Below are 72,089 nucleotides of genomic sequence, written 5' to 3' on the forward strand. Positions count from 1 at the left end.
CCTACTTTCTGAGCAGATGAGATTTAGAGAGAGAATGAGCAACTTCCAATTTTAGGTCAATATTTTCACCCAGGGAGAACTCAGAACAACGTATCATCCTTTGGCAGATGGCAATTGTGTCCATGGAGGCAAAGACCATCCTGTGTAACCCTTGACACTTTATTAAAATAAACCAGTTGCCATTGTTTATATGCTAATTAAAAATAAGTCAGGAAGAAAAGTATAGGATGCAAGGTTATGTCTCACGGGCTCTGAAACTACTTCAGCTGCCCACTGGCTCAGATTTTAGTGCACAGAGGTACATGAACCTCTAGCCATTCAGTCATTCACTTCTCAGCCCATCTGCCTGCCTCACTACCTATCACAGACACACACATATAGCAAATGTACTTACAATTTCTTTGTTCATGAGAAATGAAGGGGAAAATTGAATACTGGAGCTATGTTGAACATTTATTTATTTTTGCAAACATATATTACCAATTTAAAAAAATTATTAAGGTCACTGTAGGTAATATAATGAATACCCTAGTGACAGGGCAAGGAATCTCCATGGTTTTACAGCCACGCAGCATCAATGTACTTCAATAAAAATCTCTTGTGCTGCTTTTGTAAACTCAGCTGAGGACCTCAACTTGTTGCTTAAGCAAAATTCTCTCATGCTTCAGTGCAAAAATGAAAACATAGTAAATTATGTTAGCTAAGAGCAAATGAAGGTGAAAACATTGCATATTTGGAAAATACATCTAGCCACTAAGATTGTGTCTGTGCGCTAGTGATTTGAAAAGTCACTGCTTATAATTTCCTTGGGAAGTCAGTAGGTTTTTCTGTTCCCTACTTCTCTGTGCACTGCTAACAACCTTGAATCAAAATGAGATGAACTACGTTGGAAATGTCAGGAAACTAAGCAAAAACTGCATTGTAAGTCTTTAAAATAACCTGTGGATATTTACTGCTGATCATAATGACTGGGTGAACTTTGTGAACTAGGGGACTTCGATAAACAAAATTTCTATTTTCCTTGTGCTTAGGGAAATCATTGCAGCGTTTAGACTGTTAGAAGTCAGGCATTTATCCAAAATGACTGCCACCTTGGAAGTTATTGCCAGCCCTAGCTATGAATGTCATTGGTTTGCTGGGTCACATCAAATCCTTCTGATGCTGTTACAAACAAATCATGTATTTCATGAGGATGTGCAGAATGTGCAATATCTGATCTAAAAATCTGAATAAAGCTTGCAACAGATAGTTTAACTGTACCATAGGATACCAATTCAGGTTATCTCTGACAAAATACAGGTTTTGACCTCCCTTGGAGCAGCATCATAGGAGGGAACAGAAATTGGATCGGCGATGGCATTGAGAGGGAAAGAGGGAAAACAGACAGTATTTGAAATCCAGTAGGTGCATATGACAAGGATTTTTTCCACCCCACAGATGCTGGTAGTGCTTCATAAGTAACAGATACTGTGGACTGAGGAGTTCATTATATCTTTACACTAAACAGAGCTAAGACGGCCGACCACGCTGGGTTTGTGGCAGTTAGCAGTGTCTGACATCTCTGCAGAAGGCTTGGGGCTGATGAAAGGTGCCTTGAGCTAAAGCCACGGTACCCGGTGGGGGCAGGTGAGCATGTCGCTCCCCCCGCACACCCAACACCTTGCCCTACCTGATGCATCCAACTTTCTCCTCGTTCCTCCGCAGAAGTATCAGCACCCGCCGAGCCCACCCTGTTTGCTCCCTCCCGAGCAGAGCTCGGTCGCTGGCCGGGGGTTAAACTGACGTTACCTTCAAGCAGAACCGTGCCCCTCGGTGATCACAGGTGGGCCAGGGCCGGGCCACCACGCGTGTCCGGGGGAAAGGCGGGGGGGGGCAGGCGGGAGCCCCTCTCCCGCCGCGGGGGCTGTCCCGGCTGCGGACCCCCCCGGCGGCCCCTGGGAGGGGGGTGCAGCGGGGACAGGGGGGGTGGCAGCCCCCGGGCCCTCGGCAGAGCCCTGGGGCCGCGCCGGGCAAACGTGGCACCTACCGATAACAGGCGTGTGAAAGTGTGGGAGAGCCACCAGGTCCTGGAGCCGATTGCCTACGGGTCTCGCCCAAAGTGCACGTTACCTGGGTTTAATTAGGATTGCACAGCATCTCTGTCCCCGTCTGGCTACATCCGTAGGCTACCGCCCGGTCTCTATAGGTATATACAGTCTATAGGCACACGCGCGTAGTGCTGCGTCCTCTACACTGCTTGCTAGCCTTCATTCATATTTATGGCGCGATTAAATATTTGCTCGAAGGCTGAACGTTAACGCAGACCCGTTATATTTTTAATGTACGACCCTTAAAATAGACTGGTTTGTAAACTGCAAGTGTCTAAAGACTCCCCCCAGGCTCCCCCCAGGCGTGCAGCCTCCCCCCCCAAATAATAATAATGCTGCAGATTGTAGAAGGATTTGAGTCCGCAGCCAGAGAGAAAGGGATTAGGGCGAGAGCACTGGAAGTTAAATTGTGCTGCATATAAAAAATGGGCGGATTGGTCTCTAGATGAGAGCTTGGTACCACCTTCCTTTCTAAAATAAAATCTCTCTGGCATGAAGTCACAGCCTATTTCACATCCGGTTTACCCTGGGACGTATTACTACTGTCTTGGTAAAGAGAAAGCTTTTGTTGTATAGCGGCGGTCGGAATATTGGGAAGAGAAATTTGGGTGCTAAACCCGGAGGAGCGGAGCAGCGGCGGCGGCGGCGATGGCCGAGGCGGAGTGAGCGGCGGAGCCGGAGCCGCGCAGCCTCCGCGCGGGCGGGCGGGCGGGCAGAGCCGGGCAGCGGCGCCGCGGACCCGCGCCCGGGGGGCTCCCGGTAAGGGCGGCTCTGCGCTCGCACACGCACACGCACCCACCCCGCACACGCACCCACCGCACACGCACCCACCCCGCGCACGCACCCCCGCACCCCGCCGGGCGCTCCCGGCTGCGGGCACCGCGTCCAGGCGCGCAGGCGGCTCCTCTCCCCTCTTCGCAGGTACCGCCGGGTCGGTGTGATTTTTTTCCTCTCCCTCCAGCTTGAAAATCCGCAGCGATCGATGGGCATTGTAATTTATCTTATTTATTTATTTTTTAGCGTGGACTGATTTCCACCGGTCGCTCGGAAAAGATTTTTTGGTTTTGGGGCTTTTTTTTTTTTTTTTTTTTTTTTTTTTTTCCGAGGGAGGCGGTGGGAGGGGTGGCTTTCTCAGGGTGAGGGGGAAATACAAAGTTGAAATGCCGGGAGGAAAACAAGTCTCCATTTGCGCCTGAGAGATGGGCGAATCTCTCACTGGGAGTCAAAAATGCATCAGTATGCCCCCCTGTCCCCCCATTTTTTTTTTTTTTTTTTTTTTTCCAGTGGGCGCTGCTGAAATTCTCCCAGAAGCGTGGCTCTTTCTCCCATTTTGAATGGGAAAACCAGAGCTGGTTTCCCAGGCAGTGCGGGCAGGGGGAGGCCAGGGGCTGGGGTCTGCTGGTGTTTAACGCTCCTTGAAAGTATTTAACATTGGCTTTTTTCAGCTGGAAGAAACTTTAATTCTCCAGGATTTATAGTGCCTGTATGGGTTTATTGAAGCGGGGGGTGGTGTTGGAGGGGGGGTGGGGGGGTCGGGCGTGGAGCTCAACAGATCAAGATAGTTCAGAATAATTCACTTTCCATCCTTTATCCCGAGGAGCCTTTTGCAAAGGCAGAAGTTGGCAGGACCGGGAGAAGGCGATTTTTGAAGCCACAGATGTTGCTTTTCCCTTTGTAAGGGGGCTGATCACAGGGCAACTTAAGATGCAGCCTGGTCCCTGAAGATCCTTATCCAGGCTTCCCTGCCACATCCAGCTCCTTCCTATCCAGTCAGATTGGCTCAGCCCCACTCAATCCTTATCTGCCGATCATTTGTCTATAAATGCGTTAATTATATCTCATTGCTTACATACCGCTTTTGAATGATATTTTATTGATTTAAATTGTCCCTGAGAGTGTGCAGTGAAATGGGGTATCTTTATTTAAAGGTACAACAACATTTCCCTGTACAGTGCTTCATTTTCTCAGGCATTTAAAAAAAACTCCAATTCACTACTGGGGGAAAATAACAGGCTTCATATTTTGTTGCCCGTATTTAATGTAATGAATACTAAAAATCAACTGGATTCCAGCACACAGTTTATAGAAATGTAAAGGGACCTGCAGCATCTCCTGGGCAATCAGTTGAATCTGGAACACTGATTCTACAAATACCAGCTAACTTTGTATTTTATGGTTTATTAGAAAGCAAAAGAAACCTGAGTTGTGTTACTTTTTAGTCAAGGGTAAACTGAGAGTAACTCAGTGAAGTCTGGAGAGAGGACAGGAGACATTTGGAGAGGAGGAGAAGGCTGCTAATGCAAAAACATTTCCTAGCAGCAGTCAGAGGCTGGTAGAGATTTAGGAGATGGTGTGTAGGTTGTCAGCACATGGTTTTATTATGCATTGTCCCCTTTAGCCCAAGAAAAATATTAGTGTGCATATGTAGCAGTAGATCACAGAGTCAAAATCTGATCAATTTACTCCTTCTATGATGGTAATATTTCAGGGAAGAGGAAAATAGCAATATCTGTGGAAGAAAGTTACTTCCATCACATCAAAGCAAAGCAGTGGCTGTGAGGGAAGCACCACTCTCCTCCGTCACGCTGCCACACACTGACACCTTCCAAGGGGTTTGGAAGGACTCGAGCTGGTTCAAGTCAAACAAAAAACAGTTACACTTGGTTATCCATAAATGTTATGAAGGTGCCTTGTCACATTTTCAACACAGGAGGAAAGTGAGTAAGAATTGCCACAGAGTTTGGGGACAGCAGCCTTAACTCATAATTGTTTTTGTTAAAGTTCAGGAATAATGCAAACAAGAATACACCCTTACCGCAACATAAATCCCACCCTAAGCCTCAGTGTCTAAAAGTAGAAGGTAAACATGAGAACAGCCAATGCTGTGCTCCCTTATTCTGAGCGACGTGAGGTGTAGTATTGTGAGGTCATTGCCTGACATGAAATTATTCTGCAAAAGTTTCCAAAATTAGACATTTTTTTCCACAGTACCTGTTTTAATGTAGAGGATGTTGATGATTATTTTCCTTCCAGTTTCAGAGCCCACCATGAAGAGGGTCCTGGTGCTTTGTGACTGCCTCTGGGCCTGGAGCCTCCTTCTGAATGCACTGACTGAAAGAAGGTGGGGAGATATTTTTTAATGCATCAACATATTTTAGGAACCTTTAATTTAACATAGCAGCATAAGACAAATACTGTATGGGCTGCACTACTACTAAGTGTATTGGGGGAAGTTAATCTCTGTTCAAATCCCAGATAAATCTAACTAAGGGAAGACTGAAAGAAAACTGCAATTTGTTTGCATAACATCTTTTTTTCAATATTATGAAGAAAAAAAAAGCTTTCTGAAACAAACTGAAACTAAACTACCTCTTAAACACCTGTGCAATCCTTTCTACTCTTCTATAATGACTGCTCAGAAATGCAAGTTTCTTTAGAGGAAAAAAAAAGTGTAATTAAGTTTTTTAAAAATCTCATTTAAGTGCTATTTAGTAACTTTATTGTCCCTGCAAGCAGAGGTGAAACTTTCACTTCTTTGTTGGTCAGGATTATCTCCTAACTTAGTAGCTGGTTTTGCAAATCCAAAGTAGACATTCCCGGTGAAGGGAGACTACTAGGATGAAGAAGAACTTGTAAACTCAGACCCCATAACAGTTTATGTTTGAAAGACTATGCTGCACTGAATGTTTATAGAATATATGCTGAAATCATAATCTAAAAATAGCATTAGTATTACAAACAGTTTGTAATCATAACAACTAGTAGGTTAACTAAAGGCTATAAAACAATTTGGAGTATATTTGAAGTATTCTCTGCAATTCGAAATTTAGTAAAGGTGTTTAAGAAGACTCACACATATATTTCTGTATTTTAAAAATAATTATTAATGTCCTATCAATAATGCTACCTAATGACCAAAAAGCAATAGAAATTTTGTATTGTCAATAGTGATCCCTAAAAGATGCATTTGTGCCTTGATCTCCATAGTGTCTCCTTATGCATTTGCAGCTCTAGATGAACTTATTTGCTGGTTACCTTGAAAATTTTAAATAGAGTGGAGGGGGCAAAGGGCAAAGGTTCACCTGCACAATCATTTCCTCTAAAAAAAAAAGAAAAATAATAAAAGGGGATGATTCATGTAACACTTGCTGTGTTGAATAAGCATGACATTTTAGAAGCAATACCTTTGTTTTGATAATATATTAAGAAAGGTTATATTTAAAGTATTCATGAAGTACTTCATATGGCCTAGATGGATAATTTTGTGAAAACATGTTCTTTATGTAGATATGTGTACATATATATGTGTACATATATTTATTATAACTATAATGTATGCATGTACATTCTTAAAGTGGGAATTGAAATGCTTTGGACTAGTGTTTAAAAATTATCCGGTGTGTCACTATTATAATGACCTGTAGATGGAGTTAGTGCACAGTTTTTTATTATACTGTGGTTTAATATGAAAATACAATCGCATACAGTGACTCTTTCCTCAAAATGTACACAGCTTACATGAAATATATCTGTTTTTAAAACCATTTTGTCAGAGTAATGTTCCCTGCCTTTTCTTCTGAAGTGCTGTTAATCATTTATGATAAAAAACAATTGCTGAATTAGATAAATCGTCTGTGATACAGAAAAACACAGTCTTTCCATATCATTCTTCTTGTCATAAAAAAAAAACAACATTAGGACTATTTTCATCCGTGTGTTTTGAAAGAGAAATCACAATCCCTGTGGAGTTACAGTACACTTTGTATGTACACAAATGTTCAGACTCTTCCTGTTGTGACCATATGTCAGTTTAAACCAGCCCTAACAGTGCTTTTTACCTCTGATAAAATGGTGGGAAGAACAGGTGAGGGCACTGACAAATGCGACACCCAGAATGGAAGCGGTGTATTGTATTGCATCCTTTCTGACTGCACTGCCACTAGTCCATCTTTCTGATGCCTCTTCTGCAAACATACTCATTTATTTACCACTAAAATTTCTGAAGTGTTTTTCTATCATTTTGCCACCTTAAGCCTGATGACCTTCTGCTATCCTTGAGATATGTATGTACAGCAGCTTGTTTACTGACAGTGAATGTTAATATTAAATTTAATCCAGTGAAAAGTCCTGTGTTGCAATTCTACCTAAGGCATATAAGGAATGATCCTTTGAAAGATAATGCTCACTGGAGACAGCAGGAGAACTTGTTATTTGGTAACATATAGGAAGCATAAAAGAAAAGAATATTAACGTCCGTGACTTAAAATTGAATTGTAGGTATGAAGAATAAACATAAATCAACCTATTTTTAATGAAGTGTAATTATATAATACAGCTAGAGGAAATCCATAGTATTTTTTAAAACTGTTATTTTGTCGTCATTAGAAACTGTGATTTTTATGTATTAAAAAAACCCTGAAAATTGTTCTCTACAAAGTCACATCCTATTGCAATAAAACAAAAGTTAGTAAAACTGCTATGAGTGTCAATTCTGAAACTCATTTAAATCTGTAGTGTTACGTATTCAAACCTGTACTGCAAAATAACTTGGAAGCATTTCCAGAGTACTTGCATTCAGGGTATTTTTCCTCCTTCTCTCTGTATGTGATACAAGTGGAATATACGTGTGGGATACATGAAGAATGATTGACTGATGCAGCTTACAGATAATAATTTTGTAGGTATTTTAGTAGGACCAGATCATTTCATGTAGCACTATATACCTCATAAGTCGGTCTTTGCTGGTTAGAGCAGGAGCAACTGGCGGAGCGCAGAGACTTGCACATCGCCGTAGCCCCGTGGACAACCAGCTGCCCAGTAGAAGAATCACTTCTGTAACTAGACATGATCCTAACCCGAGTTTTTGGCACTGCGCTGCTTATTCAGTTCAGTAGCAACATGTGCGACAGAATGATGTTTTGAAAAGCAGTGGTTTTGCCACTTCATGAGTTTTGTAGTCATGATGACTACACATGTTTATAATGGAAGTCTTCCCAGAAATGAATGGAAAAATGATACTGGGTTTGGCTTTAAGACAACTGTAATCTTTGATTAAGGGAATCACCTATGACAGGGTATTTGGTAAAGGTTTCAGATTTAAGAAAAAGGTTGATTCTGATGTCATCTACAGCAGACAAACAGATAAGCCCAAGGATTTCATTCTGATTTGTACTGATGGAAGTAAGATTTTGGCAGCTGAGTTCAAAGAGCTTAATTTTATCCTTGCCCAAGCAAAGTTTCAGGACCTTTGGCTGAGTTAGAGATATCCATTAGGGACGGGTAAGTGAACCTTTATAGACATGAGACATTTCCATGTCAACAGATGGGTTTGTGAACTTTCGTAAAGAAACATTAGAGGTATTCTTCCAAAACTAATTGCTAAAGGAAAATGGGAAATAAAATAAAACAAAATTATATATTGAGCTATGAAAATGCACATTCACTTGATTTACTTCTATATTCATAAAGAAGACATCTCAGTATTTTATGTTTTATCTTTGTTTTAGTACTTGTTTTCAGTACTTAAGTGTCAGTGTTCTGCATTACTGTATTTTTCTTTGTATGCAAACCCTTTATAACTATTAGGAATTAAACATTATCTTTTGCTGACAGATGAGCCTTTTACTGGGAAACACACATAGTAGAACATTATAATCACTAACGAATAATGTGATAAACATTAAGGAACTGATATATTTGCTCACTGTTTATAGAGAGTCACTGATTTTCTATGATTTTATAAAAACTTTATAATTGAAGAAGAAAATGTTTAAGTGAAAGCACTCTATAAAGCGCTATGGTCTTGTTTTATGGAAGAGACTTTGTGACCATAAACCAGTATAAGCAAGCTTAAACAGATTTTGGAATTATTGTTTGTAAGGTTATTGGTGGATTACTGTTTTTCAGTGTTAACTGTTCTGTATTTCAGCTATGGACAAACCTCATCACAAGATGAACTTAAAGACAACACCACAGTATTTACCAGAATATTGGATCGTCTGCTGGATGGTTATGATAACCGCTTGAGACCAGGACTAGGAGGTGTGTTGTATTATAATTTTCAAGGTTACATGTTAGATAAAAATCAGTTAAAACAATATTATTTTTCCATGATACACTTGTTTTAATTCTGTGTATATATATACACACAGAAAATAATGATGATGTATAATATCTATTTTTTTAAAAATGCCATACCTTGTCTGTCTTTCACACACCCAGTTTTCTTACACTTATGCCCAAAAGAAGAAGAAAATGGTTCACAATTCAAGAAGACCTCTGAATACGTATTAAAACTTTAAATGTATGAAGACTAAAAGATAATAAAATATGGCCTGTGACCTGACAAATTACAAGTTTATGAACCAGGCCTAAACAGCACATCTATAATTGACTATCTTTTAAGAGGATTTGGTTTTAAAAGTGAAAGCATCAATCAACCTTAGTCATAAAAGTCTTATAGAAGTTTATAAGATTGTTTTTCTACTTCAGTATGTCAGGATTTGTTCCTGTAACATTTTGTCTTCACAGCTTGGTAAAAATGTCTTTCTTCTTCTGCTCTTGGTACTGAATCCATAAAAAGGTATAAAAACATATAGCAATTACATCTTTATAAAATCTTTGTTACAAAGCTTAGTCTTTATCAGCATCCCTATGTTCACTCTTCCATTTGTTCTACTGTGACACAATCCCCAAATTGGGTCTTAAAAGCTTGTTGTTCACTAACATGAAAGTTCTAAACATACAAGCACAAATCTGTTGTTTCCAGTGCATGGAAAGGTTGGGTTTACTTCTTTCAAATGTCTTTTTTTTTTTTTTTTCTTTGTTTTCTTATGGACTCTTCAGGTAATATAAAACAAAGCAACCCATCCCACAAAGTATAGTTCATCCTGTTTTCATATAATAGCTCTCAGAGGAGCTGCGTTATAAGAACAACAGGGTATTACTTTAAGAATTCTTATACCATCACCTGCAGATGAAATGGAAGGTAATTAAGAGTAAGCTTATTCTGTTGTTTGAAGCTACCATCTTTCAAAAGTTTTTGAATCGTGAGTCAACTTCTTCAATGGTTTGACTTCACTGACTTCAAGGAATGGCTAAAGAAAATTCCTGCTTATGAAGTAACTAACACATTTAAAAATGGGTTGGTCTGTAAATTTTTGTGTGCAATTTCAGATAATACACAACAAAATAAGAAACACTTTTAATCTACCAGTAATTTTGCCTGCTTACTTGTAAACCCTTGGACTAGTGTAGAAACAAATGCTCCTTAATCTTTGATTAATGCAACTGTACAGTTCAGTAGCTACTATATCATAGTAAATAAACATAACAGAGAAGGCAATAAATAAATGAAATGCTGTAAACTGTGTAGAGTCTGGTACATGTCTAGAAGAAAAATCTGAGCATATGATGATTTCTTATATGAGTTTTGTAGCCATTATGATTTGTTTAACAGTTACTAGAAGAGCAAATAAAAGGAGATGCAGGGAAAGGATTTTCTCTCATTCTCTGGATTGCAATTTAGAGAACTAAGCACATCAGTAGAGAGTCTTATGTATGTGTCTTTACATATGTGTTTCTGAAGCCAGACTTCACGGGTGTACTGGGAGAACAGGTCTGCGTACCTCATGAAAGGATCATCCAGGCCAGTTAAAATTTACTCCTGAGAGAAAGACTGTTTAATGTACCTGTTACCAGAGGGAATGAGTCTCTTCACAAGTTTCAATAGCCATCTGCATCACTATCAGTTAAAAGCAAAAATGAGTGAAGCACGGGAAATATGGGGTGGAAGGAAGGCAGGATTAGAGTATTTTCTTTAACCAAGGGTGACAGAAGTTTAAATAATCTTTGCATCCCTCCTTTTTTGAATTGCGTTGCATGTTCCTGCCTGTAGCCAAGAACCTTGAACATCATAATTTCCCTGTGGCTCCATACATTATAGTTTCATGGTGTCAGTTCAACAGAGTAAATTTAATTTATCTGTTATATTTGTCAGCGTTGAATACTAGAATTAAGAGTACCAAGACTTCTAAAAAATCCCACATCTGATGAAATAGTGGGCACTAAATTAATGTAGTAAAAAGTAGCTTTATTGTTTTGACTGTTGAATAATGCTTTATTCAAAAGACATAATTTATAGATTTCAAAAACTAGGGACAAACATCTAGGCCAATGTTTTCAACCCTAGTACCAATTTATAATAAAGGGTTTGCTCAGGAATTTTGAAATTCACCTCTACAAAACCTTGCTGAAGTATCTAAATATGAGCCAAGAACCTCAAGATGACTCAATTTTGACACATTTGATTTAGACTTGGTCTAATAGAGAAATGTATTCCAAAATGTTCCATATGTAAAAATATCCAGTGAGAAATCTAAATCAATATATTCAGTATAGCACGGTTTTAAGAGTTGGAAGTTCAGTAGCCTTCAGTTATATATATGGAAGAGCTGTGGTTTCATTATTCTTCCCAACGTCAGTGATGGCTTATTATTAAATATTTCAATCAGAACATGATTTTTATTTAAAGAGAAAGTTAAGAAAGCTACCAATATAACAGAATTTTTAGATATATAGAGTTAGGTCTAAAACTCATTAATTCCATATTAGCTGTGTTGTAGCTTCTGGAGAATTTAAGAGAGCAGAGACCATCATACATACATGTGATGTTGATAAATGTTACGCTGTTATGTACTATGTACAATGTAAATCTGTGTACTACTGATTACACTATAGCACTGTTCCAGTTATCCAGAATTGTCTGTCCTGTTGTTTCTATGCCTTCTGAGAAACAGTAGGTGAAGTAAAACATTGCATGGTACAGTTACTTTCCTCTACAGAAAGGGGCAGAATGAAGAAAACTCTCTGTTTATCCCTGTATGACCTCTCCTTCTGTAGTGCAGTTTTTCATATATATAGACCTACAGAAAACAGAATTCTGTACATGAACAGAAACAGAAGAGAACCAATTTATCTCTTTCTCACCTATGGAAGAAAAGGTAGATGATAGGGTTTCTTCAGTCAGTTTATTTGCTTCTCATTCCTTGTGTTTATGTGTATGCATGAAGAATTCAGTGACAAAAAGGTATGTTTACTGAAAAATTGTAATGAATTGTGAAAGAGGTTTGATCTTGTTCTACTCATTTATAGGAGTAATTTCCTCCTTTTTGAAATAAACGCCATGATATTTCTCTATCCCAAGTTTGCAAACTTCCTATTAGTGTGGTGAACAGTTTCATTGCTTGGTAGAAATATCCTGGTGAGGCAGATAAGGCACCATGAAGCCAGGAACAAGCTCCTGGAGAGATCTCATTACATAGATGCATTGTTGGAGCTATACTATATATTCATTGGAAAGCCAGGTTAAAAGGTGGAGCATTAAGATAATGAAAAATTTAGAGGTGCTGAATTTTGAATCACTCTTTCAGCATGCATGGAATCATTGCTAGATTAAATCCTCCCTTTCCTTTTTATAGATTTTTTGAGGTATCACTTCAAAAGGAAAACTAAAAACCACATATGCTCCAAAAAGGGTATGGGAATGAAAATTATTATTTGTCACATAACCCATTAAGGCCATATACGAAATTAAGTGAGCAGCTCTGAGCATTTTGCCATTAAACAAAGAAGGAATTATTTCTCATTAATAAGAATGTTAAAAAAATGGAGTAGGTGACACACAGGGAAAAATTATAGCGATTGAATATGCTCATTATTTTAAAAATATCATTATGGTGAAAATTAATCTGATTTTTCTTTAAAAGAAACACGCAGCACTACGTTATGCATTGGCACATTTGCACCATTTACAAATAGTTATTGATATAAATTATGTTATTTAGATGTTTACCTCCCTCACATGTGGGCCTAGTCACTTAGTCAGACATTGCTAGGAAATAGCATCTGTTGATTCATCCATAAACATGGACAAATAACTACATTTACAGTTACTTATGCCTGGAAAATAGAACTTGCAAAATTAATGTAAAAATGTTGTGAATCACACTAAAGAACGCCTATTAACTCTATGAGAGGATAATAATTTACAGAAAGCAAGGAGGAAGAATTGCAGAGTAACGTATTGAAGCTGAAAAAGAGCAAATCATGTTAGATGTTAAGGGAAAAAATAAACAATGAAGTCATTTAGGTAATAGCATAATTTTCTGTGAGAACTATATGGATCCTAGGATCAAGGGTGATCAAAAATAGGCTAAATAACAAAGATGCTGTTCTCTTTTCAAATCCATAATCTTGAACAAAATAAAGGGTCAGATAGTGCTGGGAAGGAGTCAAATAAGAAGGAAAATTCAGCTCAGTGTTTGGTGACCTCTCCTAGTAAGTCACTATATTCAGAGTGTGAGATTAAAAGAATTGAAAAATGGTGGAAAAAATAAGTTCCTTGGAAAAATGGATATGCCATTGCTTTTTCTTCTGGGTTGTCTTCATGTAGGGAGTAGAGACGAGCCTTGGGATGCCACCATGGCAGATGTGGAGTTCCACAGTGGAGGGAGGGTGAGCTTGCGCAGGGCAGGTTGATTGTGCCTGGTGCTGAGAGTCATTAACATGGAATCAGGTACAGCTACAGATTTTTTAAGACTATCACCTTTGCAGTGCACACATCCCCTCTCTAAAACTAGAGGATATCACAAGGTCTGTGACCTTTTAACTTAGAATAACTGTAAATGTGTTTTATCCCTTTGAGAGGGGTTTTGTAGTAAAAAGGTTGTTTAATATGGAACTGAGAAGAAAAAGAATGGGTTTGATTAGGCAGATCAGAATTTTCCTAAATGAAATTTGCTTTTATGGTTGGATCAAATACCTATTAGATCATCTCAAGTAGATTATCAACATTACTTCACTATTGAACAGAATTATGCTTGGTTTATGCTATTAGTAAAAGCTATCAGTTGATCTCTCCTGTGTAATGTTTATAAAAATTGAGTGTGACTGTCCTTAAGTGGAATGTTGGTCCATCTCTGGCAATTCATTACTTCCACAGAGTGCTTATATTTAAAGTGATGTAAAATAAACCTGACAGTATTATGTTAATTAGGTTTTAAAATTCAATTTTATGAGAACATTATCTAAAAATGTATGATAAACTTAACGCTTTGTGATTGAGGTCCCAATGGAAGTTGTTGAATTTGAACTCATATCTAAGCTAACTTACAGTATAGGAAAAATATGGTTTTGGTATGTATGTGTAATAAATATTTGGTTAAACCTAATTGTTTCTACTCTAAATGAAAAGAGAGTCATATACTGGACCCCTACACATAATTCTGTAACTAAAGAAGGACTAGATGCTATACTTATCTCTGTGAAAACTGAAAGGGCTGATTCTGGTCTTTTTTCCACTTGGTAGGCAGCACATTGATGTAAAGACAACTGTAAAAAGCCATGGAAGATCCTAGGAAAATTGATTTAATACAACAGTAGGGAGGTAGGGAGGGTATGAGCTGCTTTGAGCTATTAATTGGCATGCGGAGAGCTGCCATGACACTGCACAGGTCTGAGTAAACCTTTCATAGCAGCAGGGACTGCAGCTGGGTAATCACAGGACAGCTCAATGTTCTCCCTTTTGGTTTCTACTTTTACAAATGCAACAGCACAAAATTCTTATGAGTGTATTTGTTGTGGTTCTTCAGTCAAAATACTTCACAGGATGAAGCCAGGATGATGAGTATACATGACTTTTTTAGTAATAATAGTGTACTCTATGCAGAGGTCTAAATTCCTTTCATTCAAAACCGTAGGAAACATCTTCTCCATTTTAGTAGTCATAGTACACACACAAGACATGCAGGAGGACAAGTGCATTACCAAACAAGATGGAATTAATTTAAACCACCAAAATGCAATTCAAATAAGTCTTGTGCTCAAATACTGGCAGGTCAGAAAAGGTAACAGTTAATGTATAGTTTCCTATGATAAATAGGCTTATTTCCTGCTGTTCAAATAAATCTGCATTTCTTATTTTGTTCTCAATTTGTAATCCAATCACAAACCTAGCAATGATGAGCTCCCTGGGAGTTTAAATCAAAATATTTATTGTTACTAATTTTGAGAGTTTACGTTAGTCTAGCATCATTAGCAAAATGCAGTAGTTGTAAACAGTAAAATTACAGTTGTTGACATTGACTGGTGCTTTCATAGCTGTATGAGGAGGCTGTGTTCCAGAGTGTCTAGGTGTGGTACCCAGTTGCTATTTTGCTGATCAGTAAGTACTTAGACCATATGGTTGCCTTACAGTAAAACTAGTAAGTCATTAGTAAATTCCTTAGGGTTTTTTACTGGAATTGTTATACATTTGTCCTGGTTTCAGCTGGGGTTAAACCATGACAATGTTCTACAGAAATCCCTATATTACTTAATCCCAGTTCGTGAGATATTTGTTATAGTCAAGAGACATGGTTAACATGTCTTTACAACTGATGGGTTTATCCTCAGCAGTCTGATCAGCTCCTGGCTTGAGTTTGTTTTGTTCAATGACTTAACAATTTTCTCTAGTTCTTAGGGATATTGTGAAGGGTTTGAATATAGCTCAGGATTTGAGGTTCCTGAAAAATTCATTCTGAGCATTTGAAGCACAGTTTAAGCCTTCCCATGGTAATCAAGCTGCAAACTGAACATGGTTAACCTTGATTCTAAATATATATCTCAACTGTATGAGTAAACACACGTCCTGTGCAGGAGTGACTCACAACTTCTGAAGCTCTTAACAAAGCACAGTTGAATCATCTAATTAGTAAAACAGTAAACAAAAATTTCAAAACTTCCATATGGCTTTGGAGGTTTTAATCTTATGCTGTGTGTTCATACACACTTTTTCATTGCTCTTGAAAATGAGGTACATATCAAAGAAAAAAGAAATAATTTGGTGGTGCATACAGTAGTTTTATCTGGATTTGAAGAGACTTGGAATTAGATGCTCTGCAGAAGTGTAATCAGTATGAAGATAACGCAATCTCTTGTGAGTTCACAATCTGAATTTTCTATTATTACTTATGACATACACACCACTTAAATTATCTTCAATGTTATATAGAAATGAAAGGCATCACTCATTTTTCCACCCTCTTTGAAACATTCCATCTTACTGCCAAAGCCTTTAGTTTATATCTTGTGTCCTCAAAATGATTTTCTTAAGCTTCAACCTCTCTACCGCATGTCTATGACCACATGTATCCCAAAACTAGAATTCAGGTTACCACTACATGATATGGCACTGATTCAAAGAGCATGTTCTGTGTTTGTGCAAGGCAAATTAGCTAGCTATATTATATTAAATAGAGGCTCACTCAGTGCTGGGACTCTGAGTTTACACCGTTAAGGGATGAATGCAGTGTGCCTGAAGAGCTTCTAGCATCCTCTATCTTGTAATGGCACCAGTGGAAAAGAGATGAAGAGATGGGGAATCAGGATGAAAGATCTTTAAGAGAGTCATTTGAGTTTCACTTTTCAGTATGTAAAAAACTAATAGGTTTCATGATGATATTAGTTTCTCAGTCTTAAGAAAAGGTTTATTCAGTAGCTGGAACTTAAAGAATATATTCAGCAATGTTTTACTGGACCTTGTGAAATCTCCATCTTTTTTTTTCTGCCAGCTGTTGCATACAAGACCACAGCCTCTTAAACTTTTGTGAAAGTGATGGGCTGAAGGCGAGAATACTTTTCTTCCCAGACAAGTAATTTCTGGACAACCGTATGCTTCTTCCAGTAACAGAAGGTTAATTTCTTATTGTGAACTTCTCTAAGTCCAGAGCCAATTAGGTGTCAAGAGAATACTTAAATTTCTTTAAGTCAGTTGAAAAGCTTGTAAATAATTATAAGGTCACACCTTAATTTCACTGGACAGCTAAGGAGGAAATTTCACCTATGCAATGCTTTTGTCAGTAGTCACTGTAGTTTGTACATCTTGGTCACAAATATAAGGAACGAAAATAATATTATTAGGCAATTCAGTCACATCATACTATTTTACTTTCTGTGATTATGAATAATACAATGGAAATTTCATCCTATAACTTTTTTAATGAGTCCTGGAGATTACTTTTGCTACCACATCATTTTAGCATTAACTTGCTAACAGAACACAAGTGTCATTCAGTGCATTACCAGAATGACAGTAGAATCAGATCTAATAAAACATCTTGATTATTGCTGCCTCACAAAAGGAGATATTTTACTGCATATATATAAAATATTTATATTAAACTACTTATATTTATATATCTTTAGAAGTTGTATACTTTTTGAATTAAAGTGAAAGTCCTGTATGTGCACTGTAGAACACTGATTCTCATTAGAACTTCTGCATCAGATACAGAAATGTGTATTTTTACCTGCTGCTTAACCTTGATTCCTTATTTCACTTCTCTTCTGTCAGAACTTTCTTGTTAGATGGAACAAACCATATCTAAACAGTACAAAGTATTTTGAAATCAGAGGGTTGTATTAGATTAGTTTTTAAATTTAATTACTTTACAATATTTAACATTATACAAATAGCTATGTATATACATTTCTTAGTCTTATGAAAATTTTTGCCTGCTGAGTGACTTTTACTTACTATACATGTACTTTTCTGTTAACTGCGTTTCTCTAGTATTACTTTTAATATTCCATTTTTCTCAATTTATTTATTTTTTGAAAGTTAGTTGTATCAATCCTTCCATGTTTGAGCTTTCTACCAAAAACTCCACATTGGCTTGTATAGCACTAAAGTAAATGTATTCACTTACATCACTGTAAATTCTGAAAGCTGATGGGGTTAGCTCCATTCAACACTGTTTGGATTTATGCCTCCAGGTGGTGTTACTCCCTGCAACTATATTTAAATCAACAGTTATTTTGATATATGCCATCCCGGGTGAATATTTTGTGATGTGTGGCCTAGAAAATACCAGTATGTTCCAAAGTGACTGATACTCTATGTGTGTCTAAAGGGGAGGAGAAGAAGGGGGGAGGTTAAGCTTGAGTGTTTCTCAAAGTGACTTTTAACAGTAGATTTGGAGAAGCCAGACGTTTGTCCTTTTCTGGAGATCAGCACCATTTTAGGTGTCTCAGACTCAGCATTTGTGACCACTAAATCATCAGATTCTTCTGAAGTGGCCAAGAACACTGTGCCATGGAACAAATTTACATCCTTGAAATCACAGAGAAGTCTAGCTTTATAATATAGCATATGCATATAACCTGTGTTATGTATATGTTAGAGATTTCAGAATTATTATTTATACTAATCTATCATTGAGGACTATAAAAAAAATTTGGTAGTTTAAGGGAAATCTAATGTTAACGCCCATATCAATTTTAAAAGAAAGTTAAAACATTTACAAACCGTAACATTTATACTTAAGTCAAAAACTGTCATGGAGAAGTTTATCTGATATTTATTTGGAAAAGTTTTAACTCCTTGTTTATTGCAATTAAAGGTAACGCAGCGATTTCTAGCTCATGCCAATAAAATACCTCTATGTTTTATACACTGTAATGTATTCTTTCTCTTTTTCTTCTATGTTCCTGTGTCTCAATACAAAATACATAATTCATAAACCCAGGGTTAATTATTAGAGACCTTCATTCAGCTTGCCCAGAAACACTGAGTACCCAATGAGACTTTTGAGTACTGTGTAAAATATTCAGCACTGTTTATATTGTCAGACAAGAAGATTTATTGGTCAAGGAGTGAAAAGATTTACACAACAGCAGAACTATCGCTGCTGAACTGTGGCATCACAAGCCGTGTCTCAAAAAGTTCTGTGGAAACACTGTAATAGAAAAATTGTTGCTGACAATAGTGACTGTGAAATTACACCTAGAAGCAATAAATTATCAGGACTGTATTGTAGACCAATTTTAGAATGGCTAATCAAAGCCAATAATTTTCTATTTATTGTGAGAATTGGTAGTGGTTAGATCTAATGAGGACTGTTGATAGACACTCACTGTCCTAATTTCCTGCTTCATCAGAGCGTGTAACTGAAGTGAAGACTGACATCTTCGTCACCAGTTTTGGGCCTGTTTCAGACCATGATATGGTAAGCGATGGCAGATATTTCTATAGCATTAATTTTCTCTTGTGTTTTTAATTTGAAGGATGAAAGATCTATGCAGTGACTTATTTATTCCTTCTAAGGCTGGGCTTTTTTTAAACCCTCGATTCCAAAATGCTGTTGGCTTTTATGTGCAAACATTCCTACTAGCTGTGACTGTATTTAAGTGCCCTGAAATTAGCAGTCTCGGTGACTTTAATAATGTGTTTTAACAGACCTTATATTTGCTACATAATATATTATGAAATGCATTAGGGTTTGGATCCGTGTTCTTCTGAGAATGATTGTTCAGGTCCTTGCTGGCACATCACTGATCCAATTTGCCAAGAAAGATCATCATCTTAAAATGCAATTAACACTTATGCCTACAGTGTGACATCCGTACAGTCTAACCTGTATTTTTATATTAAAAGCTACTGATCAATGGGAAGTGACTTTCCTAGATTTTGGCTGCTGAAAGAGAAGATTAATGAGAGCATTAGTGTCACTTCTTTATGGAATTAATATTAAAATCAAATTGCTAGATAACTGCAGGGGATGGAGAAGTTCAGAAAACTGAATGAAGATGTTGTGGGCCCTGGTCTTAAGGGGTATTAAAAATTGTGTAAAAATACGGATAAGGGACTTTAAATTTTGCATATAAATGAGGTATTCACAAATAGGTTGCTACTGACAGGGAAAGCCTGGTCTGCAGCTACTAGTATCTGCTGGATCCTGTGTTAGAATGAATGCTAGAAACATCCTCATTAATTTAAATGAAGAAAACAGTTCAACCTTGTATCCATCTACATTTATCTAAATACATTTACCAACACAAAATTGTTAGTTTAACTAAAATTGTAGACAGGCCTTAAACACAAGGTTATTACAAGTTTCTAACTGTTCAAAACAATGTTAAGGGATGCAATAACGGAGAAAGAAACTTTTACAAGATAGTTTATTTTCCTAAACGTTATGCAAAGACTCCATTTTCCTGATTGCTTGGAAAATAACATTTATAAAACTACAGTCAAATTTATAATTGCAACTGATGCCATGATATTTAAATGAGAAAGAATAGCTTGAGCAGCACAGGCTTTTTCACCAGTCATTCTGCTGAGAAGCCTTACAATAGAAGGGTAATCCAGGGAAATTGTTAGACTGGTGACTTGTCTCCTCAGCACGTGTATGCAATACTGTCTAAATACTATATATACCATGAAGAAGAATTAAAAAAAACTTTCATTCAGTGATTTCTGCTTTTATGCTCTGTAATAATCTTGTGAAATTACAATATCTATTTACTAGTCTAAATTATACATTAAAACAGGGGAAATTCCTTGGATTAAAGATTTGTAGAAACCAATACAACTGCTATTTGTATTCTGGTAATTGGTTCTGCAAAACACTTCAACTTGTTTTCCCATTTATGTCTCGCAATAGGTAACCAATCACCACTAGACAAACTGAAAACTTTGAACCTATCTTCTTGAGACAGGTCTTTTGTTAATTTCCTGAAAATTAATGTAATCTAAAGTGTCAGGCTGGACACAGATGCTTGTGGGAGATGAACAAAAAAGGAGTGATAGATATATGTGGGTGAATGTATGCTTTGTATTAATATTTATTAGAGTTGTTTTCTAGAAGTCAACTGGCTAAGGTATTGTTTGCTCTGTTGAGTCAGGTTTACTAGAAAACTCCAATAATGAATGGCAATCTAATAAACAAATGGACATGGATGCTTTCTTACATGTAGACATAAATTCAGAGTAACTGATCGGCTTGCTGAATTACGTGGGACTATATAATGTTTGGACTTCAGCATCCGGTGATTTAATTATTAAGTAGAAGGTAAAACTAATTTGACATTCCTAGGACACACTGATATTTGTAATGGATTTGGATTTAAGGAAGAATAAAATACTGAAGCCAAAAATAATCTACTTTAAGAATTAGGAATAGGTGTATTTGAAAAAAAAAGTATTGACTTCAGCTATAATTCAGTATAGCTGAATTACTATAGCATAAGCATAAGAGATCACTACCTACAAAAAAAGAATTCAAAAATGACTAAAAACCCATACATACCAGATTGGCTCCTGATTTTCACTTACTTAAACAGGAGAAAGAATTCATCAGTCTCTTAATAAAGTGTGTGATGAAGAAACACACAGGCAGGTGTTCATATGTTTTGAAAACTAAGGAATTACAGGAAAGTAATTAGTGTAAAACTCCTACTCACCTCCCCTAAAAAGTAATGTGTGTGCAGCCTACTCATGCTAACTCTTTTGCTTAAGGAAGTAAGTGTGAAATCAGAGACAGAAAGATAAAATGAAGAGTTTACCAGAATATAAAGTTTATATTAATTTCAGTGTACTTTTACTGCAAAGTCCTCAGAGCATACCACAGGTTGGCTGTAGACACCATAATTTGAGGGCTACTACAGATCTGCTCCAGTGAGCAGATTTACAGTAAGCGTAGACTAGATTGTGGGATTTGGTCACCGGGAAGCCTCGCAAGCAGCTGTGTTGACACGCCGAGGGAACGCTGCACTGCTGTCTGAGCCCAGGACTGATGGCGGGGAACTGGCAATGAGCTGTTCCAGCTGACGCCATATGTTATGAAACTACAGCCACAGTGAGACATCCGCATACCTAGACCATCTGTTTGCAGGAATCCAATGAGGCAGTTATATAGATAGTAGGTTGATATATCAGAGAGTACATGGTGTTCCTACCCACTCTCAATACACTCTTTTAAGAGTATAGACATAACCTGTTATTCTATAAAGAGAATGTCTTGGCTTGTTCTTAAACTTGTGAATAAAGTTAAACAAGAGAAAAGCATTTTTTTTTTTAATTTATTTTTTTTGGAAGAACTTTGCAGGTTTTCAGACATGCATTCTCAGATGGTGGATTGAACTAATCAACTGATAATTGGCTACTGTCACATGACTCATTTTTGTGAAATTTTTGATGTATATTGTCTGGAATAAGAAGCATTTTATAATTAACTCTTTTCATAAAAACAGATTTTTTTTTTTTTTTTTCTACTAAACCTTCATTCCTACTGCTTCTGTACTGTAAACTCTCCAGGAAAAAATTTCTGTCTTACTACCTTCTTGTACAGCACCTCATCCTGTGCTGTAAACAAAAAAAAATAAAAGCACCTGTGAATAAACACTCTTCAGGGAGAGACATCAGATGAGTAAATTACAGAATATGTACATCAAAGTGTTATAACTATTCAATACCATACAACTTACTGCAAGAGTGCAGATAGGAAGGAAGGAATGAAGACTCTCCGCTGTGGAGAATTTATTCTGAATTTCATCTTGCTCATATGTTTTCACATAGATCACTGCTATAGTACATGGTTTGGAGAAAATTCTTCTGTCGCCTTGTTCTCTATGGCATCCTACTGTAGAAGGACCTAATCAGAGTATCTGATGACTTGATCTTAAAGATCAGCTGACTGTCAGGATTCATTTGGGAAGAATTATTATACGTGTTAAAGTGGGTAGTGAAAGCTAAAGAGTTGAGAAATCTCAGCCAAAATGAATTCATCCTGTATGGTGCAAAGGCTTGGGATAGAAAAGGATTCAGTCTGTGCCAGGCATGACCTGTCAGCTTTTTTTTGCGTTTTCTCTTATGCCGTCAGGTCCCTTATCAGATCTCTCAGACTCCTTGTTCTTCTCCAGAGTAAGAACCTTGTGTTCATATAAAGTGAAGAACCAGACTCCCCTCTCTCAACCTGTACCACCTCCTACTCACCTCCTTCTTTGCAATTGGAAGAGATAAAAAGGGAATGGCTTACATGCACACTGAAATGATGTCACCTCTGGGCATGTCTTTTACCTTTCCCATGTGTGTAGGAGGAAATTTTCTTTGGAGCTAGTAAAATGTGGAGGAAATCCAATATTTTAATGCCATCTACTGCTTTTTAATCCTCCTTCTCTGCTACTCTGCTGCACACCTGGGACAAGATTTTGCACACAGTTCAACCTAAGGCCCCGACCCAACAACATTCTGAAGCAAGTAGTTGACTTCAAGTGCAAAACTGCTGTCACTGGAGCTAAACAAATCCAGGCTTCAGCAGCTCTCTGAGTATATGATTAAAAAAATTGAAATACAATTAAGTATGCACCAAAATGATTCACAGGTCTGGGATGTAAATAAAAAACCAACCAACCAAACAAACAAACTGACCAAACCAACCACCCAACCAAACAAAAAACCCACAAAAACAAACAAACAAACAAAAAACGACAAAGACCCAAACAAACCCAAAGAACAGCCCATGGAATGGCAACATTTCCATGTCCACAAGAAATTTATTTAGACATTTCATGCCCTAAGACTAGGAAAAACACATCACCAGTAAAAATAACCATTCTTACTTGCTGATAGTTGCACAAGGAATAAACAGCTCACAGTTGCTTACATTGTATGGAGTGTTGCCATTTGTTAAAAGAAAAATCACAAGTCTAAGAGACTTCCACAGAAAGATTTTGCATACTCGTTCCAGAATGTTTCTCTCCACTAACATATTCCTTGGGGCAGGTCTTTTCTTTATAGCTGTATGTGCCTTCACACATTGGAATTTCCTTTATTTCAGGATTTGCCATCTCCACTGGCAAAAGATCTCAAGCAAAGGTTCAGTTTCTCAGCAAAAAGATTATAATTCAGGGTAATTTTGAACAATGGTTGGATAGCTACTTTTGACATTTATCACAATATCATAGCCATGAATCATGGAAAAGGGGCAGCATAATCCCATATTGAACTTTAATGTCAGAGTGGAATTTTTCCCTGTGAAAACTTATACTATACTGCATCCACAGGCATTTTTCATATTTTCACCCCACATACATCTATATTTTATGTATAATACTCCAACGTCTTTTTCCTAATTTCACCCTCTCCTCCTTAACTTTGCTCCTGTTGCTTTGTAACAAATAATTCCTTCATTTCGTAGGAGTGTTGGTCATTTTGATTCTCCCTATATACACTGAGTCAGCCACTGCATCTCTCCCCTGTTGGTCCAGTCCTTGCACAACTGAACTGTAATTCTTTGTCCAAAGCTGTCCTCGGCTTGTGCTCTCTGTAGTCCAATGACTTGGCCCAATGAGCCATTCCATATATCATAAATAAGACCATGTAATTTTAGTGAATTGTGAACTCTTCAAAAGTTAACTATATGTTTATGCTAATGAGACAGAACAAAAGGCTGTAGTAAGACCCTGTTTCACCAGGCTTGTTTTATTCTAAGAGACATATTCTTCCTGTGCTATGCATACTGGCTACATATCTACAGCTTCAAATTACAATTTTATGAAAGGATAAAGGAAAAGTGAGAAAAAGGTGAATTATTTTGTTTCCACTATATTATATCTCAGATTCTTGTCTAACTTTTGATAGGCTATTCTCACTACCATTTATTCCGTTGAAGACAGTAATGATATTGTAACTGTTTAATAACCAGCTTTAGGTATATTGTAAGTAATATGGAGAATAAACATTCTGATAATTATTAACTTCATTAATAGTCATCTTGCTTGCAGGGAATGGTAACAATATACTTTTCAAGTTATCATATTGCAATATATGGCATCACCAGTGTTTCCCTTTTTTCTGAATTGATATAGGAATACACTATAGACGTATTTTTCCGCCAAAGCTGGAAGGATGAGAGATTAAAATTCAAAGGACCTATGACTGTTCTGCGGTTAAATAATCTAATGGCCAGCAAAATTTGGACACCTGATACCTTTTTCCACAATGGAAAGAAGTCAGTGGCTCATAACATGACAATGCCAAATAAATTATTACGAATTACAGAGGATGGGACATTGCTATACACAATGAGGTGAGCCCTAAAATATTATATCCTTCATTTAGTTTGACAATTTAACTTGTTAAAGCATCATATTTTCCAAAAAGAAAACAGGTTCCTTTTCGAGCATAATTTGATTCCTGCTTAGTAATTATTTTCACAACAGGCCATGGAACGATAGACAAACTGAGGCATTTCCAGTGTTTATTTCTCTCTCCTCCTGCTGCGCTACTTCTACACTCCCTAGCTGTGTCTTAATGCCTGATTTTAAAAAGGTACTTATAGTATTTGTAATTCATCAGTTTGCTGAGGACCTTAATTTGGAGTCACTTCCAAGGATTCCATGAGCAAAGTATAATAAAGCCTGAAAGGTTAATATAATTTAAACTACTAGATTGTGCATAAGGGTCTTTAATCTTTGGATCCTATAAAAACCAGATTCTAAGAACTAGCAGATGTACACAGAATTCATTGCCCATTCTTATTTCTTGTGCTTGGGACTGCATGACAGTCTAAAAATAGATATTTCTTCTTCCATTCATAACAAGAAAAACAATTCACTAAAGCATTTGGAAATTTAGGAGAAAATATTTTTATGCTGGCACTAATCTTACTGGAAATATACTATTCTCTTCATGGATAACTGAACTTTAGCTATCCAGTTGTCAGCAGAGGAGTTAAATATATCCTTTAGAAATAATGATGATACACAGTCATGGAAAATTTCTGGATTAAAAAACTGCAAATTAAATAGTGAAAAAAATCTGTTATGTTGTCTCTACAGAGCTACACATCCCCCATTTTTATCTCCCATGAAATCAAACAAGGTATGAAGTGATTCTGTTGACTTAAAGTCTGGATGGGTAGCTTAGTACATAGGTGAACACTGAGTTTTCTTTTAACAATTTTAAAGATGTTTTTAAAAGCAGTACAAGTATTTGGCGAAAACAGTCTCCAGGCTTTTGGGAGCCTGTCAAATATGTTCAGTTTATTCTACAACATCTTTCAATGCCTAGGCTAGGGTAGAATCTGCTTGGCTGGTAGTTATAGAAGTCCAGGTCAATTTTTCTTGTCTTCCTAAATGCTTGGCTGGTAGGAATTTAATCCACAAGAACACTATTTTGGCAGCATATTGTTCACATATGTCTCTTTTTTTGACCATAACCATTTCTATTTGCTCACCTTTGCAAGTGCCTTAATTCAATATTCTGCCTAGCATTCAAGTATTATTGTTCATTCCTTGCTGATGTGTGATATGTGACTGTTTCTAGTTTATTTAATCTCTTTTATTGAGAAACGTGTTTGCACCCAAGCTGATAGCAACAAAATGATTTCAGCAAGTGTCTGAGCATCCAGAGTGGGCCAGTTTAGTGATGGCAGCAAGGAAGCAATTTCAGTTGCTAATAGATTTTAATCCTCATGCCAAGTTAGAAGTCTGAGCACATCTCTGCTGTATAGTGAACCATGGTAGAGGGGCAGAGCCAGTCGCACTGCTATGTCTACACAGGCCTGTCAGCACCCCCAGCCAGACAATTCAGGTCCCGTTCTAGCTGATAATTATTCACGTAACGGATATTATGCTAAGCTTATTCTATGTGTCTTAATAGAAGTCTATTTGCTATTTCTATGAAACTAGAATAAATGTGTCCTTTTGCTCATTAATCCATTATAGATTGACTGTGAGAGCAGAATGTCCAATGCATTTAGAAGACTTTCCTATGGATGCACATGCTTGCCCCTTGAAATTTGGAAGCTGTAAGTTTATTTTAAATTGAGGTTTCTCCCTTTTTAGGCCACTTTACAAAAGTACTTTGCAACTGAGAAAACCTCAAGGTTTTAATCTTGTGTATTTTTCACTTTTTTTGGCAGGGTTGTATTTTTATCCTTATATATATTTATATTTAATATAATGAACCTCTTCTATGTGTCTTAAATATCCTCCAATGTCATGCCTGGACATTCACAAAAGAGAAAAATGACAGTGCTCTAAACATCTAGAAGAGTAGTTTGTCACATAGAAAATGTTGTTAATCTTACAGTTGCTTTATTTTGTTAAAACCCCAAATCAGTGTTGGTGACAAGCAAGACAGGCCATGGATAACTGAACTGAATTGGTTTAGGTGAAAACAATCCCCCTACCATAATCTTGGCATGTTTAGAACAAAATTTTACCTAAGATTATAAAATATTCATATTATAGTCATGCAACATTTCTGGAGGTGAAAAATCTCACAAATCTCAATACAGAGCACTACACTTGCTGCATTTGTAACCTGAGATTAGAGAACATATTTGCCAAAATGCAGTGCAAATGAAATCAATGTAATAACTGATAAAGTTTTCTGTAAAGTGAGAATTTCCTCAAAAACTTTAATTTGAATAGCAACCAACCTGACGCTGATACACTTCGCTAAACATATTTTTAAAAGTTAAATATAGCCCCCATACAACTAACTCTTTAAATTTAAAAAAAATAAAAAAAAAAGCAAGCTGTTTCACTCTGGTTGGTTCAAAACAAACAACGAAGACAAAATGTGTGGAACATCTAATAGTGTACAAACTGCTTCCTCAATGGCTATTTTTTCCTAGTAGAAATGGGTCATTTCACTGATAACAGGTACTTAGTGGCTTGATCAATTTTAGAAGTCAACAAACAGAACACCTAATTCATTCTTCACATGGTACCAGACAGGGTGATAATTTACTTTGGTCTGAATTGCTCTATGTTTACCATGAGAAAGGACTGATATTTTGTCTTTAAAGAACTACTAGCCTCCTAGATAAGATTTAGAGAACAAAAAGCTCATACAAACTTGGAGTATAACCAACAAGAATAGGTTACTCCTTGAACATTAAATTCTCTTACAGCATTTCCAATAAATCTTTCCAAATCTCCTGTGAAACAAAAGGGGGTGGGAGGAAGCTTTACTCCCACTAATAGTAGGCCAAATATCTGCAGTGGGTTCTTGATTAATAACAGATCTGTGCACCTGAGATCCCAGTTAGATCAGGAGTGGTCATAGAATTGAATTTCTTTTGAAATGAACATTGAAGTGTTTATGTGGTCTGCATGCTGGGTCTGGGAGGTGGCAAGATGGCTAATTGTGCCTAAAACCTGCTAATGCAAAGTTAAACCATCAACAGTTTTTGAACAAATGTGAATGACTAGGCTGAAATTTTATAGACTTGATAGGACACAGATCACACATCTGTGCATCATACAGCCACAGCCTAAACACCTGACACTATCTAGTCTGATCAACAGTTCGCATTCTTTTCCTACACTGAGTTCTTTTTGGCCTACTCTGTCCCAGATTAGTGTACTCTTTGTACACAAAGTGCATGGCTTTCCAGATTACTAAGGATCTTGCCTCGATTAAATGTTTAAGAGATGCAGAAATTATGAATGAGAAGGGATGGATAATATGAATTTGAATACAACTCCAGAACCACATCACAAGGTAAAAAGAAAATAGCAAAAAGACACGCAAGTGTATCTGCATATCTTTTGTATCTAAATTGGTTTTCCTTTTTTATAATGAAAAAAAAATCATAGTATACATTATTTAAATAAACAAAAAAACCTAATCAGTGATATTTCTGATTGAAAGACCATTTCTTACACTAAAGTCAAAGACAATGACTAGCATTCTAAATTCAGAGTGCAGGCACGGTCTGTTATGTTTTACAGCCTATTTCCATTATTTTTTTGTTTTGAACATTAAATGGCTGTTATGCCAACTGTCCTAAACAGGACCTAGCAAAATAAGTAATTCCAAATGCTGGGAAGGACCGTAAGACAAAATCAAGTTTTCAGGAAAATTTAGTATTCCCCTACTAAATTCAGGTGAGTTTCTAATCTCGGGTCCTCACGGGGAGGAGTTCCTTCTGTAACATTGTTTTGTTGCAAACGCTGCATGGGAAATTCACTGTCCAGAACAGGGTTTTAAAGCTGGACCTCTCCCCTCTTCATCATCAGATTATATGTTATAACTATCAGATTATAGAATATTTGTCTCAATATTTAGTTATTGATATAAACAGAAATATCTCCCATAGGACAAATAACTGGACCCAAGCAAGATATGAAAATGGGACTTGCCTTTGTACATAGAAAAAACCCAGTTCTTATATTTAATTGCCACTTTTTCAGTGGGAATCATATTTAAATGTATTTATGACATTTCTGTCAAATAACTAAAGCAATTCATTATAATCATCTTAATGGATTGAAAAATTTACTGAAAAACATATTCAATTGTCATGAAAGCCATCCTTTACATGCAGACTACAATATTATCTCGGTAGCTCCCCAAGGTAGTGTTTGCCCAGCTCTGTTTTGGATTAAATTGGATAAGAATTTTTCCATGTCCTCCACTGCTACTCATCACTTGTTGGAGCTGGATTCAGAAAAACCTCATACATACTGAAGGAGTTGCATATCTCCTATGGACTGTGCCAGTATCATAGAGGCCGATAAATGTTTGACCCAGCTCCAAGGCTAAAGTGATCTGCCAAAATAGCAGCTTAAGCTAGAGGTTATTCCAATGTAAATTCAGTGTGACAAATGCTAAAGAGATTCTGGAACAACAAAAAGCCATATGTTGACAAAACAAAATCAGAAAGACAGATGCTCTCCTCAACTCTTACCACAAAAATCTGTCAGTTTAAAACTAAGGCCACTCTGGAAAGCAGCAGTGATAGGAGCAAAAGGCTGTTTTGCTACTTATGCAATATCTGAATTGGAAGCTGAGGATGGAAGCTGAACAGAGCACTGAATCTGGCAGTTACAGGGCAGGGCAAGCTCATTTGCAGCACCAACGAGCATACTCCCGTCCCTCTAACTCAATCCAGTGGTTCTCAGCAGCTCAGAAAATCAGTCCTCTCTCTTCCAAACTACTCTCATGCTCCAGAATAAGTAAAATGCTTGAAAATTAATATTATTATTATTATTGCTACTCTTTCTTTGACTAGATTAGCAAGGCAATTCTTGTGCTTACTGTGGCCATAATTTTAAAGGTCAGAATTATTAAGATGTAGATTTGCATTTACGATTCATTCCAAAAAGCTATGTATATGTTACAGTGCTTTGGGGAATATGAAGTCTGAGGGTAAAAGCACCCTTTGGCTTCAATAATGAAGGATCAAAAGCCATGCAATTAATTTACCAGCGCACTCCAGCCAACACCACCCCCTCAATTACTAACTGTTATCTCTTACATCGATAAGATAAAATTACTAACTCAGAAATTAGGTCAGGTGAATCAGATTCCTCCTTTTTCTTTACTGCTTGACAGTCCTGAAAAAGAGGTAAATCTCACCCTGTAGGTAGGACACTACTGTCATTTTAGATGCCCTAAAATGTCCCACCTGGCTTCCAGCTGCCTTTGGTGGGTACGAGCTTTATGTAGGTTCTGACCACACATTCAGTCCCATACATGTCTTGGATGCTCCTGGGTGTGAAGAGTGACACTAGATCCCTCTATGTAGACAACTAACTCTCACCTTAAGTGCTCACAGTGAGAGCTGTCAGACTCTTGACTACGCAAAACGACAGAATGATTTTACAATGGGACTAAGATTAAAAACATTCAGATATAGTGTGACTCCTAAAATAACACAAATAACATACTAATAACAGCACAAAACACCTGGATGGCATATGTAGTATGCTACTGAATTATCTATGTAGCATATGAGACTACTTAGGTTTGGAGAGCCCACAGTGTTTTTCCTCTGCTTTGTTCAAGACTCAGATAAATATGAACTTGAGTGTGAGCATTTCTCAGAAATAACCAAAGCAAAAAAAAAAATAGATTAATTGTGATTTAAACTTACTTGAGCCTAGGAAACCTCAGAAATGTCTGCTATGCTTGTTATACAGCAAGGACAGTGCAAGAAGGGGGATAACCAAATGAAGAGCTCTATCCAGGCTGATGATAAGATCACTGAAGCCACTCTGGGAAGGACTTCTTTTCTTACAGTTGCCCAGATAACACCACACTATGACAAATTGTAAAGGCTGGGGCTCATCTTTCTTGATAGTAGTTAAAAGTTAGAAAAAGAATTGGAGTCTTCGCATGCCCATGAAATTCCACATCTCAGTCTTCCTGATGGTTACTCAGATTTTACATAGGTAGGAATAATGTAAGGGAGAGAAAGATTTTCATGCCATTGAGGACCAAACTTAATCCAGCCCTACAGCAGCTGGCTAATCATTGTATGGACAGTCCTATAAAATTAGTTATGTTTCTCATAGATAAATAGTTCCAGTAAGATAGTTGTGAGTTTCTACAGATAATTAAAGATAATTTAATATTCAAACTACTGTACAAAACGTTGTTCTGATAAAGCCATTTGGCAATACAAGAGCAAAGCTGAAAAGCTATGTATTTCTTTTAAATTAGATGCTTATACCAGAGCAGAGGTTGTGTATGAATGGACACGGGAACCAGCAAGGTCAGTGGTTGTGGCTGAAGACGGCTCTCGATTGAACCAATATGATCTACTTGGACAAACTGTGGACTCTGGAATTGTTCAATCCAGTACAGGTCTGTGAAAAAGTTGTTTGGTTTTTTTTTTTTTTTTTTTGTCAAGGGTCATATTTAACTGCCAAAACATAATTTAGAGCAAGAGAAAAAATACAAAGACCAAAGAGCAAGAGAGGTAAATTGCAATATATGAGCTCCAGATTAAGGAAACATGACTCTGAAAAGATAACATATCCTGGGATTATTTTCCTACTTCAACTGGTGGTTAAAATATTTGAACAATTTTAAGGCTTCCTATAGTGACAGATCTAGCCAGAAAAAACGGTAATTTACATTATAAAGAAGTACTCCTCATATCCTTATTCTATTATCTACTTATTATATAAACTTAAAAAAAATAGTGTAAGAATACAAATCCTCAAAGACCATATTCCTGGAAGCAGTGCAGTTGCTAAAAGCAAGCATATAGTTTCTCAAAGAGGTATTTAGAGAGTGAAGAAAATATGTCATCAAATTAAAAACCATCTGGAACATCCAAACAGGATTTAGGTGTCTTAATTCTAGCACCAGCTTTAGCTCCAGAACTGTTAATGAGATATAGAAATATAGCCAACATTTATAGTATTATGTACCTGTAGCCTGGAAACTGGCTAAAAATGTTTGCTTTTTCACTTTGCAGTGTTTGTTTCAAGATTTTTTTTTTTTGGGGGGGGGTTGTTTTGTTTTGGTTTTTTTTTTTAATAATTTGGAAGGGGCACAAAGACCTAAATACAGTGAGAAACTGAGCACTGGGCATGAACAGAAGCTCAAAGTGTTGACCAGATTGACTGTTTAATGGACTGAAAGAAGCACTGCATTAGAAGTAGCTGCATTGCTTTGAATGCACCCAACGTTGTGATTGAACTAGAGAAGTACACTTATACCTGCATAAACGAAACTTTCTAGTGTGTCATTCATAAAGTCAGTGAACATTTAAAGAAAAAGCGAGTCACTTTAAGGTGAACCCTAATTCATGTCTGATTTTTTTATGTAGCTTGCCAAAATATATTCATATGCTCTATTAAGCCAACAAAATTTCTTACAGATGAAAGTTTCTAGTGGAACAATATTCAGGTTACTGCTCTGGAAGCTTCTGTGCAGTTGATGTAATCATAAAAGAAGTGGGATAGCAGTAATAAGGACATTGCATAAGAACAGTATCAACACAGCTTCTCCCACAGATTCACTGCTTCCATTATTCAGCATGGAGGCATGCATCAGACAAGTAAAAAGAGAAGGGGAGAACTCTTCGTCTGGCCACAGCTAGAAATGTTGCCACTGTCTTCTGTAGAACCAGTAATTCGCCCCATCTGCCCTTTCCTGAAAAGTCAATAGGATTTGTGAGGAACTCCAAGGATCTCGAGCTCTTTGCTCTTTCTGTCCTGAAACTATTCACGCAGAGACACCTCAGCAACCTGAGTGGCTGCCCTTTGCACTCATCGCCAGTTCTCTGCTTGCTGGATAAATCATAAGGGCGGTGGGATAATCAGAAGAGACTCATAAGATTAGGAACATATCTAAACCAAATAGATAATACCAGATATAGTTCAGGGTAATTAGATAGTAATGTGAGAAGCACCCTATCAATTATTAAGAAAGGCAGATAATAATTTTTTAAAGAGAACTGAAGGCAAATGTAAGTGTAAAAATTCTTCATGCATTTCCATGAAGAAATGAAAAAATATGTTTTGCCCATGATATTTCATAGATTTTAATTCTGCCTCCTTTTTCTACCTGAAGAAAAGCCTATCTATAAAGTTAAATACAGTATAGTTAATATTTGCTGAAATAAAGACGATATTGTCTAGATGCAGAAAAACATTACAAAGAACTAAATTCAATGGTTATCAAAACTAAAAATAAGCCCATTGAATAATCTTTTTACTACCAAACTTGCAATCCTCTTTAGTTACTACCTGATAAGAATATACAGTGGTAAACGAAACACAGTTATCACTTGCAAATTGAATGTCTCGAGGAAAAATTCTTCTTGATTTGCTTTGCAAAAGAAAATTCTTCGCCTTCCCCAAAATAATGGTGGGGATCAGAAGTGGTTAATAATCACCTTTCTCCCCATTCAGGCAGGTGGACAGCTAGTCTTAACAGAATCCTCCATCATATCATTGTCCTCTGATCATCTCTGTTTTGAGATATGACATATGTAATGAAAATTTAAAAATCCCTCCCTACTTTCAGAGCTGTGGATGATGACTCATCCAACAAAAAGAATTGAAGACAATCTTCACTTAAGAGTTCTCAGCACCTTAGGCAAGAAAATTAAGCTCTCATGCAGCTGATTCTCTGGATCATTAGAAGAATCTACAACAATTTGGCCAATTTTAAGATGACATTTATAGTTGTCTGGAATTACAGATACGTATTTTCCAAGAATTTGGGTGTAACTGGGTTACTCTAAACATTCTCAAAACTATAAAAAGGTTTGGTGAATCCATAAGTCTGGTTTTTTTTCTTTAATTTCTTCCTTTTCTAGTAGGCCATTTGCTATCCCTTTTTCTGAATCTAGAACAAGGTAACTACAAATACTGATTTTTTATAATGACAAGAGAATCTTGAAAGACTAAAATTTTTTATAGTATAGATTCATCTGTGCTGGCAATGGAATGTGTAGGTACTGCAGGCTTTAAAATAGTATTCAGTAAATGAAAATAATTATTGCTGTTGCTGTTTTACTTAAGAAGAGAGTAATCCATTTTTTACTTGTATGCAAAATTCTTGTCACTCTCCAACTATACTGACTGATATTAACTTAGAGTTTAAAATGATCATTTTTGTAAGTACATTAACAGATGCTTAAGGAGCTTGTGCAAGCTTCTATTTACATAGAATTATTTTGCCACCTTGAAGAAACTGCTTTGCACTGGGAATCATCAGGATTTATACTCAGAGTGGTATATTTTTTTCTACTACTCTTTAAATCTGCTGAGAGGATTCTGTTCTTAAGACTTTTTCTATTGGGTTAAATGGCATAAGTAGTAAATGAGAAATACTTGTTTGAAATAAATTGCAACGAAAGCTTTACTTCATACCTACAGTGACAGAGGAAGTATTATTATACCTAAAATTCAGTCCCCACCTCAAACTTTATGTCTGATGTGATGCACATTAATTTTAGGTGCTCACCTGATAAACTGGGTTTATTACAAATAGTTTACAGAACACTGAGAAATACGTTTGAAGCAACTTTACTGAATTATCAACTATTTCCTTCTAAGGACACAGGATAGTTTATACCACCTGAGCATTTGTCTCAATTACTGCAATACACTGTAGCTGGTTAAAAACTGCAGCTATAGAAGTGTTGAGCACAGGCACAAACTATTCCAGAGCACTAGAAGTATTCAAATGTGGACAATCATTCAAAACACTATGTTAATATAGATGATATAGTTAATATAGTTAATATAAAAATAGTTAATATAGTTAATATAAATCCTTCATATTGTGTAATACTTATAAACTAATTTAAACTTAGTGGAATAAATGAAATGAAAAACAAAGGTAGCTGCTCAACACAATGATTTGTAGAAGATTATAAGAATTACAAGGAAGCAAAAAAGTAACATCTTTATTTCTAACGTCTTTGGATAAGAAAATAAGAGAGCATAAGATGCATAAGCTACTACTTGTGCTACAACTCGTGAAAGCCTAGTAATCAGACACTATGAATAAAGGAAATATTTTGCTCAAGAGCTATTTGAAATTTTAGCTTGTAGGCTGAATTACAAACCTTTGAAAACAGAATTAGAGAGGAACTCCTGGGAATTTAGACAGTGGTCAGTAGCTGTCATGAATGTAGCTACGCTTTTCAATTAAAGAAAGCCATAAAATATGAGAAGCTAAAGATTCAGTAAATAACTGGAGTACTTTCATGTCCTGCAGTTATTTAAATAAAACTCATCAAAGATCTACTATCTTCTAATAAATGACTGCAACCCACTGATGCTTTGGAGACTTAAAAACATATTTTTGTCTTGTAACTGAACTGTAGGCATTATTCTAGGCCTGTGCTTTGCCTGATTCACTCCTCATGGCATTACTTTTAGCTGGCTTCTAGCTCAGACCTGCTGCAACGCTTAACAGATGAGAGTAACCCCTGTCTTTTTAATTGCCTTTATACTTCTAATCTTGTTCTCATTTTCCAGAGGTTAAAAATACTTTGATAATTTAGGCAGCTAAATAAAGCTTCAGAGTACAGTGGTGTGTTCACTCTGTATTCTTAGCTTGCCATCTACAATCACTGAATTAATTCTGACATACCGTTGTGAGCATTCTATATCTGATTGCATTAAAATTGGTTCCCACGTCATATTTTAGTAGATTAAATTATTTGCTCTTCTAGCCAAGGTTGACACCCTTCATAAGATCATAATCTTTGGTACAGAGGAAAAGAAGGTTGTTTCAGTGAAAGTTAAAGCAAGGTGGGCAAAATTCAAGTAATAATTCCCACTATACTACTTCTTCCAGTCCTATTTTTGAAACAAAATTTTCATTGTGTATCCTTTGTTTTATCTCTCAATTTATAATTGATTCTCTTTTTTCCCTTTGCTGCTGTCTTTTATATTGAAACATACCAGGAGTATTGTCACATCTTATTTATAAGCTTTCCTCAGGGTTATACATTGAGCAAGATTGCTCAAATTAATGTTCTTCTAGGCTATTAATTAAAGAAAAGGGCATTTGACATGCTCAGTGCATAAGCAGTCAATGTCTAGACATAGTTTTTCAATCCAATTTAAGCTTTTCCTGTACAAGAGCAACTTTCTCTTTCCAGCTGTCTACATTTTAAGATAGAAAAACAGTAATTTCACATCATCTCTAATCTAGACAGAGGTTTCCATTCAGTTATGTGTCCAATTGTTTCTTTCCTAAGATAATGTTTATTGCATAATAAGAACCAATCTACTCCAAAAAAAAAAAAAAATCACAATAGGTTTCCCAGTCTTTTGAGAATATACTGTTTTTCAAAATCCATTGTCAATGATGTAAATAATGATCTGAAAACAAGGCATTATTTGCTGTGCTATGGGTGGAAAGATTTATAGAGTTATAGAAATACATAAGATTCCTTTCAATTGCAATTCAAATACCCAGCTCATATGTTTTTGTAGCACCCAAAAAGTTAATTCTAATGAAAATATTCTATGTTATTCTTGCATTGTCCATTTATTTCAGGAGAGAATAATCAATTAGTAAAGTACTGAAGTAGCAGAACAGGGACACTTAATCTTCTGAGTACATAAAGCACAAACAGTGGTAATGCAGACACAATCACATCAACAATTACATATTAAGCCTGGTCCAACTGAGTGCCTGTCTTGATTTAGTCTTTATATGATGTTTGCATGTGGATATTATGGTGGTTTTCCATCTTCTAATGGAATATGACCTTTCACAAGAGGCCTAAACAGCTACCAGATAATGTAGACTTTCATTCACTACACAGCAGAGATGAAAAGATGTAAATTTAATTAGCATTTCCCAGAACTCTCTAGTTTTGCATTATTATTGGAACTTCAGAACCTACTTCATTAAATGTTTTCTTCAGAGCTGATCCAATTTGATCTGAGGACTTTTTTTTTTTTTTGTAATAGGGGTGAATATAATGAAAATATACTTCCTATAAAGCCCTCTAGTTTGTATATTTATAAAAGATTTAACATTCCCGCTTTTCTCGTTTTTAGGGGAATATGTTGTTATGACTACACATTTTCATTTGAAGAGAAAGATCGGTTACTTTGTCATCCAGACTTATCTGCCATGCATCATGACAGTGATACTGTCACAGGTGTCCTTCTGGCTTAATAGAGAATCTGTTCCAGCAAGAACCGTATTTGGTAAGCAAGACCTATAAGCCGCTTGGCAATCATAAGCCAAATAGGTTTAAGAAATTTTATGATAAAACTAGTTACGTGTAACACGATATTGGAAAACAGCATGAGCCTGGACGTAGTGCAGTACACAATAGTTAACATGTTTCATTGCAAAGGTGCACCAGAAACTGATTTAAGGTCCAAAGCTTTTAAACTGATTGTAAGAAGAGACCTGAAAATACCTTAAGCAATCTTATTACAGTTCAAATTTTCCAAAACAGTAAGTGTATGAATAAAACATTTCTGACAATGGCAATGACATTCATGGTGGGGACTGTCAAAATAGCTTTAATCGATGAGTGTTAGTCATTTGCCATCCTTAGGCCCTTTAAAAATTCTTATCTTGGAAATATTTTTCATCAATTCTTTTTGCAGGCTTCTGCTAAAGGTCTCCTGTTGAAATGCAGTAAGAAGGCAACCTAAAAGACTCTAAGTTTATACAGTTGGTCCTTAGTGTTTTAACCACTGCTTGCAAATGCTTATCTTAAAATTAGAAACAAACAACTAGTGTATTCTTTGGAGGTATTAATCCAAGTCAAGTACATAATTAAAAATAAATTTAAAAAAGTAACAAATCTTCAGTTAAGGAAAACAGAACCTGAGATTTCTGCTATGTGACTTAGTCTTTTTTGTGATGTTCAGATGGGACACCTGAACACCTTTGGCAGGAGGAGGTAAAGGAACACACAGCTGAGTTGGCTTTTACACTTGTTTCCCTGCCTCAGGGCACTACTGGGGCAGCACACCATGGGTCCTGCTGCTTTGCTGAAGAGAATTTACCAATTTACATAGGACATAGCAAAGCCAGAGAGTCACAAGGCCTGTTGTTGAGAAACGCAGACTCTGAAACTCTTGTTGAACAAGAGCTATTTTTATTGACCTTTTCTGGCACTCTTCACAGCTGTGCTTTATTTTCCCAATACCTCTGGAAATCAGTCACAACTTGCATAGCCTTTGACCTCATGAGCTGAGTCATGGCTTTCTATTGATATACAGGTCTACATTTGCAGAATAATGGTTCAGACTACAGTATAATTAAATTTGATTTATATGATAATGTTTAGCTTAACATCTAAAATTAGTCCTGAATTTTAATCATCTTCACCGAGAATTAACCTGGGACTTTATGGGCCTCTGTAGTCACAGCTATTGAAATTGTAACTATTTTACTTCTTTTTGAACATGCCAAAAAGAAATGTCAGATCATCATTTTGAAATGCTGTACTTCATTGTCCTTACATGGAGAACAAAATTTCCTCATCTCACAATGAATAATATATAATATTGCATAAGCTGCTATCTGCACAGGCTCAAGGACCCACACATTTCTGAAAGTTTTCCTTTCAGAAGATTTATTTAGTAAATAGCCTTGTGTTTACTCCATCATTACGTATCAAGATAGCTTTTTCATTCCTTAACAGCAGTGAAACAATGCTACAGAGAATTTTTCATAAATGTATATACACACAGAAACACAACTTATATCTTTTAGTCCACTTAGTACCACAGACAATAAATATTATAAATTGTGTTTTGCTCCTATGTGAGAGAAACTTAAAATCACTAGCAATGAGTCAAATACAAGATTACGTTATCTCTCAGGGAAGAGAAATTGCTTCCTCATTGGGCACTAATAATTCAAGCACTTTACACCAGGATGTAAATACATTGTTCATTATTTGGCCTATTTTAGACCACTGCACATTTTCACTAACACTCAGTGCAGCGAAGATGAACTTGCAAGACACATTCAATACATGAAATTGCAGTTGTCAAGGTAACTTGTGGACATGTGATTTGATGTAAATGTCTATCCTGCACTTTAGATTTTTTTTTTTCAAGCAGCTGCAAGCAGAGCAAGTCCTGCTTGCTTTCTGTGGCCAGTTAAGGGAAAATGTTCACCAGCAGTGAGAAGTTCTGATATCAGAAATGCAGATTACATTGTCATTGTTCTTACATAAAGTCTTTGCTATTTTCAGGGCATCAGTGAATAAAGAGACAGAAATCTGTAAAACCATCGATTCAATGAAATGTAATATCACATATAGCTCAGTGCATTTGAGTATACATTTGAAGGTGCATATACCAAATTAACTGAGTGAAAACAAGTTTTTTCATTTTCTATCTAAATATCTTAGAACTGTGACAAGAAACAACTAAAAATGTTAAATTGTTACATCTGTAGGACAATTCACAGAGCATGAATAAGGAACAGCAACAATGATTCTCCAAATACCAGGAAGCATGAAGTAGTATCCAGTCCACAACTCAAAATATTATTTCCATTCCAACTTTAAAAATATTATTCTATTACAACAATGTCAAAGAATAAAGGTATAAAAGATGTTTTGAAGATCCTGCAACTTCCACAGAATGTGAAATCTGATATCTTCAATTAGCAACTGAGTGGGGAAGTTTATAAGAATTAGTGAAGACAAGGCTTTCCCATCTATTGTAACAGTTGAGAAATTAAGCATGAAATATAGCCACTGATCTAAAGATGCTAAAACTGTTTGCTTTGCAGGAGTGACAACTGTCCTGACAATGACTACTCTGAGCATCAGTGCAAGGAATTCGCTCCCCAAGGTGGCCTATGCCACTGCTATGGATTGGTTTATAGCCGTGTGCTATGCCTTTGTGTTTTCTGCACTCATTGAATTTGCAACAGTGAATTACTTCACAAAGAGAGGCTATGCATGGGATGGCAAAAGCGTTGTTCCTGAAAAGGTAACACCACTTAATATCTGTCCCAACAGGTCATGCTGTGTCATGCTTGGTCACTATATGGGGGCTTTTTAGCCTGTTAGAAATTCCTGTTATTTAGAATAATGACCAATTATTCCAAAAGAGTTTCCTCATATTTTTGCACACAGAATTTCTACATATACTCAATAATTACTTAAGCATTGAGTGCCTAAATACTACTTCTGACATACTGGATATTATTTAATGCTATTAACAATTAACAATTTTACTGAGATTTTGACTTGTACAATTAAGCAGAAAGAAGATAAAAGTGTATGTATTTTTAAGGGAAGGCAATTAATTTTCTAGGGTTTGATCAAGAGAAAATGTGGATGCCTCGGTATAAACACAGGAAAAAATCTTGTGGCTACTGTATTTGAATTTCCAAAGTTGCTCCCCAACATGAACTTCAGGAGGACTGCTCTGTGATCACAACCAAATAAATCACCACAGGACTTTTTTTCTTTCCTTTCTTTTGGCTCCTATAATGTCCCTATTTTTTAAAAACAAAAATATTATTTTAGTTCCTCATCCATAGGAGAAATTGATTTGTTTTGCAGGAAGCATTGACAGTTGTGTTGGAAATGTGCAATCCTGATCCATGACTCCCTGAATGCAGTAGAGAGAAATCACACTGACTCCCTTTGTACCGGGGTCAGACCCGGTCTGTAAATCACAGGTGCATCAAGAAATTGTTGAGGACATTTAGGGGATGAAAGAGAAAGTTTCCCATTTCCTATGAGTTATCATGTCAGCTGCTTCTGTGAGGAAGCTCATTTGGTTGGAGATATTTTTTGAGAGATCTTGAAACAGACTTTTAACTTGCCTAATTGGTTATTATGAACATTCACAGACTAGAGATTCAGCAGAATAAATATTTGGAGGACCAGATGTTACTCATTGGTGCACGAATATATGTGTTTAATTCAGGAGTGTATGCCTATATATAATTATAATTTTTTTTGCTATTTTAGTTTCATAAGTCGGTGAGAAAACAGAAATAAATACAGTACATTTACACAATGACAACTAATACAAAAGTATTGTAGAACAAATGAGTGAAGTAACAAAAGAATGTTACAGTAATGATCTGCATGACTGCTGGTGAATACTGAGTTTTCAGTTACTGATGATACTCTAATTGAAAATAATTTGTTTGATTCTTTGTTGTGCTCCTATCTTCATATCTATGGATATGTAAATGGAATGTAAAAAATGGAATAGAAAAAAATCCTTAAATGTTAAATATTGCCCTGTTAATATAACCTACCTTGTAACACAGTTACTGTAATCAGCCATTTCATTTGTTTCAAAGAAAATTACATTTTCAGAGAAAAACACACCAATAGAAACACAATATTCAAACACTATTTAGAACATCGGAAGATTTATGGCTTTGCATTTCTCAGCAGGTAAGGGTCTTTATGTATTTTTTGATATGTCAGCGAAGACATACCACTACCTGGTAGAGTGCATTACCTGCAGATGTAAGGAAAAGCAAGCAAGGCAAACTAGCAGTGAACAGAGCATCTTAATAAAATTTAGAGCTCTAATTAGCTGTCATATTGCTTTTTCATAAAATTGAATTTGACATGAAATATTAAGACCCTGACTGGTGTCAGGGATTTCTGTGCATCAGATTTCTCATGACATTTAAATCTATAGAAAGGGTCTCCTTTGAGATTTCTGTGAAGCTGTCCTCTGCCTGCTGGATTTGTCGCTGCTCGCTAGAGTGTCTGGCTGAGAAGGAAACAGGACTGGTTTCATACTCAGCAAGCCTGTTAGCAGCCTTCCTGCTCAGGAGGAAAAGAATGGACAGACAACTAAAAAAATCTTTCTGACATTGCCTTTTTTATTTTCTGAGTATTTTCTTCAACCTGTTTGTTACTCCTATTCAGCTGAAATATTCTGACAGAATTTGAAGTTTTTTCTTAGCCTCAAGCTAAGCTGAATATTTTTGTCATGAAATAAAGAGCATTTACATCAGAGTCATTATGTGAATCCCTTTTCTTACTAAGTAGCAGAAATTTAACATTTCAGCCTTAATTTCCTTCCTGCATGGGGCTGCAGGCCATGCTTTGACGAGCCTCTCCCCACTTGCCCTGCTGCTTTTGCAGTTTGCCTTCACGTTCCCAGGTGTCCTGCAGGAGCCCAGCTGCTTCCTGAAACATTCACCTCTGGAATAAGAACTTTTTACCAAAGCCCCCCAGCTGGGTGGTCTATATAGCTATTAAGCTACATTTGATCTCTCATAAAAAGTACTGTGACTACTTTAAAAAATACTGCCTCTGTGGGACAGCTGCTTCTTAAAACCAGAGAATTATATTTGCTATCTTGTGAAATGACATAATAGATCGCATTCTGCTGATATTTTCTCTTTAGCCATATATTCTTTTCTTTCCTTCTAAGAGGATAAAATCGATTTACCTATTCTTTTTTTGGCGAATACTGCCTGAAGATTTTTCTAAGCTCTTAGGAATTTTTTTGTTATCTGTTTTTTTCTCATAATCAGAGGAACTTGGAGCAAAGTGATGCTTTTCTTTACACCTCCTTAACAACCCACTACATCTCTCTCCTATGTTTATCCTTGTGCAGTGGCTGGAACAAGGGTTTGGACTGTCTGCAACAGTGACAGCTGAATTCCAACTGGTATTCCCAGATGCCAAAATTTAATTTTTTTCCTACAAGTAGATCTCAGAAGTATAATACTAGAAAACATAAGGACCCAGGGGAAAAATCTAGATATTCTTTCTGATCAATAAGTTCTTCTCCACTAAAGGATTTTCAATACATTCTTGCTTTAGCAATATAGGTAGGTGGATGCAAAAATCATACAGGTTTTTAAGTCTGTGTATATGGAATGACATTTTAGCCATTATGATCCAATTGTAACACTCAAGCAGGAACATTAAGTTTCTATTCCATAATGCATATGCTTTTGGTGTAAACCATTAGTGAACAGAATACTGACAGCTTTGCATTTTATTAAATAATCCACTCTTTTAGTGCATGGTCACATGATATTTTTATTGTACATTTTTATGTATAAAGTGTGTTAGAATGCATCATGTAACATTATTTGTGTTAATATTGGAAAGCTTCATTAAGAAATTCAGTGTCTTTTAAAGTTTTTGTCCTGGTCAAGAAGCACAGTTGATTAAGGGAATATTGATTCATGAGTGGCTTGTCACTTGATTACCATTAAAGGTAATTCTGTTGATCAGTGAGCCTAGCTATCAGTATAAGTCCTTGTTATACTTTGTCCATCATCTAATTTGGTTTCACTAATATAAATAATGCAGATGGATGATTTTGTCTTTGTCTTCACCTAAATATTTTGCATGAGTTATGTATCTGGACACTAACTTCTCTCTTACAGTTTATTACAATTTGTGGTATAAATTCAATTAATTGCAGAATTCTATCGTGCTTTTTATAATCTTATCTGTTGAGAAGATAGTGAGAATAAAACATTTTCTTCTTTCTTCAGCCAAAGAAAGTGAAGGATCCTCTCATTAAGAAAAATAACACGTACACAGCTGCAGCTACAAGCTACACCCCTAATATTGCAAGGGACCCTGGGCTGGCAACCATTGCTAAAAGTGCAACAATTGAGCCCAAAGAAGTTAAGCCAGAAACAAAACCTGCAGAACCCAAGAAAACTTTTAACAGTGTCAGTAAAATTGATCGACTATCAAGAATAGCCTTCCCATTGCTTTTTGGAATCTTTAACTTAGTCTATTGGGCTACCTATTTAAACCGGGAGCCCCAGTTAAAAGCTCCAACTCCACATCAATAACCTAATTTATTCGTATAGTTTTGTTTTTGTCTTTTGCTCTGGGAATTGCTTCCTGTTTTCACATACAGTAATTCCCATTTGCTTCATTGTCTCTGTCTTAAAGAAATTAAAGGTTTCTTTATTTAACAAAAGGTAGAATATATCTGTATATTTAAAAACCCTGTATGTGAGGGAGAGAACAATATAAGCTATATACTTTGGAAAAGTGATTCTGAAAATGTGTAAGAAGGAGTTTTAGAATAATGAAAAAGAAGGAAACCATTTGTAGATAGCTTAGTACCGAATGTCCCCAAAAGGTATTGTATATGTATGTGAAGAAGATATTTTTATTCAGAGGATTGTGGGGAGTGGGAAAATATTCTTTATGATGTTCCTGATGCACATACTATACTGTACCATTTATTCAACCACTGTTTATAATCTTTTCAAGGATGTAAAGCTTTACATTTGCTGAATCCCATAAAATATGTTATTTTCCTAATCCCTTTTCTCTTCTATATTCCAGACCACCTGAATTATAATATTAAATGATCTTTAAAGAAAAAGGAAATCTACTTGCTCTAGGTGCAGTTTGTCACTGTATAACACATAAGTTCTAATGGTAACAAATGCTTTAATCTGCTGTCTTACTGCAGTCTTGTTCTAAGCATTAAATTGTCACTAGACTAGATTTAAAACCAGTTGCACAATCAAGTGCAGATCCCATGTTCCCTCTATCACCTGTGTAATCCAAACAATTCCTGGATGATTTTACAGATAGCTTTTACTCATCACTACGTTTTAGAGAGTTAAAAAAAACAAAAAAAAAAAACAACAACAAAAAAATTTTTTGCAAGCTCTAGATATGTTGAATGTATTCTTTTATAAAATGATACATTAAAAAGAAGCTTTAGACTGAGATTTATGGGTAGCAGAAAGACAAAATATAGTATTTAAATAATATATGTAAATATGCAGCATGAGATTGTACATTTTTTTACTTTTTTAAAGTTGTGTTCTTAAAACATTGTGTAGGATTCACCTTTTAGCTCTTAATATGTTGTTAAATGCTCAATAAAACATATTTAGAGCCTGAATAATAAAAAAAAAAAAAAGTGGTACTGGAAAGTCTAAAAAATTAAATACACAGAAAGTGCTTGGAATTAATTCCATTTGTAAAGTGGTTAAGTGTACAGTAGCTTGCAATTTGACAATGTCATCCAATGTATACTATTAGATTAATGACTGGTCTGCTCAGGTCATTCATAAATACTAAAGTATGGAATTATATTTGGTAGGTAAAAATGGTGAAATATTTGTTAAGACAGAGGTTCATCTGTATATTACTGCTATATTTGCTGATAATAACTGTTACAATAAGTGATGTAATATATGTAGCATTAAATACAAAAAAGTCATACATAAAAGAATGTACAGGAAAATAGATTTTATTGAGTACACTTACTACATTTCATTTTTACTGTAGCAATATATTTGTAGGAACAATATGTAAGGGCTTTAAATAAAAGATGTCCATTTTGCAGGTATTGTGCTCCCTTTAAACAAAAATTCTAGTCAGTATCATTACTGCTGATTCTTAGAAATAAAATTTCAAATAAAGATTTTTCAGAGATTAAAATAATGGTGGATATTTGCAAGCATCAATTAAAAAAATGTAATATATGGTATTGAATGAGTTTTAAAACAGTGCTACATGAGCCTCCAGAGAAACAGTTACTGAGAGTCAAATTTCATAGGCAGTGTTTTCTAAACTCTTTCTCAATAAATCAAGAAGTTGACATTCTCTGTATACAAAAGGAAATAGCTAACGTTTTACTTAGAGAACATTTTTTTTTTTTTTGAATAATGCTTTATTGTCTAACATTTGGTCCTGTCTAAACTTGATAAGTTATCTGATTGGAGCTTATTAAAAGGGGATGTTTCATCTTCTGGTATCATGTGTAGATATATGTATAGAAAAAAATAAACTATGGCTCTTTAACTTCTGTGTACTTGTTTATCTTGTTATTTTTGGCGTTAAACTAGTGTGTTCATTTAGGGCATTTTATCTTTCTAGCAATTCATAGCTACCTTTTGGTCTGCATTTTGCACATTAGATGTGAATATTACTTAACTAGTCTGCTTTTTGCTATGCAATGATTGCATTATATCACCTCTTAGTTAGTCTATGCCAATAGTATTATACTGTATAAACTTGATTGCACAGTTGATCGAAGACAAGGTATTCTCTATGTAGCTTTTTTACAATGCTTTGCTAAACCATGTAATAATAGTAAGTCTTCCTTGAAAATAATGATACACTCTTATAGAGGACAGTTTCTGTTTACTCCTGGGATAATTTTAAAAAGATGACATTGAATGTTTATTGCACCTCAGTGCAGTGATGTGGCAATAAAACCTAAATCTAATAGAGGTTGTTATGGCAGAAGCATGTATTGCTTTACAGAGTTTAGCAAAAGCTCTTTATTTTATGTCAGACTGTAATTCTATTATAATAATAAAGCTAAAAATGTTCAATAATGAAAGTGAATGTTTTACTTTGGTTTTCTTTAGTTACTGCCTTTTATGACACATTGCTTGATAAACTGCTATTCATTCAAAAACTTAGTTTCTTTGGATTTGGCAATGAATGCAGTTTTAATAGATGTAATTTTCTGTCCAGTATTTTCCAGGGACAAATATAACAACAGGAATGTTTCAGAAATCTGATTTGACATTCAAAAATCATAGTTAAGGCTGTACAATGTATATCCAGTAAAGCAGTTAATTGAATCAGATGAACAATTGTTAAGATTTAGTACCACAACAAAGAATATGATATAGGGTAGGAACAGAATAAAATACATTGTCCCCCAGATAAAATGGCAGATAAACCAGAGAGTGAGTGTAAAAAATGCAGGTATTTATGTTACAGATTGCATTGTGTAAATAAAGGCACCAATGTAAGAAAGACTGTTAGAAGAGAACCTTAGTCTGTATAAAATAATATTATTTCACTTAAGAGTTGTGCGGATAGCATTCAAACAAGCATATCTATAGCTCAAAAATTTTCATTCTCAACTCTTCATTCTTTCTCCCATAGAAAAATACAGAGGAAAAATCATTCTACTCCATTCAGCCCTCAAATTTTCTTGGAAAAGATCCTGGAAAACAACGCTCATGTGATTATGTAGGGAGAGAAAAACAATTGGAGACATACAGTTTTAGAGGATCCAAAGCAGGAAAGGCTGATACACGTGTATATATGTATATCACAGTATTCATAGTGTCCTTGAGGATGAGTCCTACAGAAGGATTCTTCAAAATAGAAGGAAAGATTGTGTTAATATGGACTCAGTTTCTATTAACTTTTAATGCTTTCCTCCATTTTGAATGAAAATAATGTAGTCTGAATCCCTGTTCCGTGCCTCCTACTACTAATTCCACAGAGATTGAATCCCTATGGAAACCCACACAGGATTTTCTGGAGAAGCATGGTAAAGAAAGTGGTGAGTGACTGAACACCCACCTATGTTCACATGCCAGATGCAGAGCATACATGGGGATTCTCACATCTCCTTTGTCACTGCTCAGACATTTTTAGGCAGAATTTTACTCAAGTAAAATGAGTAAAAATGTCTAGATGCAACAGGATTTGACTCAGAGAAAAATATGTAGCACTACTCAGCTCCACAGCGTGGAAGAACAGCCTCATCAGATGACAAATTCACAGGCACCAGACAGTCCAGTGTGACACCCTGACATGGCATTGCCGTGTTTCCTCTGATATGACAGCAGTGTGGGAAACTTCTCCAGTTTTTCTTGGATCATCCCTAGAAGCTACTGCAGGGCTTTCTTAATGACCAAGAACTTTTTTTACAACAGCAATGACTTCTTTAACGATATTCTTTCTCTTGGACTGACTATGTGAGACCTGAAAAACCTGATTTCCTTTTCCTTCTATCTCCTTCTATTTTTCACCAATACGGTAAATAATAAGAGCTTATGAAACACCCTAATGGCTAAAAAATGGGGCACACATGCTTCAGGGAGCAAATAAGAAGAGAACCTCTTTCATCCTGTGCTTTGTATCTGAATGACTGTCCAAATAAATCAGTGTGACTGGGGAAAGTCAAACTTTTTCTTAGAGGCTGTAAAAATAACAGTCATCCTTTAAAAGATAAAAACTGTAGATCTCCTCAGACTTTCTATGGCAGATCCACAGAAGAAAAAAAATAATCCTCCTGCTATGCATAAACATGACATAGCTTAAATAAAAATGTGTTTGCAGTCTTAGCACATGAATTTTGCAAGTGAAGTGTATTATCAGCTTGTCAAGATCTTGCTGTCATGTTACATCTGATTACAAACTACGTCAAATACAACAAGAGAGGTAAAAGCCTTGAAACAACAAGTTTCTATAGGCTCATTCACTCGCTATAGATGCCTCCAAACAGGCAAGATGATTTCACAGATGCTGATAAACTTATTTGATTAAACTGTTTTAGGGCATCTGAAGATGCACTGAATAGATTTTACACTGGCAGCACAGCTGTTACATGCATTTGACCCAAAGACTAGAGACATTTCCCCTCAAAAACCTGCAGAGAGACAGATAGACCAACAAATGGCACTGCTTTTCTGAATGTGCTGTCAAGGGGGCAAAGATATTGGCTGAACTCTTTCTCCAATCAAGGACATTTGAATGCAAACAGATATGATTAATTTCTTTCCAAGTGTCCCCATATACGAAGTATTTAATTAATCTCAAATTGTACATGCCTAAGGATCTGAACAAGGCCAAAGATGATAAATTTGTTTAGAAGTGGTTTGCTAATGACTGCCCAGAATGCACTATCCTTGTTACATGGTAGTTTTACATGTATGCATCATCTGCTTAATACTAGGTGACTAAAGTGCCTCATAGGAAAAAAAAAAAAAATTTGCTACTGTGGGATTAATGCAGACTCTTTAAAAAACCCCACATACTTAGAGGTCCTATTCCATTACTGCCCGTAGCAGCAGAACAAGTGATTTGTAAGCTTCTAGGATTGCTCTCCCTTTTAGTGATATTTATTAATGCAACAAGTTTAACGCATGGATATGAAAATTTCCAGAAAAAAAAAAAAATCAAACAGAAGAAAATTTTTTATGGTCATCTAAAACCAAAAATAAAACCTAGTGAAGCTACAATAGTAAGATCTTGCTCGTAAATTACTTTTTTTATGAAATAGCTTACAAAAACAGGAAAATGGTTTTCAGCCTTGAATTTTTTAAATGAATGCACCTTTTGAGTAAGAAAAAAAGCCAACAGAGGTCACAGTAAAATTCTCTGCCAAGTGTTAGGACCTGTTGCAGGGACATTAAGAAAAATAACATTTTTCAATAAAACATAATCAAATAAATTATGAGGCCATCTCCTTTTTGGATGAAATTGTTGATTTCAGTAACTTCAGGAAGCATTTTAGATAGGGTGGTTGTTTTGATTTTGTTTTACTACAAAAACCCATGGAATTCAACTTCAGTTCCTGCCTGAGGGGCTATGGCAGGCATAAAGAGGTGAGTGACACAGTTCTCAAAGGTAATATCTCAGGAAATAACTGTGTGGGAGTCTTAGATCAAATATTAGTTTTAATATGGTCATGTGAAATATTTTTTTATACTGCACATGATGGTCAGCTAAACCTGATAGTCATGACAAAATAATACAGAGAATAATGTAAAGCTTTGTGGGCTTGATAGGATTGTGTTTCTTCATCTATGTGAGACAGCTAAATCAAACTTTAAAGAAAACTGCTAAATATAGCTATGCAGAAGACAATATCTACTGCCAATCAGCCTGCTGATTTCTGCACATTTCTATCATCACCTCCCTAGGTTGCCTCACCAGCACTTGATTTGTAAGGAACTTGTCTAATTTAGACCAAGCAAAATGGGGCATTGGATCATTAGGGCATTTACCAGCTTATTTGTGACTAACTTCTCTCCCAACTATATTGTCTGTGGGAAGGTGAAGAAAACATAAATGAAGTAACTAGAGCAACACATCCAATTTCAACAGTTTAAAAGGACACAGTATGTTTTATGAGAGTAATATACGTATTGATAGAATGTTTAGCTGTCTGCAAAGCCATAATTTTCACACCTGAATGCATTTCTCTTACATCCATGTGTAATCTCCTCCCCCAAAACATAGCCAGATCCCCAGAGAAGGTGAATCTTTTTACAGTTCCACATGATACTTCCAGAGGGTCCCAGCCATGATTTCACCATCAGCTTTCTAAGAATGCATAGGAGTTGTGTTCCGGTCATTGAGTTACTGAATCTCAATGGTTATGTTTATTTGTAAGTGACTCTAACTTGGCCCTCCTCTTCCAACAAATGTGTCAGGGCTGAAAATGTCTGCTTCCATTTAACAGTATTTGAACGGAAAGATTTTTTGCTTGCAACTCTCCAAAAGTATAAAAATTGAGAAAATTAATTTTTAGGAGACTGAGATAGAAGAGAAAGATCATTATAGATAATATATAAATCTGGTAGACCCAAAAATTCACTTTCAGATGTTTATCATAGCTTTAGTCCTGGTGATTAACCATCCATCATCCACCCCTCCACCCCCAGACAGCATTGGCCTTCTCTTAGCGAAGGAGTTAATAAAGCAACAAAAACCCTTTCAGGTGGATACAAGCAGAAATAAACGAGCTCTAGATGCTTTTGAAAACCTCAACCAATATTTCTAGCCATGCATAGAATGACTTTTAGAAGCACACTAGTGATGTTAAAAGATAATTATAACAGAATGCAAGAAAAAGATCTTTAGATTTTGCAGCGAGTTCCTCTAATCTTACTCTTGCAGATGCATGAATAGTGCCATACTTAAGTGGTACGCTACACAAACATGGGTTTCAAGTCTGAAAGATAAAAAAAAAAAATAAAACAAAAAACAAAAAACTGTTTATATTCATACTGCTGCAAAAGCTTTTCTTAATTATATAACAGAACTTGAAATTTATTTTGAGGATTGTCATAGATCTGCATGGAGCCACTGATCAGATAAGTTAGAGACATAAGTTAATTATTAGCTTCCTGTATCAGGCCTCAGTGATAGTAATGGCAGTAGAAATAACAGTTAGAAGTTCAAGTAAATCAATTCGGTGATATATTTCTATCACATTATTCTATAACTGACATAATTTATCTCTCAATATGACTTTTTCTCCTGAATACCATCCTTGGTTAATTGCAAAGTAAAAGATAAAAAAAGCAAGAATATTAATGTTAGTATAAAATACCTTAATATGCTTAGATTCAAAGGAAATAAGCAAGCTTCAAGAAATATGACCATATACCTAAAGAAAAGCAGTTTTATCTGGCTACTGCAAGAAGTAAATGGGAAGAAGTCTATAAATAAACACGATTCATTTATTTATAAATGTCTAGAGATAAGAAATAATAATAATTCTCCGGTGTAGCACAAGCTGACATTTATTACTAAACATAGTGTACTTAACAAGAGTTGTAAGACAACAGGCTGTTTTACTCCTGCCTCTTAATGGGAATTACATGAATAATGAGTCTCATGAGGCACTTAACAGTGATAAAGGTAAATATTGGCTCTAAAACATGTCAGACAAGCCATTATACCTCTGTAATGCAAGCAAGCTATACAGATTATTAGCTATTATTTTGTTTTATTATATCTAGTATTTAATAGCCAGGAATGCACATATTAAAAAAAAGAAGACTGATGATATTGGAAGGTACGGACAGTGCAAATGGCAAATAATCATCTATTTCTATTCAAATCGTAAGTGGCTGGATGGTGTGCCTCACTAATGTAAAGAAGACTTGCTTCAAGGTCAGCACACTGAAGGATCTTGAACAGAAACCAACACAGCAGTAACTGTATTGTAATGCATCATGTCTCCAGTCCCACATCAAAAATGCATCTTGTTTCTACTACTGCTAGTTTCTGTACAGTAACAAAGAGGAACTTGCCTGAGATTTCAGCTCTGCTATTCAAGGTTTTATGCAAAGAGTGCCAGCACTTTGCATAGTTAGAACAAACACACTGTTCTCATCAGCGTACAGGGAGAAAAATAAGGACGCAAAGAAACTTTGCCTCTACAACACCAGAAGGAATTGAAGACAAGAATGCTGTAGAGTCAGAGGTGAAGCAGCTTAACACAGGCTAGGGGAGGCTGGCAAGCAGTGAGAACAAGCCTGTGCGGTGGGAGAGAAGGGGGTGCCCCAGCTGGTGCTTCATGACTCCTGGTCAGGCCGGGCTTTGGCAGGAACCCGTCCCTGCTTCCCGCAGCAGCCTGGGCAGCGTTCCCCGCCCGGGCCACGGCCTCGCTCCCCCTGCCCAGTCCTTGCCGGGGCCCAGACAGGTCTCCCCACAGGAGTGACCTGACACAGAGCAGGACCGTGCCTGCCACAGGTTCCTAGGGAAAATCCTCAACCTTAGTGTGGGGCTATCTCTGTGGTTCCCTCAGAAGGGACGTTATGGCAGCATTGAACAATAAGGCTGAAAAAGGCTGCAGAAGATTGTCCTTGTCCAATGGTCCTCACAGAAATCATCATTCCCTATGACTGAAAAATTCTTATTAAATATGCACTGTATTAATTTCATAATTTCCACAGTTAAACTACTGCGTTTCAGAAAGGCCAAGAAGCCATTAACATTGGATGCATGCTGATGTCAGTTCTCAGTCCAAGAAAAACAACAGACTTCCACAGGTGGAAAAAAGGGCAGACCAGATCACAAACTGTCAGTAACAGTAGTTGCTAACTCATGATATCTGGGATTTAGGAAACTGCTCATCTAAACATAACTTTCTGTCCACTTCTGCACAATCAAAAGAAAAATATTCACCATGGTCATACCACCCTAACTCCGGTAATATAATGTAATGGTTTAGCTATGGTTTAACTCTCCAAGAACCTAAACTACTGAATCTTTTTCTGGGTGAATGTGGATAAATCACTTTTTTCTACAATTATATTGCTTCATTGGTGAAATGGTGATAATGATGCTGATCTGCTCACAAATACTCTTAATTCATATTTCTCTCTTTAAACAAATGAAGGTTAATAAAAAGAATTATCTTGCATTTCACTGGGTTTGAAGAAATTGAGCTGGGATCCACTCACTCTTCTCTCCCAGACTTCTTGTGTGACTTTTTGATTCTGCTTAGAAAAAATATCACGTACCAGCTAGGCATTATTGCTATTAGCGATAACAGCAACTAGCATCTCTTGTGAGTGACCGAGACTTTCCAGCGGTAACTGTTGTACAAAGACGTAAAAGGCAGATAATTAGGAAGAAAAGGAAGAAAGATGGAAATCTTACCACAGTAACGGTTATGGTTATATATTTGGAAGTCTCAGCATTGGAATGCGCTACTGATAGCCAGAAGCCTAGCCCGTACTAGATGAGAGTGTACAAGAGAGCATTGTGCTTAAGCCAGTTTTAAAAGAGAATTTTAAATAAAACAAGAATATATTTTGTGGAGACTTTTTTCATCCCAGCATGTTGCTAATAAAAAAATCTCAGATTTTGGGGGTAAATGGTTCTCAAAGTTTATAAAATTCTTAGCAAAAATCTGAAGTATGTTCAAAACACCTTTGGGTTGTATACTTACAGGGCAAATACATTCCCTGTCTTGCAGAGGATTTCTTCATAAAGGAGAAGGCTTCTGAAGTTTGAATAGCATCTGTGGTGAGTAATACATCTCAAAAGACCTGTCTCAACTCTCTCTACTCAAGAAGCTGTCACTTCTGATGTCCCAGAAATCACCAGTCTGACTTACATTTCTTCTGTCACTCATGCTACTGCTGGCCAGTGCAGTGCAAGAGGTCAAGGGGTACAGTTGTAAAGATATGCTAAGATGAGGAAAATCAATTTTGGAGCCCAAAACGCAAAACTACTGATGCAGAAGATTACTAAATACAACCAGTTGTTTTATGGCACTTGAGCCTTCCATGGAGGACACTGTGATGCTGCTGTTCAGTAAATATGAAATAAGGTCTTATGGCAAGTCAGAAAGAATAAGATTATTTTTTTCATTGCTCTTAATTACTATTTGCTTGGGGAAAAGTAGTGCAGTGCATATCTGTATAAAATACATTAAAAATATTTATATGGCTAACATTACCGAAAGAATTAAAAACCTGCAGCCAGAGGAAAAATAAATGTCTTACGTATGTATATATAGATCATAAATTGTGGGATAATGAGGGGGATCTCTCAATCCTAATAAAAAATTCTAAACCTCTAATCAAATTATTAGAATGCTGTTAATATATATTTTTTTTAAATGTAGGTGTATTTATACACACATACATATGAATTTAGTCCTCCACTTCAAGTGGTTCTTCTTTCTGCTGTAGCTTCAGTGTTAATTTGCACTTAAACTTTGTTGTGTAGTCACCTACTAACACAACAGGATTCATGTAGAGTATGCCATATTAAGTAATTTCCTGAGAAATGTGTACAGTGCCACAATTCCTCCTAAACTTTGTGAAAATCAATGGAAAGTTTTGGGATTGGCACCTGCTTCAAACTTACTTTTGTTTTTTTCCCCTCAAAGCAGTGAAGTATATTAAAAGCTTACATACAACATCCCACTACTCAATGGTGGTGTCATCTGCTAAGTTATCGAGTTCTGATTTATTAAATTTAGGTTAACACTATTTATTAAGTACTTTTCACAGACTTCAGTGGTGAACCAGATCATATAATCTGAAAACTACACTTGTTTGCCTCACTATAATTATTAGCATTTTGATAATAAGGTACAAGATCCTCTAAAATTAATTTTTCTGATATGGTGTTTATTCTTGCCTAGTACATTTAAATATCTTCAGTACCTGAAAAAATCGTTCTTGTGTATGGCTGCTCAGTGCCACTGAGACACAGGGATGACAGCCACTGTCTCCAATATACCTTCCAACCCTGCTCCATCTACCCAGCTGGAGTACACCTCTTGTTTTCTGTGACATTTGGCTGAGAGTAAGCTGTGAGCTGCAGCAGAGTTGGGGTGAATCAATCTGTATTTGTGGCCTGAGCTGTTACCACAATTGTAAATGAGCTAGACTGAGTACCCCATGAGTGATGCACATCTTAGTAACCCCCAAAACTTTGTTCCAATTGCCCATGGATATAAATGGTGAGCTATTCAAATGGGTCAATTATGTTCCCAACCTGGAAGTGTGATTCTAAATGGATATTTCAACTTGTGATAGATATAGAGCTTTTCATTCTGCTCTGCTGTGCTCATTTGCCATCTTTTCTTCCTCCTTTCTCCACAAAGGAACTGTCCTATTATATAGGCATACTTGGTTTTATACAAACTTGTTTTTCAAGCTATGTTTACCTAGACAGAGTCATCACTTGAACTAAGAAAATTAAGGCGGCCAAAAGTGATCACTGGGCAAATGATGGCCAGATATCTCTTCCTTAACTGTGGTTAACCACTGAAATGTGGGTACTTAAATAAGTCCGGGTCACGGACCATGTCAGCTGAAATGTATTGATTTTTCACTCTCAACATGTCTTGTTAAAATAATACAGAATGGAAATACATTTCTGTGTGATATTAACAAAATATTTGAGCTAAAATTTCCTTGTAGATTCCATCTATTTTCCTAAACATCAATTACCTGCTTTTGTCTCACTCTTGCTTTTGCCAAGGTTTGTTAGGGCAATATATAGGGAATAGACTCAGGACAAAAGTGAGACGACAGATTGCTTCGTGCCACAGGGGACTGTGGGATTAAAAACCACAAAGAGCTTGTGGAAAGATTTAGTGGTTGCAGGCAACCTTGTCAGGATTACAGATCAATAGTCCTGGCACAGCAGTGCCCCAGAGCTGTGACTTGTAACAACTGTATATGGCTTAAATACTAAAAAAAAAAAAAAAAAAACCACAAAAAACCACCAAACTGCATTTAGTTATCTCTGATGTAGTCAAAGACGACAGTAAAACATAGAAAGGAATAACCAAATAGCTGTTGCCCTCCTTCCCATTCCTAGCACCTTATCCCAAACTAAAACCTTTGGATTTGACAAAAAATCAGCTTTTAGAGCAAAAGTGTTTTGTTACTCACTGTAAGATGTTGTGACACATCATTAAACTGGATATTTGGCATGAGTATCAGGAGTACTTCTCCACCCACCCTCCCTTTTTTTTAATATATTTTTTCTCTCATATGGTAAATTCTACTTAGACTCAAGAAATGGAAGAGAAGGGAGGGGCAGATCATGGGTTTTGTTTTGATTATACTGGGAAATTACCGCAGGTTTAACAGTTGATAGTTATCCCTGTAAGCATCATTCCTTCTACAAGCTTCCAGCAACAGAAGCAGTAATTTGCAAAGATAAGGAGTAGAGAGGGAGACAAATGTGCTTTCAGTTTCACCCAGTGAAATATCTCAGAAAAATGTTTATTCTCATTTGAGAACTGGCATTGCTAACATCCTTCACTGTAAAGAAAGGAGTAATCGTATATCATTAATCATGATTTACAATTTTTGGTGCTGTTTAAGGTCTTGAAATGGCAACCTGTTTAGTATTGTAACAAAAGATAAGATAACAGACATTGCTAACTAGAGCTTTTAGACTGTTTTTCTCCTAGTGGATGAAATGTATTTGCCCCTAATGTCTGTTGAACAAATACTGGATTTTACTTTTATTAGATCGTACTTAATGAACAGGTACTTCGAGCATCAAGATTATTGGAGTCCAAGTCTTTATGAGCCAATAATGTACAGTTTGAGAAACCTGAACTAGGAATAAGCATGTACCATTGCTCTAGTCTAAACCAAGTACAGTTGCACCATGTGATAGGTAAGACTCTGAGCTAACAGTACAAAAAAATAGCCTGTTAAATATTGAAATGTAAAACTTCACTGGCTGTGCTCAAAAGGGGGTTTTCTGCAGATTTTAATAGATACAGATGTACTTTATTTTGAGCAATATGTTCTTGTTCTAAAAGAATTGTGATGAGAAATTGCAGAAATTTTATTTCAAAGTGAATAGAAGATATAAAAGGCTATGAAAAGAAATGTGGAATTCTAAATATAACAACTGAAATGCAAGGTTGATAATATAGTAATATTATTAATGTGGTATCAAGTGATTCACAGGAAATAAATAGCTGACTGAAAAAAAAAATCCTACTCAGCTTCTGTGAGTTAATAAAATTTGTTATAAATGTTAGGTATATTCTGCTACATATGACAAATTGTCACATCTGCAGTTTGTCTTGTGTTTTATACTGAATAGTATAAAAGGTGTATTATGTACAAAAGGCAAAAAAGATGTGCAGTGAGGCCTGCAACCGGAAAAAAAAAAAAAAAAAAAAAAAAAGCTGCACAGTATTGGATTTCAGAGATTTGGCCGGAAAGTATTAAGAAGTGAAAAAACCCCTGTGTGCAAGAAAAAGAAGAGTCAAAGAGGCTGCATCAGAAAGAAAGTGACCAAACTTCCATCCCCCAATAAAGAGACTTGAGTATGTTCATTTATATTCCAGGACTTTACCATTTAGCTCTATTTGTATGTCTTCATTTTTGATGCCTGTTGAGAAACCAAGGTAAGTAGTGATTTCATCTAAGAAGTTGGGCCTCTCTCCAGCTATATCACAAAACTTTTGTTATTGCAGTAATTGAGCCAACATACATATAATTCAAATTGGATTTAATTTGTGATTTATCTGGAGGAAAGACATCTACAAAAAACAAAAACATTCATGCACCTTAATCAAGGTAATTGCTACTATTATCTCCTACCTGACCAAAAGATCTGATGTGAAACGGCAGCCCTAATTAGGAAAACCAGTTTGAACAATTCGACTTTAGACCTGCACTCAGAGTTGTCAATTAAGTGGGTTATAGCTGTGGGCTTTTTGCATCTCAACACTGAACAGAGATTTGAGTAATTTGGTACAGTTTGCAGGTTGTATGATGCTGAGTCATGCATGAAAAAAGTACATGCTTGAATCAGGCTGGGATACAATTGAAGTAACATTTCAACTACGGAGAAATAGAAGATTTCAGGGAGATTCAGTGGGCCTATTCATAACCTGGGTGGCAGTTTACAGGCAAAAAAAACCCTAACTTCATAATCTTATGAGGTGATTAAAGATAAAGCCTCAATTAATAAGGATTGTTATAATATGATTTGAAGAAGATTATAGTGTCATTTTACTTCCTGGGCTTAGATGATGGAAATAGCAGATGAGTGCAGATACAAGTAGAATCCTTTTATTTAGCAATCAAAGGAAAACCTACAAGACAAAACTGGGAAGATAAAACAGAAGAGGAAGCCAGAAAATTAGTGACATGAGGTCTAGGCTTACACTGCTTATACTGACGCGGGTAGGGATTTGGGGGCTACTGCAGGAAATTCAAAAACTTTACTCTAATGTACTGCTGTCATGAAGGATGGAGAATGAAAATCAGAATTAAAGTTCCAAAGAGACAGAAGTAGAATTTGAATAAGAAAAAGAATTGGTGATAGTGTCTATTTTATTCTCACATACAGCATTAGGATGTAAATACAGAAAACCTGCTCATCTCTGAATGAGAAAATTCAGAGTTGGAACAAGGAATGAGAAGAGGTTACCCAGCAGTGACTGAGTAGTGTAACTAAATGTCCATCACATTACTTAATACTAATCACCATTAATTTTTAAAATATAGTAACTTAAAAAATGAAAAAGTGTCTCTGATAGAAAAGGAAAGATTAAAATGTGTGGCAAGAACAAGGAACTCTGCAGTAGTTCGGACAACTAAACATAAAATGATATGTTACCTGTTTCGTTATGAAACAGTAATCAAGCAAGTTAACTAGACCAACTGATATTATGCAGCAAATTCAAATTAATTGGCCTACTGGGATAACTTCTGTAAAGGTAAATCATTGTTTATCAGAAATGCCACATTCCTAATCCAAAGCAAAGGAAATGAATCTGTTCAGCACCAAATCCTACTGACATGCAAAGTGTAAAACTCTAAGGGCTAGTTCTTGTTCATTTTGAGACTGCTGAGAACCATACAAGCAAACCAGTCTGGGAGTCCTCATTTTATATTATCTTGATTGATGACCAGTTAATTCCCATCAGAAGAGATATTTGTAAATGCTTATTTAGATATAAATGCTTATTTGGTCCACCCTGGGTGAAACATGAGTTTCAGTCAGCACAGTAGGCAGTCCAGAGCCCCGGATAATACCATGGCTTAGTTGAAACAGGCAACTAGCATCAGCAAAGCAAGAGAAAGAAAGGTTGAAAAGTCAGTCAGACGCACGGATAAGAGGAGAGCATCATACTCAGAATGTAAAATTTGTGTCTTAGGTTCTCCTTCTTTTATTTTTTCACTTTCCCAATCATTTCTTTTGTCCTCGTCCTTTCAGACACTGGAAGATGGCTAAACAACAGACTGGATGATCACTTTCCAGCTTTGCTGGAACAATCATCCAAATATTTGAAAGGGATTGCATATAGCCTCTATAAAATTAATCTCCCTCCCCCTAACAGACCCTTGCCACTCTGAAATACAAGATAAGTCTCTCCTGAATCCCCGTAATAATGTAAGTGCTATAACCCTTGTTATAAATAGATTTAAGTGATCTCAGCTCATTTGTTGCATCACTCTACCAGATAATCTTGCTATCACAGAGGGATAACTATAAAGGGTCTGGAAAATTATATTAACCCACAATGTCTCCAGCACTGTTATAGAGCAAGACACCTTAAAGTAGTTGTTTTTATTCTTAACATTTATTCATAGAAGTAAAATCTGTACCTAAGGGGGTTAGATTTTCTATTTTTCTTTCTCCAGATCTTAATCTTACAGAACAAAGATATTACTAAAAAACAACAGATACTGTCTAAAAAACATTTAAAAAAAATCATTAAACACTTCTTTCCTGATTTTTACTTTAAGATACCAGAAGTGAAGCTTAGTTGTAAGGCATTTTCTTCAACACATAACAGAATCCAAGTTCTTTGCACAGTCACACTCCAATTAGCCTGTGATTGACAGCTGTCTGATTCATAATTAGGAGTCTGTGTAACAGATATTTAAAGAGACTGAAGAATAAAAAAGCCATAAAATACTGAGTCTTGGTAAATAATCAGGCTACTGTTAGTTCCTTGAGACTTTTTTGGTGTTGCATAGGCTTCTTTCTTGATTTCTGAGACAGGCATGCAAAGTAGTAGTCAACTTTTCCATAACAGAGACATCTAGTGAAGTTTATAGATAAACGAAATCATCCAGGAATGAAATATTAAGTGAGCTCATCTAACAATTAGATACTTCGGAAGGAATCTGTGAAATAGATTAAAGTACTGAACACAGCATATGCAAAAAACCCCAAATATACGCAAATAGGTAAAAAATTTGTAATAGAGTTTTACAAATAAGGGATTTTATAATTGGAAATGAACATTTCTAAAATTGAGTGGCTTGCTCTGTCAGACTTCTGACAGTGTAATATTTTATTTGTTTATTCAGACAAAGGGGAGTTAGCAGGAACTGCCACCCGTTCTTCCTGAATGACTCATAATTAATCCAGGAGATTATTAATTCTTCCTCCCCTTATTATTATTCAAATCAAGACTAGAGCCCACAGTACATTCTGGCAGGTACTGTACAAACACAGGCTGAATAAATGAGTGTGGTCTTACTGAGTTTTCAAGACAAAGTTCAAAACTAGTACCAGCTGTTTTGACACAAAAAAAAAGCACTATACATTTAAGGATCAGTGTAGCTGGAAATCATCAAATGCATTTTCACACCTTCTCTAATTCCCTGCCTGCTACAGCTGATTGACTAGAACACATGGTAGTGTTTAAATTGCTATATTTTGGAAATTCTGTGCCCTGATTTTGGCCACCAACAACTAGTCTACATCAACCAGTTCAGTTCTCGTAAGAAACAGAAAAGCTTCTCATGGAGTAACAATTACAGTTAAGATCATCTCATTCTGGACTGAGAAGAATAACCCTAACTAACACTTTCTTTGCTTAAAAATTACCTCTGTGTTAGCCTCCCCTCTTCTACTTGTTTTCTTGTGGAGAGAAAGAAAAAACTAAGTATTCTGGAGGGTGACAACTAGACACCGTTTGGGAATGGCCTTGTCTTACTGTGCAGATTTCACTGTGCTCCTAATTATAGCATCAATAGTCATAATTAAAATGTCACCAAGAAATTAAAAATGTTCCTACTCAGCAACACAAATAAAGCTCTGTTTTTTCAACCAGCAGAAGGATTTTTGACATAAAATACCCTTCTCACACGTATTTAATGAGCTCATTTTCTAGGGAGGATTAACCGATACGATGTTTAGATGGAACTTAATTATTCTTAGTGAGATAAAGTAACAAATTAGGGTAGCCTGTGTGGATTAGTAAATAAGTCATTTATTTTTCTGTAATTAATACCTAATTTAGAGCACCAAGATGGGTTTTGTTATCAAGAGACTGTAAACTACATTTTTCCCAGCATTCCTGAGATCCAGCATGTTAGTTTTTAATCCAGACTTTAGGGTAATTTAAGAAAGAGGAAAAGATACAGTTAGAAGATGAGTAAAAAAATACTATAAGTTTTCATTATAAATATTTACATAAGAAACATGTTTTCTATTCAGGTTGCAGAAGTGTTTGAGCTGGAAGACAACTATTTCCTGAATTGTAAGAAGACAAATCGATAGTCTCTTATATCTGTTCTATTGCTTATGTTAGTTTTTTTTTAAAGACAAAGAGGTAAGCATAAATTTTCTATATCTATATAAACACAGATAGTTAATACAGATTGCCTGATTGTTCAAAGACACTAGTAATACTCCAATATCATTATGCATGATCATTCAGTAACTCATAACAAGGCTAGAAGCTATACTCACAATTTCTGAGAATATCTATAGTTTTCTTGCAGAGATTTTTAAGTTTGAAGTTTCATAAAATTTTTCAGATCAGTGAAATCCCTTGGTTTAGCTAGATTACTCAAATTCAGCCTAGTTTTAAGCTGCATATCTATGGCCAGAATACATAAACAATAGCACAAACACTAAACCATGTTCATGAAAACTGGAAAATTTCCAGTTCAGTTTCATTTGAACTGAAACAGGCCCATAGTTTAAAGACTGCTCCATAACATCATTAGTAGTTTTGCACTTGGAGATACTGAACAATACTCCAGCCATACCTTGGTTCTTTCAGGACCTAAAGCAAGCAAGAAAAGCGTCAGCACCCAAAGCAGGTATCATTTTGCTGCTGCCCAGGAGCCAGAGGGACAGAGCAGAGCAGGCATGCCTATGGCCCGTCAATAACACAAGTTCATATCCTCTTAAAACTCATTTTGCACTGCTGCATTAGCATTTACTTTTGTAAATAAGCTGTTAGCCATCATTTCTGAAAACAAGTACATAAATAATGATTGATCTTGTAAATTAGAACATCTCAATTTGCATACACTAAATATATCATAGGTTTCAGTCTGTCCTTGTCAGGAAGGTGCAGAAGGTCATACTGTTCCCAGTGCCTTGTATCATTAGAATGTGAGGAGCTGCAATGCTGCTCCCCCCGCTTTAATACCCAACAATAACCATTGCAGAAAGGACACAACGACTGCCTTCTGTCATTCAGGAAGACTAAAATTTTATTCCAAGTGCTTTCTTTAATTCTCATTTCTTTAACTTCAGATTTTTTTTCCATTTTGGTATTTTTCTCAATAAATTATACGTTGCTGACAACTAATCAACCAGCTGGATGCGATGATTAGACTACCGTGACACACAAATGGTCAAAGAACATTAGCCATAAATGGTACAAAGACAGAATATGTGTTTGACTTTCACCTTTTCCACTGAAGCCTTAATACCTAAATGACCACAACACCTAGATGCTGCTTCTCTCTGACATTTTCACACTTTGTCTGTAATGTTTCTCTGGGCTTAATTATTCTTGTTTATTTTGGTTCCTACAAGTGGATGTAATGTCCTGAAAACAATTGCTCAAGTTGCTGTCTGTTTGATTCTTTCAGATAGCAGCACAAAACTGGATGTCAGACATATCATGTCTGTATTGGACAAACTACGGAGCAGTCAGTCAACAACATGGTCACAGAGAATAAGGCACATGATTAACTCCAACCTGGCTTCACATTGCTACCTTCCTTTCCACAGGCAAACATAAATCAACCTGACATGTCATTAGTTATTCATCTTAAATGAATTAGCATATTTAGTCATATTTAGCTGTATCCAATTGCAACTGTATTTTTTCTATAAATTTATTATTCCTTTTCTGCAAGACAAACCCTTTATCTTATGGTGAGCTATGGCTCTCCTACTACAAAATTTCATTTCAAGAACTGCTATTTTACAGTTTTTTGCTGCTTCTTTGCCCTAAAGCTTCAATACTCTTTTCTCAGTTAACTTTAACCAATCAAAAAAGTGTGATGTTTACACCCATACATCTTGTTTTCTTACTGAGGCTTCATGTTTGCCCACACCAATGACAAATAAAGAGGTAGACTACAAACTAGTCACCACAGGGAAGACACATTAAGGGACCGTGTTTTTTTTTGACAACTGTGTTACCTTATTCAGTTCATAATCTACAATAATTCTTAAGTCACCAGCTCTCAGAGACAGTACTCCATTCTTCTAGAATGTGACTTGTATTACTAGGTATCTAAACTAACCATAATTAAATGCTTAGTGCTCTTTTGTAACCTTCATCTAAAGAAAACAGATAATTCAGTATTGGTCAACTTCCCTATCCTTTCTTTGCTACCTTCATTTTTTATGTCATGTGCAAACCTTGCTAGGTAATTATATATTCTATTATATACTATATTATACTCTATACTATCTTATATACTCTACCTGAATATTGGGCAGAGTTACAGAATCAAACAGATGAATCATTCATTATAAGTCAATGACATAAAAAAGATTAATCAAATTTCTCTATCATTTTCAGCGCAACTATAGACTTTATATAGCAATCATAATTTAGGAATTATTCCTCAAGCTGATCATGTGTTCAAATCTTTTTTTGAGATTCATGACCAGGATTGTTGCAAAATACATGAAATTCATAAGTTGCTTTTTCTCTCTTTATATTATAATGACAATGTTTTTGTCTTACTGGAAGTAGATGATGCAGGTTCTAGGGTAAGACAAAATACATTAGCCTTATGATATGAAAAGAGATATCTTACTGATTTGCAAACATATCAACTAATTTTCAATTTTTATGGATGTTTGATTGCAAACACATCATTCAGCATCCCATTTGACTTGTCGTTCTTCCCCTGACTATTATAACATACAAATAAATTAATATTCAACAAATTAAAAGCAGTTTATATTCTCCTCACACACAAACTTCTCTTCAACTGTTTCATTCCTGCCTACCTTTTGCATTTTAACTTGGGTGCTATAATTTTGAAAAAAAATCACTACTTTGCTTTACAAGAAAACATAATATGCAAAAGTTTCTGGTGAAAATAATTGAATTAAAATTATTTAAACAGGACTGCGGGAAACAAAAAAACTACTCAGACTACTGTAATAGTTGGTGAGGAAAAGGCTTCCAACACATTGCTTAGCCAGAAAGACAAGGAATTGGAGAGTTAACAATGCATTAAAGTGACTATTTTTTTTTTTTTTAGATAGTGAGTTTGATTTATAGTTCAACTTCACTCTAGACAATCACTGTTTACACCAATACAAGCTGAATGTAAAGTTATTGTAAAAGACTGCTAAATGAAAATTCATAGTGTTTTATGTTTACTTGCGCCTGGTAAAAAGATTGCAGAAAATACTGGGCAAGAATGAACCAGAGTATGAGCCTCCTCTGCAGTCAACTTCTGAATAGTGTAACTCATTTAAAATACGATTTTCTCTGTAGAAAAGAACTTGAGTTTTTAGCTCTTATCCCTCACTAAAAGGCTCACACAAAACAGATGCTCAGGTAATTCAGCCAGTGAGGCTAAAGAGATCTTTACACAAATAGTTAAGGAACTTTCCAAAACAAAATTATTAAAGAAAGATCATCCTGAATGTCAATATCATTAATAGAATATGATTTAGAATAAATCTGTTATTAACCCAGTAGATAATGTGTGCAATTTACATTGCAATATAAAAAATTATGCTGAACTTTTTTATTTTTTCCCCTCTGTAGTCATGATTTTTTTTAATTTAAGACAAGATTTGCACAGGAAATGGCTCTAATTCCTCCCAGTACTACCATAATTCAAAGGGATAAAGAACATCTAGTCACCCATCCTGCCAAACAACTGAGGTGAAGGTCCCAAGAGAGGCTCCAGGTTGGACCCCTGGTCCCGTGAGACTCAGCAGCACCAGGAGCAGGAACTGGTCTGCGAGGCCAGGAGCATGCAAGGCTGCTGGCAAAGCTGCAGCACCGGCTGGGCACAGGCCTGAGGACAGAGAGCTTCAGTTCCTGATGCCCTTGCACAGGTACAAACTACCTCCTACCGCTTATTCCCAGAAATTCCACACACTCCTGCATATTTAACTTGAATTTCATGTGCTTACTGAAAACAAAACTGGCATAAGATACCAGGCAATTTGATGTGGCTGAAACTGAATGAAAAAAATAAAATAAAAATGGACTGAAGGAAGAATCTTTCCTTGGAGAAAAGATTAACTCCTCTAGTAAGAAATGCTTCAGGGAAAGACCAGTGTGGAAGAACGGGAAAGTTGGGGAAGGTAATATGAAAATCTGTTTGTATGCATAATTTTTTAAAGTTTGGGTGAATTTCAGCTTCTTTGTACCTGTTTAAAACCAAACATGAGAGTCTTTTCACAGATTGCAGCTTAAATTTCATGAAGAATATGTTTAGCAAAAAAAACCAAACAAACAAACCCAATTTATAATGGTACAGCACAACACATTAATCAGAGGTAACAGTAGTAGACTCTCGTTATACATTTATGGTTCCATTAAAAAAAAACCCAGAACTTAAACTATGGTAATGAATGTTGTAACAGTGTCAGTGCAATAGCAATGTACTTTTAAAAAAATGTATACTGCTTTCACCAGGTGAAACTGGAGAGATTTGAAAATCTAGGGTTTACTGGAAAAAAAAAACACTCATTTTCATTCCCCAAACAGCTATAGGATGCCTAGCCATGAGTTTTTTCTAAACTTCTCCTCTTTCCAAAATTTGTTGCATCAGCTTTTAAAGAACACAATCTTTTCGGAACAAGTTGCATGACATCAATGGCCATAAGAATTACTTACAAAATCTATCCTTTGCTCCATTGGAAAAGAGAATACAGGTGAGGGAAAGGAGACATTTCAATCCAATTAATAAATAATCAGTCATCATCTAGTCTACTCAAGCCTAAACAGTGTCACCATGCCCATCTTTTTATTTTGAACTTGTCACTTAGAGCAACCAGACAGATTATTGATCTCTTCATCAAGCATCTCAATCTCAAATTTAATTAACTGCTTATGTTTCTTTCTGGGAGAAAGGATATCCCTGAACTGCAGTGACAGATGAGGAGAAGCTGTGAGAAGCTGCTCCCAAACCTATGAGTGTTCACTGGGATGCTGGACAGACCCTCCGAGGGGCAAAACACTATGCTTTGGCATGCTTGCACTTGTACCTCACTTGAAACATGAGCAACTAAGCATTCAGCTCAATGTTAACCCAATGCCATAAAAAAGTTGAGCTCTGAGAATCCTTACAAATTCGAAAAGAGAATACAACTGAGGCAGAACTCCCCATACCTCATTAATCACTCACTGAATTAAAACTAGGGTGATCAAAAAGCTTTCACCAAAGTAAGATTTTGCTCAGAAAAGAAATTCAGAAAATAGACATAGAATTTTGTTGTGGCTGCTGCTGGTTTTAGAAAAGTTCTAGCTAATATACACAGCAATTTTCAGTAAGACTTTTGTCCAACAAAAGTAATAACACTTTGGATGGTTTACAAGACCAGGACCCATAAGGAAAAATGAGGAACTCAACCTGATGGGAGAGGATGCAAAGCACCAGCCTCCTCTTCAGAACCACGGGGTCTTTGTGAAAAGGTGAGAATTTGGAAGTGTCATCAAGGAATAGCCTCAGTTTTCTTTTTCCTATAATATAAAGGCTTCCTCTTCTCTGGGAGATGCTATTAGATATTCTTTCTGGTCCTTTAGCTTTTTAACCTGTTTTTGTTTTATTTTAGCCAGTTTCTTTTCTCTGGGGAAGGAATTGCTTTCCTTCCACTTTTACTTAGCTGCATGTAATGAAACAAAATTATCACTGGTAAGTGAACCAAAATTAATGCAGTGATTCAGTTCGCACTTCACTAAGGCTTGTGTGCGCACAACCCAACACTGTAACCACTGAACATTAAGTGGCTCAAAAAGGTTCACAAAACCGTGATGAGCTTAGAAATAGAAGACTAAAAGGTCTGAGGCTGAGTGGGTGGAGGTCACAGTGACCAAAAGGAAGAAACCTTGACAAATATGTGAAACCTGTATGAGTACAAACTTTCCAAATACCAAAGAACAAGACAAAACTCTCACTGGTTTCCTGATTTTAGCTGTTAGAAGTGTCCCCCCCACCCTTGTGAAAGGATGATTTTGGGGTATGAAAAGAGGAAAAAAAATATTTTAAAAATGGTTAAATAAGTCACTTAATTAGGTCATCCTTCTAAGTTTGAACTCCTCCTCAGAAGAAGAGAAAAATCTTTTAAGATGTGTCTGTGGATTTTACTACTTTTACCATTCTCCAACTAGATAGGGCCCTCTTCCAAAATACATATTTTTTTTTTTTTAGCACTGTTTTTATCTTGTGATACTATAGATTCAGAGCAGAAAGCAGTTCACTGTTCATTAATCGTAGTTCACTCTGCCACATCCCTTAAGCAGCTATATACACTAGAGTAGAGATGCACCATTTCATCATGGCAATCCTAAGAAATTCAGCAGCTTGTAAAAATCAACAGCAAATTGCCTTTTCAGTTTTAGTAATTTTGGAGAAATGAAGGTAGTTCATAATTTGACAATTTGACATTACAAAAAGACCGAAGACACCAATACTCCAAATCATGTTGGTTTTGTTTCTAATATTTAAATTATTACTTGAATAATACAGTTTCTTTAGGAAACAATATGACTTTGTACTTTTATTCCCCCCCACAGAAGTGAGGTGGACTATCCCTTACTCTCCCCATTTTACAGACTTTTTTCAACTAGAAAATTCAAAGTGGAGAAAATTGTGATTATACTGAAGTTGGCTACAAATTATCATTGACTTTGAGATGATTTTGTGTTTCAAAGGTGATTACACGCATATATGTGTAATGTTATTGCTGAATTTCCTGTATCTGTAGGAATAGGAAGGAAGTATAAACAGGTAGACTGATCTTCACATTTCTCAGATGTTCCTTCTTCAAAGATTCTTGTATCTCTGAATTTTTAACTTTGAAGTGTTTAGATTCAAAGGAGCAAACATGATTATTCTCTGGAAGATTTTAACCATCTTAAGATTTTTTTGGAAATGTTCTACTTATAACAGTAAACTAATTACATGAAGTTAGAACACAACAGAAGACTCAGAAAAAGAGAAGCTGATAGGAAGCTACAAAATAATAACAGAAAGAAAGCATAACTATTTTTAAATACAGAGTTCCATCTTTCAGTCCCGATTTTTTAAGCCCTGCATTGTATAAAAAAATTAGATAATTTAAAGTTGCTAAATGAATTAATACACGTGTATATTTTAAATGAATTAACTTACAACTTTGTGTTTGCTTTTCATTAATATTCTAGCAAATAGCCTAATAGGGGAAAAATTGCTGAAGCTACAATGTTCATATGAAGGTTACAGAATACTAATAAAAATGTGATAATGAAAGCAAAGTCATATTTATGAACATCTAATAAAAAAAAAAATCTTTGTGTTTTCTCTATCCAAAAGAAGCACATCTGTAAGCATTTGGGGTTAGATTACAAAGTAAGTAGAGCTCAAGTGACTTCAGCACATTTATGTAATTTTTTAGAAATCCACTATTCCTTTCTTTTAAAATAAATACTACCACAGTTTTAGCTGAGTCCAGCTGAGGTGCTAGTAATGGGATACACACTGCGTGAGACCCCCCAATGATGTAGTTAAGTTGCCAATAGTGAGATCCTGAAAATCGCATAAGCATATTAATCCTTAAGCCAAATTCCAGCTGCCCACTGAAGTCCCAAAGCCTCGTGATGTTTGCTGTGCAAGTAGATATACTGTCTACCTCCCTCAATAAAATTATAAAATACTTTAACAACAGACACATAGGAGAAAAAATTCCTATTGGTGTAGTTCCACTGATTTCAAAGAATCTAAAGTCATTTACCCACTCACTCAAGTCTCTATTCCACCAGTGCATATCAAATAATGAGAGGACTGGTACAAGAAAGAAAAAAATAGCATGGTAACATTCATTAGCTAGGCTGAACATGGTTGTTTTCAACATTGCATTTACAATTAATACTATCTTTTAAAGTTCCTATGACATATATATAGAAACACAATTTTTCTATTACCATTAAGGAAGAAACTTGGGGAAAAAAAACAAAGACCCTACTGTTGGCAAAGAACATCTCTGCTGCTCTTCACTCCTTGATGCAAAGGCTGGTATTGAAAAATGGAAACAGTAGCGTGCGGGCTGGGAACGTCATCTGTCTTCATTAACCACCATCTACAACACTATGTACTCAGAGATAGCCTGAGGGGAAACAAAATGCCACAGAAAAATCCCTTCCAAATAAATCACATTTTAAAAGAAACAAGTCAAGCACTCAAACAAATGGCAGCCAGCTGCTAGTGTTAAAAAAAGAAATCCAGCCTTTACTATATATGTGTACTTTTCAAAGCTTTTCAGCTTGTAATGGGAAATTATTGCCATTTAGAAGGAAAAAGCAACCAGCAATAACAACCCTATTTGGCACCATCATGCATTATGTCACAAATCAGAGTTTCTGGGGACAGGTATATAGTTTATTATTCTCATCTTGGACCAGTCAAAAAATTCTAGACAATCCTAGGTGTGTGTGATAAAAGGATTTTAGTACAGCACAGTTCAGTGGCTGCTTTCTGTTGATCTATGTTATTAGTGAATTTGAATTATGGTGTTTGGTTGGCAAATGATTCCTCTTAAAAATCCATCATATTGTCATTTCAGGAAAACTAAATGAATGAACACTGCTAGATGATTTCTCAGAGTGCAGTGTGACCACCATAACCTTCAAATTCAACTATGTAACATGTAAGTGAGAAGGCCTTACTGAGGTATTTTTGCATCAAGCATATAACTTGTTTAGAAATACTGAGGTATTGCTTTCTGATTTAAAAAAAAAAAAAAAAAAAACCCAAACAAAAAACGGAAACAAAGATATGAAGAATCACTGTGTCTTTCCAGGTTAGGTTCTCTAAAGGTTAAATATCCACCCTATTAAAATGCTATCCCTGATTTGCATCCTAGGTTTATGAAGTTACATTTTCCACATATTCCTGGTGGATTAGTCCCCTAGTATTCAGATTTTTTTATACCTATGCTTAATGTCCTTACCATGAATATTTCCATCTACCTTTTATTTTCAGAAGTGAGTCATAGCTTTCCTAGCACTTTTCATTTATCTCATGGAAAAAGCAATAGATTAATGGAGCTTTTTAGTGTATTAAGAAAAAACATTAAAAGTTCTAATGAAGTATGTTGAACAAGATTTAACAGAAGAATAAATACTGAAAAAAAAATATTTCAGGAGTCATTTTGTTGTGCACCTGTTTCCATAAAAAATAAACACCATCATTGTTTCTCTCAGATTTTTATTTTTTTCCTCCATTCTGTTTGGTAAAAAAACCTTTTTCTAGCTGATACAAATCTTGGTACAGTGACTGTATTTTTGCCAGCTCAATATTAGCTGCCTAACTCCATTTAGCTGCCAAATCAAATGCCAAACAGTTCTGCCTACTCATGACACTGAGTGTATATTTAGGATTCCTTTAGATGAGTTCACTGATCTTTCAGCTTCCAGCTTCAAGTGACTGTGCTGTTTCCTCACTTTGAGGAAGTCACGGTAAAGACCAGAAAGGTATATGAGCTGGAGCTCCCCCATTTAGAGAGAAGTGTTGGCATGTTGCTCATGATGAAAAATCATTATTCTTAGAACATGTTCTTCTGTGGCATTCACGAGAAACATGACTTGTCTCTAATAACAAACAGCTGTCGTCTCATGGACTGAGAAAAGAGTGAGCTGTGCTGAAAAAGAAAATAAATGACTAATCCTTATTTTGTGGGGTTTAGCTGATGTGACAGTCACCTCCATATGACTGCATTTTGGTGCTCTGCAGACACGCCACCTGCTCCCACACCCAGCCTGTGGCTGGGGAGATGGTTGCCTACTAGTTAAAACACTGCTTGTTGCAGACTTGTCCCTCAGCATTTTCTAGTCTTCAGAACTCCATTGTACTGCAACTGGGCTATCAGCTATCACCATCTTCAGATATTGAGTAAAACCACATGGACCTTGTTGTATTCCTAATTTGTCAGCTCAAAGTGTTTGAAACACCAGGAAAGCAGTTTGTTTTGACAAATCAAGTCTTGAACCTTATTTTTCAAATAAGACTGGCTAACCTCCCTTAGCTTAATGAAATGGAAGCAGGATCTGACAAAAACACAGATTTTGGCAGGAAGAAGTTTGTACTTTGTAAAAAAACTGTATTTTCTGACATTATGATAAACTGCCAAAGAACATATGAGCTTCTAAAATACTAGTCTTTTTGGATGATATTCTCCAAAACCTCCAGATTAAACCAGGAATCTTACAGTGTTACACTCCAGAAATAGCTATTGATATAGTTTGCCAAAGACTTTTCTGAGACATACTTTTCTGTGTGCATTCCCAGTTCTTTTGGAAGCCTGTTGTTTCTAGAACTAACAAAGCTGGTCTAAGAAGGGGTAAATTAACATAATTTGACCATAGCTGCATTCATTTTACAAAGAGAAGTATACGCTAAATTATGTGTGAGCTGCTAAGTGGCATCAGAAACAGGTTTGCCCTGGCCAGTGGCACTGCATAGAGCTGGTAGGAATGCCCAAGAATGGGGTCAAGACACAAATGAATATGTTTTATTTAAAAATTACAACATCTCATACTTCA

At 36.0% G+C, this 72,089-nt stretch overlaps 1 protein-coding gene across 6 annotated transcripts; it reads left to right on the forward strand.

The window, feature by feature from the left end:
• The first annotated feature begins 1,700 nt into the window (after positions 1 to 1,700).
• Positions 1,701 to 46,451, forward strand: GABRA1 (gamma-aminobutyric acid type A receptor subunit alpha1). 6 transcript variants are annotated; one of them, XM_033006026.2, is made up of 10 exons: positions 1,701 to 1,822; positions 5,121 to 5,208; positions 9,016 to 9,128; positions 19,065 to 19,132; positions 24,774 to 24,994; positions 26,634 to 26,716; positions 31,369 to 31,512; positions 37,194 to 37,346; positions 39,907 to 40,109; positions 43,618 to 46,451. In XM_033006026.2, the coding sequence occupies exons 2-10, from the start codon at positions 5,135 to 5,137 to the stop codon at positions 43,924 to 43,926; spliced, it is 1,368 nt and encodes a 455-aa protein (XP_032861917.1). In that variant the 5' UTR covers positions 1,701 to 1,822; positions 5,121 to 5,134; the 3' UTR covers positions 43,927 to 46,451. The 6 variants fall into 6 exon arrangements, with proteins under 6 accessions (XP_032861917.1, XP_032861927.1, XP_032861898.1 ...); XM_033006036.2 differs by lacking the exons at positions 1,701 to 1,822; positions 43,618 to 46,451 and adding exons at positions 2,478 to 2,637; positions 40,437 to 43,609; XM_033006007.2 differs by lacking the exon at positions 1,701 to 1,822 and adding an exon at positions 2,483 to 2,637.
• Positions 46,452 to 72,089: the final 25,638 nt, after the last annotated feature.

This window comes from Tyto alba, unplaced genomic scaffold (assembly GCF_018691265.1).
Source record: "Tyto alba isolate M040663 unplaced genomic scaffold, T.alba_DEE_v4.0 Super-Scaffold_17, whole genome shotgun sequence".
Lineage (NCBI taxonomy): Eukaryota > Metazoa > Chordata > Aves > Strigiformes > Tytonidae > Tyto > Tyto alba.

Bases quoted from the DNA above. Each gene is read 5' to 3' on its own strand.
- GABRA1 (XM_033006007.2), top strand. From the start codon at position 2,580: ATGAAGTCACAGCCTATTTCACATCCGGTTTACCCTGGGACGTATTAC. The intron at 31,513-37,193 runs GTCTGTGAAAAA...TCTCGTTTTTAG, and splicing joins AATTGTTCAATCCAGTACAG to GGGAATATGTTGTTATGACT. The intron at 40,110-43,617 runs GTAACACCACTT...TTCTTTCTTCAG, and splicing joins AAAGCGTTGTTCCTGAAAAG to CCAAAGAAAGTGAAGGATCC.